The sequence below is a fragment of the Pithys albifrons genome, chromosome 4 (assembly GCF_047495875.1).
Source record: "Pithys albifrons albifrons isolate INPA30051 chromosome 4, PitAlb_v1, whole genome shotgun sequence".
Classification (NCBI taxonomy): Eukaryota; Metazoa; Chordata; class Aves; order Passeriformes; family Thamnophilidae; genus Pithys; species Pithys albifrons.
In genome coordinates, this window is record NC_092461.1 from 69,174,436 (window position 1) to 69,246,524 (window position 72,089).

Here is a 72,089-nt window from a genome sequence, read left to right on the forward strand (position 1 = left end):
AACTGAAGAATTTTCATCTAAGCAAACTCTGATGTGGCTCCAGCTAGATGAGGGCTGAATGGTAGCTTGTAGGATCACTGTACAGGCCTTTGATGCCTTGTTGTGGTTTAACCCCAGCTGGCATCTAAGCACCACTCAGTTGCTTGCTCACTTCCCCATGTAGAATGGAGAGAAATGGAAGAATAAAAGTGAGAAAACTTGTGGGTTGAGGTAAAGAGATTTTAATAGGGGATACAAAAGCTGCTCATGCAAGCAAAGCAAAACAAGGAATTAATTCACCACTTCCCATTGTCAGGCAGGTGTTCATCATGCATAACAGGTACTTGGGAAGACAAACACTACAACTCCAAACATTTCCCTTTCCTTCTTCTTCCTTCCTCAGCAGTATATACTGAGCAGGATGCCACATAGTCTTGGATGTTCCTATGGGCAGTTGGGGTCACCTGTCCTGGCTGTGTCTTGTCCAAACTTCTTGTGCATCCCCAGCCTATTCACGGGTGGGATGGAGTGAGGTGAGAAGCAGAAGAGGCTTTGGTGCTGTGCGAGCCCTGCTCTGCAGAAATGGAAGCACTCCTGTTTTCAGCACAAATGCAGAACACCGCCTCATATTAGCTACTGCAGAGAAAACGAACTCTACCCCAGCAAAAGCCAGCACCTCCCTTCATTATGCAAATTGCATTCAAAAAGCTTCAAACCTTGTTCAGTTTATCTTGCAAGAGCTTTGTGCTTTGGTTTCTCTACAAAATGGGTAGAGCCATATGTATCATCAGTAGCATGGTTTGAAATGACTGTGGAAAATGTGAATATGTGTGTTCCAGATGCCTGATGCTGGAGTCAAAACAAGTGTGGCCAGTGAGACATGTCATTAAAAGGCAGAGCAGAAGCAGGAAATACCAAGTGCAGGAAAAACAGGACACAAGTTACAAAGAGTGTTTTAAAAGAGGTTAAAATAAGGCCAAATTCTATCTCTCAGCTATGAAGTAAAAATCAAATCAAAATAATCTTTAAAATTAACAGATTTTTATTTAAGATTGTGTGGATATTTCTATACTAGAGATCAGGAGTTGTGCCAGTGTTTCTTATCATTGTATGTAGGCAAACTGCAAGAACACAAATTCGTCTTAAAGCTCCAAGTCCCATATGCTGGGTAATCCACAGAATCACATTAATGGATGTGATTATTAAACCTAGATGACACAGACAGTGCCCAGGGCTTAGAGAGCTTTCTTCTGATGATGCAGAAAGAAATGCAAATGCTGTTACTTGGACTGTGCCTGGGATTTAAACTTGTGTTATCAAGAAACCAGTTTTATTGTAGTATGAAGAAAGATCCATTTTAAAAGAAGGAAATATAAATCGGTGGCACAGTAATGACGACTCTCCTTGAGTTAAAAAAACCCCACTTATAAGGACACTGGCCAGGCATAATTTAAAGAACAGTGTATCCTCTAAGTGGAAAAGACAGAGAGCATGGAAAAATTAAGTTAACTGTAGACCAGTTCTACGCCAGCTCTACATTGGTTGTCTCGATCTACTTACACACAAACCCCTGATTATTTTTGTTTTGTTTTATCTGCTTTTTCTCCTTATATCCTTACCAGAATTACCCTTTGGGATCATTTCTGACTATGCACTGTGGATTGGTATGTCTATGCACTTCATCACAGTATGACTGGAAAACCTCACTCAGCAGCTGAACACAATGAGGAGATTTTTATCAGAAACATGGAAGTTTAAACCCATAGCTGCTGAAACACTGAGGCCAACTTAAAATAAACAAAGAGTTGTGCAGGGTGTCTTTTCCACTGAGATTCGACTTGGGAGGAAGGAAACGGTGTGATGCTGAGGCATCCCCTGGAGTGGCTCATGAGGGGAAGGAGAGCTGTTACACAGTGAATTGCCGGCCGGCACAGCACAGACCACACAGGCACGAGGGCCCAGGAACATCTCTCTGCTGTGGGGAAGAGCAAACTTTGCACTTCCATTGCACCATGAGAGGCTGAAAGCAAGAAAATGAAAACTGGAAAAACAATGCAGAGCCCAAAGAGGCATTTCAGTGCCAGGGGTACTGCCACCTTATCCCTGGCCCATCCACTTGGTTCCCTCCCAAGCTCAGTAGTCCCCTGCCTTGGTGGGGTGCAGGTGAGAGCCACATGGACCTTCTGGGGGTGAGGAGGAGCTTGAGCTGCAGGACAGCTCTGAGGGGACTTTTGGTAGGGGCATGTAGTGATGGTGCAATGAAATGTAACAGAAATCATTGTATAAGTTCATAATCAAGGGTGACATTTAAGAAGAATAATTAGAAATAAAGTAGGAATCATAGATGTGAGTAAAAAGTAAAATTTAGGATTATTAAAGGAATGCTGTGTTAGCAAAATACAGGGAACAGGATGGGTCGGAATGCCGTGCGTTGAGGTGTGTTATGTGTGCAGCCATAACTCCCCCATGACACAGTGCCAAGAAGTTACGGCAAAACCCAAGTGTTTTGGTATCCTGCTTGGAAATCCCCTCTGTCCATCCTTCTGGGTCTGAGGACTGTGGATTCCGACCTGCAGGGAGGCAGAACAGAGCAATGATCATCTTTCCTCTAGAACTGTATGAGCTTCAAGGCCAGTCACTGTAAAGGTAAACTTGAACAATGAGTGTTATGTAACTGAAAGCTACATAAACCTGTGCATTTTTGTTGCTAAGCAGCACACTTTTGGTGGAGCTACTCCTTCAACCTCAGGCTTCCCTGTGGCTCCCTGACAGGTGCACATGTAGGAAAATCCTCCTTCTCTTAAATTTAGAAGATGGCAACAACCTATGAAACAAAGGAAGTATAACAAAGAGGAAAGTCTTATTTTCAGCACACACCAGGTGCTCAAACCACAGGGGGTCTGGAAGCACACCTTACATTCAAACTTTGCACTTTTTGTAGTTTTCAAAGTCCTGCCTGTTTTCATCAGATAATGCATATTTATCGGCTTGCTTGTCTTGCCATAAGAGGTGTCTTCTCCAAAGGGAGAGGAGGGTGTCATCTTCTCCTTTATTGGTTGTGAAGAATTCCCCCTACTAGATGAAGAGTCTCCTTTGCTCGCAGAGGCCACCACATATCAAAGAAGCCTTCGTGCACAGAGGCCTCTGCATGTTTATTTTAAGTACTAGCTATTTTCCCTCCCCCGTGGTAGAAGGCCCTCAGTGCCAGGTCCTGACAGTACCTGGTACCTTACAATCTTCACAGCATGTCTATAAGTTTCCTGTACAATCACAGCAATATTAAAAAAATACCCCTAAATAAAGAGATCTTATTCTAACTCAACTAATCTGGCTTATAATAAGAGCGTGTTATTTTATTTCTCCCATATCATAGAATCATAGAATCAGTTGGGTTAGAAGAGACCTCCAGGATCATCAGGTCCAACCCTTAATCCAACTCCACTTTGATTACTAGATCATGGCACTCAGTGCCACATCCAGTCTCACCTTAAAAACCTCCAGGGTCGGAGAATCCACCACCTCCCTGGGCAGGCCATTCCAATGCCTGACCACTCTCTCTGTAAAGAACTTCTTCCTGATATCCAACCTAAACCTCCCCTGGCAGAGCTTAAGCCCATGATGCCCTCTTGTCCTACTGCTGGTTGCCTGAGAGAAGAGACCAATCCCCACCTGGCTACAACATCCTTTCAGGTAGTTGTAGGGAGTGATAAGGTCTCCCCTGAGCCTCTTCCAGGCTAAACAACCCCAGGTCCCTCAGCCTTTCCTCATAGGACTTGTGCTCAAGTGTGTCTGTGTGTGTCTCTGTGTGTGTGTGTGTGTGTATCTGTGTGTGTGTCTCTGTGTGTGCATGTATCTGTCTGTGTGCGCGTGTCTGTGCGTGTGTGTGAGTCTCTGTGTGTCTGTGTGTGTGTGTATCTGTGTGCATGTCTGTGTGTGTCTCTGTGTGTGCGTGCGTCTGTGTGTGCCTCTGTGTGTCTGTGAGTGTGTGTGTGTGTCTGCGTGTGCCTCTGTGTGTGTCTGTGTGTGTGCATGTATCTGTGTGTGTGTCTGTGTGTGTGTGTATCTGTGTGCATGTCTGTGTGTGTCTCTGTGTGTGCGTGCGTCTGTGTGTGCCTCTGTGTGTCTGAGTGTGTGTGTGTGTCTGCATGTGCCTCTGTGTGTGTCTGTGTGTGTGCATGTATCTGTGTGTGTGTCTGTGTGTGTGTGTCTGTGTGTGTGTGTATCTGTGTGCATGTCTGTGTGTGTCTCTGTGTGTGCGTGCGTCTGTGTGTGCCTCTGTGTGTCTGAGAGTGTGTGTGTGTGTCTGCGTGTGCCTCTGTGTGTGTCTGTGTGTGTGCATGTATCCGTGTGTGTGTGTCTGTGTGTGTGTGTCTGTGTGTGTGTGTCTGTGTGTGTGTGTCTGTGTGTGTGCATGTATCCGTGTGTGTGTGTCTGTGTGTGTGTGTCTGTGTGCACAAACGCACACTTGTGAACACACTCACTTCGCGCACGCGCACACCCTCACACCGCCGCGCGCACACGGCGTGCATTGTCCCTCTTCGGCCGCCGTCGCGCTCACGTGAGCACCGTCACATGACGGCGGGGCCGGGCTGGGCCGGTCGGTGCGCGGAGCTCCCGAGGCTGCCGAGGGGCGACCGCAGCCGCCGCCGTCCTGCCCTGCTCCTCCCGCCCGGCCACCCGCCCTCACGCCTTCCCCGCGGCGAGTGAGGGCTGCCCCGGACCCTGCGGAGGTAAGTGCCACCGTCGGGCCCGGCGCGAAGGGCTCCGCTGCCTCCCCGGGGGTTCGGGCTCTGCCGGGTCCCGTGTCTGAGGGCGGGCGTAGGGAGCGGCAGGAGCCCCCGGCTCGTTCGGCCCAAGTGTAGTTGACGAGCTCTGGAACCGCCGGTGCCGACAGTGCCCGCGGCGGTGCTTAAATGGCTCTGGGGGGTCGCGTAAGAGCTGCGGACCGTCAGTGGTCATTGAAGGACACAGCGGTGCCGTCTTTGTGGGTGTCTGATCATAGAAGTGGTGTCAAAAGGAGGACAGTTCTGCTCCTCCATGTCTCCATGCGATAGTTCCGTTTTTTATTTTTTTTTTAATTTCCTTTTGTCTGACTCGTGTTTTCCCTCAGTCATACAAATGATCTGTGTTTGCTGGGGATAGGGCAGAATGTGCCAGTTTGTTCTTGCTTGCTCTGGAAGAGAGGTCAGTAGAGTCTGGAAATAGGCTGCATGGACAGGCTTGGTACAGTTTAGGTTGTAAGGAATTCCAGCTCCAGGTGGGTCCGAAGGCTCTGCAAACACACTTCTTGTTTTGGCATCAAAGTCAGCTGGCGATTAAAACCATAAAGGAAGGAGAAGGAAGTGGTGAAGGTCACTGTCTGTGGTAATGTGGTGTATCCTGATGAAGAGCTTCTGTGCGTATTTATTTTTCAATTTGCTTTCTGTACAGTAATGATCTTAACTTTCTTCTCGGTCTGTATAGCATTGGTTTTAATTTATATACTTGTGGGGCTTTTTTTCCTGAAGTTGTAGTTCACATGTTTGTAATGTCTAAATACTCTTAGACAAATAGCTGAAGTAGACTAGTCCTAATAGGTGGGGATGGGGAGGATATGTGCTCAATTTTAACCCTGATTTGGGAGGATGATAATTTCTGTTGTCTGTAGTGTTGCTGGGATGTTGCAGAGAAGTAGCCTTTGTTCAAATAACTTCCTTTTATTTTTCAAGGATTTACAGCACTGGGAATTATTTAGTAATGGTTTTGGTCTCTTATTTTAGCAAACTTATGATTGGCTACAGTTTAATGTGTAGGTAAGGCTGATTTTTGTTTCAGGTAATCCACATTTTAAATACTTACTAGAACTTTCTTAGAAAATATTTAGTACCGTTTTAGGGAACAGGACACCTGAAAACAGATTTTTATTTTTATTTCTTTAAAATTTTAGACAGATACTATACTCTTTAATACTTTAATAAGTGGTCTCAAATCTGACTTGCATTTCTAGGTGCATTTTAATTATCAGTCAAGATGGATATCCGAGGTGCTGTAGATGCTGCTGTCCCAACAAACATCATTGCTGCCAAAGCTGCTGAAGTTCGGGCAAACAAAGTAAACTGGCAGTCATATCTCCAGTAAGTAAAAACTTCACACATTTTTTCCCTCTTAATGTTACACTTCTTGAGATTTTAGACTGCATTGGAACATTAGGTTGCAGTGAAGAAGGTTCTGTCTTAGTCTCATGGAAGTAGTTGGTAAAAGTCTACATGAAATGGAAGTGGTTGTGGAAAATTTTTCCATGACTTATTACCAGAAGAGGAACTCTACTTTTGTCAACTGATTGCTGCAATATCAAATAATAAGTTTGCACAAAAGTTTGGTATAACTGTCCATTTTTTCCCTCCTCATTCAACACCATTCTCAATTGTAGTCTTACTGGATGAGTACTGAATTAAGAAAAGTTTACAGTAGTAATTGCCTTATATCTAGGTATGTTATCTCTATTGCTGAAGTGCTTTTTGTGGGAATAAAACTTGTATTAGCAAAACTGGACTGGTAGTCCAGGAGAATGGGCTGTACCTTAAGTAAAGGAAGAACAGTACTGGAGAGCAATTGAAGCAAGTAAATTGGGGAGTGGGCTGAAACAAATACTGTAGTCTGGGAAGAGCTGTGCTGGTGTTTCAGGTAAGCTCAGAGTTCACTTTGACATGGTAATATGGCACTAGGAGTAGCAAGAGAAATATTCTCCTAAGAGGGTGTAAGGACAAGCTGAGGAAGATAAATTTATGCATGAAGTGGGGAGCAGGGAGCAGAAACAGACCTCTGTACTCTAGAGGGAAATGTGACATTCTTGCAGCCCTGCATTCCTCATGACAGATACCTATAAATATATTGACATTGTGTAAATTTGCCATTATCTTGTGAGGGTCCACATATCTTAGCAAGTTACTTTGTAGTTCATTGCTTTCTAATTAAAGTGGCAGAAATCTTCATGATTGTAGAGGTACAAACTGTACTGATAATGCTTTGTGTTTATCAACATTACACCACTTAGAAAAAAAGTTCAGATTTCTGTCATACAGAAATTCTGTAAATAAATGTTGTATATTAAAATAACCTTGCAAAACTGTATGTACATGTGCAAGCTGAGAAATACTAACCCAGGAGAAGCTGAAGTAGAGAAAAGCCAGAACCTAGGGGATTTTACTAAAAGCACCCAACTTTCTGGGGAGTTTCCAAGAGATAAGGTCTAATTTATGGAAGACATCTAACTCTCAGTGAAGTCATAATTAAAGGTCCATGTAGCGAACAGGTTAATCCCAAGAAAAAAGCCAGAGCACCATGTTTGGCAAGACCCACTGCAAGAATCTGCAAGAATCAGCAAAATTAGACCGAGTTGAAACGTTCATGAGGATGAAGAGCAAAAATACGACCACCACCAGATGAAGTAACAGGATCTCCCCTCATAATATTCCTCAAAATGGACAGCTCCGCCCCAACTCCGCCTGCTATGAATATTATAACTAGATATTGCAATATTATAATCGTGCATGAATATGTAGGTAAAAATATTGTAATCCCTCACTAGAAATGTTTAAATACTGTAGCTTCTCACTGTAGATTTTGGAGCTCTTTTGTCGGAGAGTTACCCCAACGTTGTTTTAATAAATACCTTGCTGTTTATTGACTAAAACTTTGTCTCTAAACAGTTTGTTCTGCCTTTTTGGGCATCAAAGCTTTGCCTACTTGCTTTTCTCTGTCCTATGTATCTCAGACTTGCTTATTCCATTAATTGAATCATATTATTTTTTCCTCTTTGTGATTGTGTATCTACATTATAAGTCTGGATAAAGTAACTGATCTACTGAGGAAACTTCTAGGCCATTTTTAAGATGTATCAGTTCCTGGTTCAGTTTATAGTGTGGTACTCCAGTGGCTTTGCATGCAAAAGAGGAAGGTTGGTGTGGTAACCTGGCAGTGGCAGCTACCAAGTACTTTTCAAACTACCTAAGTGGCTTTGGGTGTTACTGTGTGCCCTGTTATCCATCTGATAAGGAAGCCTGAGCAGCTGCTCTTGTGCTGTATTAGTGGCAACTTTGCAGTTCCTTGGGATGAGAGTACCGTTGTTCACTGTTAGTGTAAATGCATATGAAACTCTTCCACCACTTCTCTGGTGGTCCTGACTGCAGAGCTGGTGAGAATAATCTCTTGCTTTTGTAAGTATAAGGTTCTGTTTGACAAGGAGTTGTATTTTGAATGTTTGACTATGCTTTATGCGGTCTGCTCTTTCTAATTTTCATTCATTTTTGGGATTCCCTTTCTTTGATGCTGTATAAGGATGGGGGAGTTTTGTTTATAAATCTGTCACCAAAGTTTTATATAGCTTCTTTTGACCAGGAGGCAGAGTTCATTTTCAGGATTCTACCTGTAGAATTTGACTTTGTTTTGTTCTGGAAGCTGTGAAAGATGAATACACTTGTGATTTCCTCTCTTTGAGTCAGCCAAGTTTTGGAGGCTACTGTAGTCAATCTGGCTAGTGTTTATGATCCTATTGTGAGACTGTTTGATACTTGGTGCTTTGTATGTCAATGACATTGTGTCCTCTTTATTTTGTTCTGAAATGAATGTAGTCTTTGTGTCTTGTATTTACTGCTAACAGCCTGGCTGTCTGGCTAAGGGAGCTTCAAGGATTGACTGAAATGGTGCCAGAGGAATTGTGGAGCATCGTGAAGTAAGGAACCTGTAGTTCCTTGGCTGAGGAGTTTCCTTGTAATTACTGAAAAATATGAGTAAAACTTCTGGTGCTTTTAAAGAGGAAATAAAATCATACCTTGTTTTGGACACGTCATTTTTACAATTGCCAGGTTTGGATGTGATGATGTCTTTGAGGCTGAGTTTTTAGGGATTTCTTGAAAAGTCAATCAGTGCAGATGTATTGACTCATTTGTAAAATTAAGCACAGTGTTAAATGAGGGGAAACTACTTTCTTCTGATGCAGCTATTGGAGGCAGCTCAGATTGGTTTGTTTTGGTGTGTAGAGCAGAAGGAAGATGGGGACTGGTGACTTGGAAGGACCGTTTACTTTCTCTTGAGCTCCTTGTTCTGACAGTCGGTACACTTGTATGTGAACTTGCATACTGAAGTCTTCATATGTTTTTACATGATAGGAAATATTTTTATTTTCTCTAAGTATAACACATCAACTGAGGTGTGACATAATTAGTGCTCTTCAAGCTATAGGTAGTATTTATGTAGTTGACTTGTAGGGTCAGTTCAAGGTAAAGATTAACTGGCATAGTGTTTATTCCACCTCTGAAGGTTGTAACTGTAAACTATGTGTCAAACTGTGCTAACACACAACTACTTACCTTTGATGTTTTTTCTGTATACTGTTGGCACAAAAGTGAGGTATTTACGTGTGGCAACTGTACATATTACCAGTTTGCCACTGTTTTCACTGCTTCCTACAACTTTAGGCTGTGGAAAAAGGATAATTTGTTTTCTGGTGCTAAAATTTACCCTTTCTTTGTGTTGAATTCCAGCTAGGGTCTGTGCCTGATGGAGAAGAAAGTAGCAAAACTTGGAACAGCGGAGGGTGATGTTCAGGTCTGCCTGCCTTCTGGAAGTAAATGTAGTTGAAGGCATTAGTTCCGTATGGACATTCCTGCCTTTGGATCTTGAAACCTGTACAGTTCAGAAATGTGACTGCCTCTGTTGCTGTTGTGTGCTGTGTGGTTGGTTTCAGCGTTTGCCTGAGGGTATCAATGCCTTTGGGGAACGCGGATTGGCTTGCTTGAAGCAGGCTTGCTTTTGCTTTCTAAGGGTAGTACTTGAGTGCTGTAGAAAAATGAGATTGTTTCAGAATGTAACTTGTGTCTTACTGCACTGTAGATTTTCTAGATATACAGCATTTGACAATACTTCATCTTTAATCAGGTGAGGTACCTGATGGCTAATTTGTAAATAGGTTTCTGTGTGTCTTCAAGTGCTTGACATACATGTTTGTGAATTTTGATGCTAAAATATCTATTCTGTGTTCCTGGGTGTGGAGAAACCTTCTAAAGTGGTTAAATATCTCAGACTTTAAAAGCCAGTCTTGCCTTAGAGGAATTATAGAAGTTTCCTAATTTGTAGTGTTTGGGGTGTTTTGTTTTGTTTTTTCAAATCTGGTCCAGTCTTGTAGACTACATTCAGCCTGTTTTACTGTTTTAAGTTTGTGTATGTTAAAACTTTTGAGCAATTGGATAAAATGAGTGTCTCTAGGTAAGTGCAAAGTACAGTAGAAACCTGGATTAAAAAAAAGTTATACCTCGACATTATGGCTTCGTATGAGCTTTGTATTTGCTGCAGATGTACTAAATTTTTTAGATTAAAAACAATGAAATCCAACCAACCAAAAACCCAAACAATGCAAAATAGAACTCAAACAAAAATAAGCTAACCTCCAGTGTGTTTTTTGTTAAATCATTCAAACAGAAAAAGGAACAAGAGCTGCTGGAGGAAATGCATAATTAAAAGAAGGAATCACAAGTTTCTGAATCACATTGAGAGACCAAGTGATTTTAAAAATGGTGGTCTTGCAAATTCATGCTTTCTAAATTTTACAGTTTCAGTTTGCTCTCCTGTAGGTATCTCTTGTTCTCAAAGGCAGGCCTTGGTATCTCAAGCACAGAGCATTGAAATGTGGTTACAGGGATCCTGGTCTAAACCTGATATGCTCAGATAGCCTATTTTAGTTTAACCTGGCAGGCAGTTAAACACCACACAGCTCTTTGCTCACTCCTCACCCCAACACGGGGTCATGGGGAGAGAATTGGTGAGTGGGGGGAAGGAAAATTCATGTGTTGAGATAGAGGTTTCAATAGGACAGAAAAGGCAGGGGAAATACTGCTACTACTAATATAAAATAACAACTAAAGGATTTATGTTAAAAGTAGAACACAGCACTGTACCAGCCACTGGGAAGAATATTGACTCTATCCCAGTTGAAACCAAACACAGCTGACGCTCAAAGTGACTTTTGTCTGTAGACAAAAGACTGTGTAGACACATCCTGGAAAATAACAACTGTCTTTTAGGAAGAGGGATAGAGGGAAACTTTGGTTACTTGTTTTCCTAAAGGTGCTGGGAAATTCCTTTCTCTTTGAAGAGGGGATGAGGAAAATGTGTGATAGGATCATGGGAGCTGATACCAGCTGTCTGAGGTTGCTCTGCATTTTCTTGTGGTTGGTTGGTTTGGGGTTTTTTTCCCCTCCACTGGTTGTTGAGGTTCACTACATAATTAAGTATTTCAATATTAAAACGAGATGAGTGCAACTAGATGCACTTGAAATGACTAAAACTATTAATCAGAGGTATGAGTTCACTGATAAAATATTAGCAACTTGTTTACAAAGCTGTCAGATCTTTTGTAATGTTTTGTATGGGTTGGAAGGTGTCTTTTTCAATGGCACTAATAAAGCAATAAATAAGTAAATCCTAATGTCTTCTTTTCTCTCGGCAGTATCAATCCCCCTCTTTTTTCTTTCTTTTTTGTTTTTTCCCTGTGGTCTAATGTAGGATAAAAGCAAAACTTGAAAGCTTTTTTCCTTGGCAGTTGGCAGACCTCTTGTAATAGCTTGGCTGTAAAGAACCATCTGTCTTCATGGGCTGAGGCTTTCTCCAGGATTAAAGCTGAAAATTAAGTTTCACCTTTTGTTGTCTTTGAAGTGTGTTGTAAATGGCAATATTCTTATAAACAGGCAGCTTATCTGGTTGCTTTTATATCAATATGATTCATCCATCCCTGGCATGGCCAGCATTGTTTGAAGCATAAGAGCCTTCTAGTTACGGGTCTTTAAATACAGTATTTGTGGCAAATGAATGGTCCTTATCTTTCCACAACTACTCAAATCTGTCCTTATTAGACAAGAAAGAACCTAAGTCCATCTAAAAGGCATATAGTAGCAGCATGGTCATCATCAGCTAATCATACATAGTTCATCTATAATTAGTTAAGTTTCAGTCAAAATTAGTCAGGGACTACCCTACCACTGGCTTTATGAGTCTTCCATCTAGTAAATCTTAATTGCCTTTCCTCAGTGCATATGAGGATGTTCCTAATAAAGCATCTGGCAGGAAAAACACATGTGGTACGAGGCTACTTATATTTTTTGCTTGAATAGTAAATAGGTGAGAGATGGTTCTGTGATGAGGTCATGCTCCAGATGTAACCATTTAAGTAAGAGGAAAGATAAGAACACATTGTAGGTCTTACTTGTTTCTATATTTCAAGAATCCAGGTGAGACAGTTGGAAAAAACCCAAAAGTTAACATTTCCTGTAAATTTACAAGGATTTTAATGTAATCTCCAGTCATGGAATATCTGAAAACTGACCCTGAATGTGGAAAAGATGGGTTAAAAAGAGTCCATGCTACATAGCTTTCAAAGTGGACAAGGCATTTGATTCAGTGGAAATGTTAAGGGGATGTGAGTCTTGGAAATAATAAAACAGAACAACGTCTAATGCTTTCATCCCCACTGACGTTTGCATTGATGATGATGTGCAGTTTTCTTTCCTGAAGCACTCCTGATATTACCTAGTAAAGCCAGTCACCTGTTCATTAAAGTTTTGGGTATTTTTGGGACTAAATGTTTTAAAATTAGTTTTCTTTCCTGAAGAGTACCTGATTGTACTATTTTGGCAAGTTTGTTATTTCTTGTGATGTGAAGTTTTATATTATAACAAAACCCCAGTAATGTTCTGCAAGTCTGTTTGACTCCTCAGCTGAACCAACAGCTTTCTGAAATAGCACCGATGATGGCAGTAACCAGTTGAATATTAAGTTAAAGAGAAGATTAAATAGACATCTCTTAATTTATAGGTGTTTGTAGCAGTTCTGTCTCTGAAGCCCCCTTGCTATGTGTTTGGGTGAACTTGTATACATATTGGTTTTTAAACTGCCAGGAAATGCTGAAATGTTGTAGGTAGTGAAAGATAAAAAAAATTAGCAACTATGTTCTCTGTCCTCCTTCCAATTCTCTTCAGTGTTTATGGCAAACTTAAAATAACGATTCATTTGGTTTTTCAGCACTTATTTCAGGTTGGAGTAGACTGTTATTCATGTTATGTATTATAATTTTGGCATAATACGCTATCTGTGTGTATTTCAGTTCTTACAACTGTTTGCACTGATCATTGCATTTAGTCCCTGGAAATTTAAGAATTATTTAGAGAATGTGGTTAATCAGAGGTGATGCACAGGGGGAGGCTTTGGAGGTTGTTCCATCATTAGTTTTAAATTCTTTGTACATGAGACCTTTTGTGGAAAGGAGCTCTTTGCATTTGCTGAGGGATAAAGCACTAGTAAAGCGATAGGGTTGATACTGTACCCCCTCTACTCTACCCTCACAAGGCCCCACCTGGAGTGCTGGGGTCCTCAGCACAAGAAAGACACAGACCTGTTGGAACAGGTCCAGAGGATGGCCACAAAGATGTTCAGAGGGCTGGAGCACCTCTCTTATAAACATCAGGCTGAGAGAGCTGGACTTGTTCAGCCTACAGAAGAGAAGCTCTGGGGAGACCTTTCAGTACTTAACAGGGGTTGTAAAATGGAGGGAGAGGAACTTTTTATGTGGGCAGATAGTGACAGTACAAAGGGAAGTGGTTTTAAAATGAAACAGGGCAGGTTTAGATTAGATGGTAGGAAGAAATTCTTTACTGTGAGGTTGGTGAGGTACTGGAACAGCCTGCTCAGAGAGGCTGCGGGTGTCCCATCCCTGGAGGTGTTCTAGGCCAGGTAGCATGGGGCCCTGAGCAACCTAAACTCATGAGGGACATCCCTGTTTGTGGCAGGGGGGTTGGAACTAGATGATCTCCAAGGTCCCTTCACAAACTCCTCCGGCATGGAGCTGTTCCACAGGATACAGTCTTTCAGGGATGAATGATACAGCATAGGTTCTCCATGGGGTCACAGGTCCTGCAAGAAAACCTGCTCTAGCATGGACTTTCCATGGCCTGCAGCTCCATCAAGGCATCTGCAGACTCCATCATGGGGTCCTCCATGGCACTGCAGGTGGATCTCTGCCCCATCGTGGCTCACCATGGTCTGCAGGGGCACATCTTGCCTCACCATGGTTTTCACTGTGGGCTGCAGAGGGTTCTGCTCCAGCTCCTGAAGCACCTCCTCCCCCTCTTTCTTCATTGACCTAGTCTTCACTGTTGTGTCTTCTGCAGTCCTGTCTTCATTGCTGCTGTTGCACAGCAGTTTTTACTCCTTAAATATCTTACCACAGAGATGCTGCTGTCATCACTGAGTGGCTCAGCTTTGGCCTGTGGTGGGTCTGCTGGAGCTGGCTGGAACTGGCTCTGTCTGTTGTGGGGGCCACTTGTGCAGCCCCCCACTACCAAAACCTTGCCACATGAAACCAATACATTTATTTCAAACTTATTGTTCATGTTACTTACGGTGTCATATTTTGTTTTTCAGAGGGCAGATGATTTCAGGTGAAGACTGTGAATTTATTCAAAGATTTGAACAGAAAAGGAGTCCAGAAGAAAAACAGGAGTTGTTGCAAACAGAAGGCAATCAAGTAATTTTCCTTTTGTTTAGTGGTCTCTCTTTTGGGGAGGAAGATAGAAGGAATTTTTCATACTAACTGCTATTTTATTTTTGACTGTATACAGTTAAGATGTTATGGAATAAGTATGAAGCTTGCTATCATGATTCTTTTTTTTCTTAGATATAGATTAGATGTTATTTTTAAAACCTGTTAAATAATTACTAAATGTCATCTGACTTTGACTCTGTTGTGGGACAAGCCAGCTCAAGTCTTTCCTCATCCCACTTTACTTAATCATGCACACTTGTACTTGAGTCACTTTTTTCCTTGTAGTTTATTGATGATGGCTGCTACCAATGAGATTTCTGTGTAGTTAGCTAAGCAATTATAATTTAATTCCACCAATAGAGTCCACTGACTGGTGAGGTGGATTCAGTTAAACACGGATGTATAACTGTGTCATTTTAAGCATGGTAAGATAAGAGACATCTGCATTGGACAGAGCTGGTTCAGGACTGAATCAGTCCTTTGCCACTATGGAGTCCAGGGAGGATGCCCAGAGACACTTGAATGATATTTGAATCAGTGGACACTCAGCCTTGAAACCTGAGGTGTTAGCACACAATATCAGACTTCAAGAGGACTGGGAGAGACAGAGAGGAAGGTGAAGAGATGCATTTAAGATACAAAACTTTCCAGTTGTTTTTCTACTTTAATTTTAGGCTTTTTTGGGTTTTGTTTTTTTATTTTTTTCTCCAAATTGTATTGTGTGACTGTTATGTCCTGGACCATGTTTTATGTAGTAACAAATACATGAATGGTGTACATTAAATGCCACAACATAATTATGATGTAGCAGTTCAGAGATCTACTTCTCTCTCAGTTTTAGGTGAATGTGGTGAAGGAGAAAGAGGAATTAGTGTTGTAACTATTTCAGCCTGTAATATCTGTTGCTGAAATTGTAAAATAGTTCAGGAGGCACAGCTCAAATACAAACAAAGATTTGTCTACAAGGTATATAGTAAGTGAACAGTTAAGAGTGACCTGCTTTCCTCTCTCTTGTTCAAGTTGCTGAAATCATCTTGTACTGTCTGTCAGTTTACTTGGATCTTCTCACTGCCATAGAAAAGGACACTGAGGGAGCTTTTTCTAATCCAGCTTTCAACAAAGCCTCTTGGTGACTTGCACTAGCAAGTATTTATTTCATTTGAAAGCCAGAAAACAATTTATAAAAGGTAACAATCAATGTGACAGAAAATTTTCTTTTTGAAATGAGATAATGTCAAATGTATTCATCTCTTACTGCAGTTAAGGAAGATGTTGGGATGCTCAATGCTTATGTAAGACTTAACTGTGAATTAATGAGGTCCTTTTTTATATTATCAAAAGTAATGAAGACAATTGCTAATATTAATTTTAATGTTTCTCTTATTTTTATAGTGTGCTAAAACATTTATAAACTTGATGACTCATATCTCCAAGGAACAGACTGTTCAGTACATTCTGACTATGGTTGATGATATGCTGCAAGTAGGTCAATAACCTGTATTATTTTTAAGTCTTTAAATGCATGCTTGAACGTTTTCTTAGCCTAATTCTTGTCCCTTCAGGTGTTTGTCATACTGTTAAAAATCTTCTTTTAAATTTTCAGGACTTGTCTTCACATATTAAATGCTGCATCTAAAGTTGTAAGGGTAATTTAGTCTCGTGTGTGTATAAATATATGTATATGTTCAAATTCTGGAAATAAAATATACCTGTATGCTTGTCTGTCAGTTCTCAACCTTGTTTAATGCAGAACTTGGATATTAAGGCTAGAATTGCATAGATGTTTCATTTTAGGTAGTCTTGATGTGCAAATTTTTGTTTTTTTAGTACTTTTTGCACTCAGTGTATTGGCTTATATTATGGTGGACTTGACAGTGTTAGATTAATAGTTGGATTTGGGGAACTTAAAGGTCTCTCCCAACCTAAATGATTCTAAGATTCTGTGACTTGTGACCTCAACCTTTTCCTGCTGTGTAGGGACGACATGACTTCGGACTTGAATTCGTTGAAGCTTTTCCAATGAAGGTGTTAATTTGGCGACTCTCAGCAAGAAGGTGTAGTTTCTGCAGCTTCAGGTTTCCAACATGAGTTAACTTAGTTATAGACCAGGAACTTTTGAGTCAATGAAATATTACAACTCTTTGTAGCTATGGGATACAGTGGCTCATAAGAGTAGGCTATGAAACTTGGTCTCAGGACTGGTGAGCTGACTGGAACAACTCAAGAGGAGGCTTTTAATCAGATAATCCTGCTTTTACATTTCCTTGATCTGAAGTAGGCTAAGAGAATTATTTGGAGTCATGCTGTAATAAGATGGGTTGAGTTGTGTGAGGTTTTCTCCTGGTATTCATATGAACTATCTGTTTTTGACAGTTTCTCTCTTCCTGTTTCATGTTATATTTGATATAAGGTTACAGTGAAACATCTAATGATGTTGGTTTAGGGCATCACCCTAGGAGGTGAACCATGTGAGTTTTAGTTCCAGCTCTGAGTATTTGATATTTCAACAGGCAAGTTCAATTTATTTGATTGAACTGCCATTTTTTGTCAAACCATCCCTCACAGAGTGAAAACTCTCCAGCAAGTTACTGTGTTCCTGAGATCTTACTTTTTTATTTATTTCATAGTTTAAACAACAACTTTTGAGAGCATTTCTCTGTTCTTTTTGGCATGTGCCGTGTAGAGCATTCATCACCATAAGGATGATAACTGGCATATAAGTAGTGACACCTCGGCTTCCCCACTCAGTGATCAGGACAGCAATTAGCAGCCTGTGTGTCACAGTACTGCTGTGGTTTAATCCCAGCTGACCACTTGCTCACTCTTCCACCAGCAGGACGGGGAAGAGAATCAGAAGAGTAAAAGTGAGAATACTGTAGGAATAAAGAAGGATTTTGAGTTGAGAAAAAGGTTTTGGAACTGCAGGCAGATTCTGAGGCCTACTAGCAAGTGCTAAATTAGTTCTGTGAGAAAAACCAACAAGGTAGCAAAAACAAAAGAAGAAGGTTTGGGGTCAGGCTGCCCATGGGAAAGGAATGTTGAAGAGATAAAATTCTCACAGCAAAGTGAACATCTGTCCAGAAAGTGTCATCCAATTAAAAACTGTAATAAAGTTTATAGACACTGTGATTCAACCTATAAGATTTGGCTATGGGTGGGATTTAAGAATATATATTGTGTAATTTGAAGTCAGAGTTAGCTTTTACCTTTACCTATTTTTTCCTTTCTTCATGGAGTGATTTAATAAACTGTCTCTTGTGTGACACCTGTGAGCTGTGCCCTCATTAATTATCGGCTGACACAACCTATTGCGAACTCTCACAAATACCTCAGCCACAAGTTAAGACCGATACTTTCACTGAAGATTTAGTTCCAACTCTGATGTTTAGTAAGATGCCAATGTTTGGATCATGGCTACATTCAGGTCATGTTGTGCTTAGTGGATCTTAGATGGATATTCCAAAAAGGAGGCTTGCCGAACTGATTATCTGTCCATAGAGTTAACAACAGAGTGCAGAACTGATGGAGAAAAGCCTTTCTAGTTAGGGGACTTCGAAAATTAAAATCTTTGGATAGGAGAGACTGAGCTACTGTTCTCATGCGAGTTTACCAATTACAGTGTTTCCAACAGTTTTGCCTATCTTGACAGTAGTTGCATACTTGGTTGTACTAGCTTGACTTCAGTGGGGAGGCATCAGAAGGAAGACTTACTATCTGCCAGGCTGGAAAGTATATGGAAGTGCTTGAGGAAAAGCAGGAATTCAAGTATTAGATTTTTTGGGAGGCTGTATTCTAGGCTACTAGGAAATAGTAGAGCTTCTCTTTCTCCGTCTTGTTTGTGTGGCCTGTTCTCTGGCCTGCTTTAAGGAGAACTGTAATAGCTGCTTTGTATAGTGGTTATTAGGTGAAATACTTAGAGGCTGTGCACAGGTTTAGGTACTTATGGTCTCTTACGGTTCAGCACAGAAGCCCTGGGGAACAGACTTCTGCTGGCTGCATCCCCTCATAGATATGTGGGTTGCTTTAGAAGTGCTGAATTAGTTGCAGCCTCCTCTGGGAGAGGAGCTCACTTCCCAGTGAGAGGAATAGAGAGGCAGGGCTACTTTACACCTCTGGAGTTTAACTTGTAGAATGTGGAGCCAAGTTTTGTAGAAGTAGCAATACATGGGAAAACTTTGTATGTACTTAAATCAAGCAAAATTGATTGGATGAAGAGTAGTCTCTCCTAAAAATGACAGTATTCATCTTGTTTCTCAGTTGTCTAATTCTGCTTGCTTGTTCAAATATTATATGTATCCATTTTTGCTCAAGCAGGTGTTTGAGTACTGAGATATAACTAGTGTTTCAAGGTTTGTTTCCCCTGCCCCAAATCTCCAACCTTAATGTTGAAGTGCTGAAATGAACTGTATCCACAAATAATTGTCAAACTGAAAAATTTCTGTGGGCTCTTACAATCCAGGGTGTGCTCTGATAATGTGTGCCAACATAATGAGGAGCAAATAACTGCTTTAATGTTGAATGCTTTTAAAATCTGTCATCTTTTCCCCTCTCCCAATTTTTCTAGGAAAATCATCAGCGTGTTTGCATCTTCTTTGATTATGCAAAACGTGGCAAAAACACTGCATGGTCCTATTTTCTGCCGATGTTGAATCGACAAGATCTCTTCACTGTGCATATGGTAAGTTTTAAATGAACCTCTCTCTGAAGACTTAGAGAAAATTGCTGGTTCTGTTTTTTTTTCAGGAGATTTTGGATTTTGAAGCTAAACTTCTGTCTGGAGTGGAAAGTTTTCCTCTTGCAATCTAGAGGAGTCAATCTGTTCTTCATTTGTCCACGTTTTAGAAAGGTTACATTGTTACTGACTTTTTTTTTCTAGGAGTTTAGGGCAACTTTTAAAAACTCAGAAAAGCAAGGATTTTAGAATTAATTAAGTACAGTAAGACATACCTGAAAAATAGACTTTTATCAGAACTGCCAGTCAATGTTCCTCTTGCTGAACAAATACTAGAATTTAAGTTTTCATCCTATGCAAGGGAAATATCTTTACCTTGATTTCACCTTATAATGTGGTGAAATTGTCAGCCAATTCACTGAAAGTGTAGAGTGAGAAACAGAAGTCCTCGATGTTGTGCAAGTGCTGCTTAGCAGCAGCTAAAACATTGATATGTTATCAGTGCTGTTTTGGACACCAGTTTTAACCACAGCATCATATGGACTGCTGTGAAGAAAATTAAGTCCATCCCAGCCAAACTCAATACAATCGTGTGCAGTGTATGGTTTCTGCTGTGCTTTGATCTACTCCGTGCTGCTCATGTATATTGAGTAACCTTTCTGAAATTCTTAATACTCTTCTGTCATCTGTGGTGAGAACTGGCCATTTCATCTTGGCAAGTTTTTAGCTAGTGGGGCAAAAATGTGGCTGTATTACTGTAAGAGACCATAGTTTGCACCAGTGTAACTTACATTATGGCTTGAAGAGGAGAAAGCTGCATGGCTGTGAATTGTTCTTCCCTGCATATGTTTATGCTGGCATGATGTGGTAGAATCAAATCAGAGGCTCAAACTAGAAAACCACATACCTGGCCTGTGTTAGGCTGTGGTGGCTGTACTGGTGCAAGCATTCTACCAGGAAGTCATGCTGTTTGTCCTTAGGAGTGGCCAGTGCAACTGTGCTTGGGGCTGTGCTCTGACTTGAACAGTGACCTGGTGTGTTTTCAAGGAAAATGTCAGGCTTGTGTTTTTTGGATTTTGATTTGTTTTGTTTTGTCGTGTTGTTTTGTTTTTTTTTTTAATCTGATTGACTCCATGGATGTGAATCAGGTTTCCTGGTGCAGCTGAGGGAGGAGGTGGCTGGGGTTTTAGCATGGTTTGTTTCTTGGTTTATTTGGTGGTAATGCTGCTGAAGGCCCATCCCGCCAAACTGCAGTTTGAGCAAGCTCAGACAATACTGACTTCCCAAGTATGCAGGTAGAATATAATTCTTGGACCCTTGCAATGCAAACTGATTAGTTGCCTCTGAAATGGTGGCTTTTAAATGTGTGGTATAGAAATTTCAATTTTCAGCATTTCCTACTCTGAGATATGTTATTCAGATACTGTTTTCTTTAGGTACTGCAAAAATGGACAAATAATTTAGCAAGTCCCAGAGAACCTCATGTGAAGTAAATCTACTTTAAATTGCTAAGTTTGCTGCTTTATTATGCCTTTTGGTACCCTCTGGGCATATCTTTTAAAGCACATGAATGTTTTCAAAACCAAGTTTTAGGATTTGTGATTTTTTTGTTGTTTTTATTTTATTTTCCTCCTTATTATGCATTCTGGAAGACTTCTGTTGCTACATCATTGCATCTGCCTAGCCAGATAAAAATACTTAATCTCTGTCTAGGCTCAAATTCTGCTAAGCATAAATGGTTTCCTGGGGGCCAGGTGGCAGTTCTAAGTGAGGAGCATGGTAGACTAGAGAGCTAATATCTTCTTGTAAAGCTGGAGGGATTTTACAGGGTTATTTGATAGCTTTCAGAAGGGGATTTGATGCATTTCAGTGTAGAGTTTGTTACTACAGACTCTCACTTGTAATCCCTCTAGAAATCAGCAGTGGTGGCACTGCACCTGTGAGTGCACTAATGTCGAAAGGTGCCTGGAATAGTCTCCTCAGTGCATCATGGAGCTGTAAGCACGCACATGAACCCCTACTTCAGTAGTTTCTTGGTTACACTGCCTCTTTATATGTAAGCTGACTCAAATGTTTTTGCAAATAAGTTGCATGTTGCAACATAGATTTACTGCAAATATAGCTTGGAGAGGCTGACATAGAAAGATACTGTTTTAAGTGTTCTTGGGCCATAGGCATCATGAAAATTGACCTGACTACATTTTGACTCAACTTCATTCTTAAATTCTACTTTCCATTTTGGTTTTCTGGTTTTCTTTTTCTGAGCTTGAAACTTTTCAGTTCTTGAAGATGACTTACTTCAGTTTAAGTACAAAAAGAACTTCCATAGTATGTTATCATTTGTGTTGGCATATGCCATAGTTGCTTAAATCAAGCCTCCTCACATATGTGTTAAGCCATTAAGGTCTTACTGTTGATTGATTTCTGACTGTAGTGGTGTCCTACAGCAGTAGCCCATTGATAGCTTCCATCTCTTCTGAGTTCTTCTTTACCTTGTGGACTTCAACAACTATAAGTAACTGATAACACTGTGAAACTAAACCAGTTACTGGAAGTAGAAGCAGCAGAAATCTGAAAAGAAACTACATTACTAAGCATGAAGAGTCCCTTACATAGAAAACAGGTAGATTTTTGTAAGGGACCTAAACTTGCTTTCCAAAGCTTATAGGATTTCTCACTGAATTCTGAAATTGCTGTGTTTGAAAGATCTGTTTATTGCATTGTCTTTTAGGCAGCAAGAATTATTGCCAAACTGGCTGCTTGGGGGCGGGAGCTTATGGAAGGCAGTGACCTGAATTACTATTTCAACTGGATTAAAACTCAGCTCAGTTCACAGGTAAAAAGCTACCTTTGTTTAAACATTACAGTGACTTTGGAAACTTTTTTCAAGAATATAAATGTGTAGATGTGTGAACAAGGTATAGTTTTGGTTTTGTTTTTTAAAATGAAATTTTGCTTTGTAATTTTTAAAGCTAAATATCATTTACTCAAGAACATAGTTTTTAACTTGGTAGTTTACATTTTCTACTCTAGTCTTTGAATTGTAATTTAAAAATAAATAAAGCCTTTACCTTTTCCATTGATTATCACTGATTTTTCTTTTGGACACTGAGAAAATATGTGATGAGAGGTTTTTGTCTTGCCTCTTGTTTTGGTTATCAGAGCTTTTTGCTGGGAAGAAAAATCACATGGCAGCAGAAATTGAATATCAAAACTTCTTTCCAGTTTACTGTAGTACAAAGCTTTTATTTTTAGTCCTATCTCTCAAAACCAAATAAATTCTGACTTATTTAACAATATTTTTATGGTGTTAGTTCAGTATGAACCACTTACTTTTGGCTTGTCCTTCAAAGATGAATCATTCTCCTTTGTATTCATTTTTGGAGATTTTTCCTTCAAAACCCAGTGATGTGTCATTCTTTAGGGTAGTGTTGTAGCAGAAGTGCTCTCTGGAGAGTGGAGAAACATTGAGGAGATTTAGTAATGATGTATTTCTCATAGTTTTCCAAACTGAATTTATTAAAAAGCAGTGTTATTTTTTTCCTCTGGAAGAAGAATCTTAAAGTTGGAATTTCCTTCAGAAAGACTCAAGATAACTATTTTCCAATTGAAAGTTGAATAAAGGTCTTGAGTACATCCATACGTAAATAAATAAAAAATAAATTTTGATACATGAGCATCAGGTCCAAGCATATTTTTCTAGACATGAAGCGTGTGTGTGTAGGAAATAAATACAATACATTATGAAATATATAGAGCAGGAAAAATCTATAATGGATTCTAAATATTTTCTTACAACTGGAGAGACTGGAGAACCAAAAGAAACTTGGTAACAACTGTTCCTTGAGGGTGAAGAACAGCTCTGATTTTAAACTTTTTAATTTTTTTGCTAGAAACTCCGTGGTACAGGGGGTTCTGTGGAAACAGGAGCAGTCTCCACAAGTGATGTGAGTATATCTTTGAAATCTGTCAATTTTCTATTTTGGACAGGTGCTATCCACTCCTTGGATTAAGGTGCAGATCTGTTCTGGTGTCAGTGATAAGAAGTACTTGGAATCAGAACTGTACAACAGAGTGCCAGGTGATGGCGCCAAGAAACAGAAGTATTTTTAAATACTGATTTCACATAGAATGTTGGCAATGGAAGTATATATTTTGCAAGTTAGTTTGAGGTGTTAAAACTGTAGATGTATTTAGCATTCTCCTATAAAATGATTATTTGAACAATTTTAAGTCACTGACAAGGTGATCTTAGAGGTCTTTCCCAGCCTAAATGATTCTGTGATTCAGTACTGTCTGTTTAGCACTGAGCTGTCAGACTTGTACAAGAAACCTGAGGCTATGTATCTTTTGGCTGTTGTGATGTGCAGAACTTAGAAAAGGCACATCAGATATTAAAGCTGATGTTGCCCCTTAACCACTGTAGCATGAAATTGCAAGAGTGCTTTCAAAGCTGTACGCTTTTCGTGTTTGAATAGCCTGAATTCAAAGGAAAATGGATTGTCCTTTTCGCATCAGTATTTTTTTATACCAAGTTTCATGTAGCTGTAATGATTGCTGAGCTTGGCGACAAACCATGGCAGTATAGCAAATGTGAATGATTGTTCTAACTGGATTTTCTGTAGTGGTGTGGCATGATGAGGTGATTTATCATAGTTCCTGAATGGGGAGTAGAATTCAGTTTAGTCTCTTGTTCATTTTGCAGCCTGAAAATGTTCACAGCTTTCCAGAAGACTTAACCTGGAATTTGTTGATCTTCTAAATGTAATCATTGCTTTAAAGTGTTAGCTTCCTGTACACGAGAGCCTCTTAAATTGCCGTCTGTTGGGGTTTAAAGGAGAGAAGATAAAAGACTGCTATGCATGACCATGAGCAGGGGGTAAAATTATTGCTTGAGCATACACATTGAAGTATTTCATGTGCAAATCTGTGTGCCATACTGTTAGGTTTTGCCTGAGAGCCCAGTGTCATATAGCCTTAGAAGAGTAAATAGCTCTACAGCACACAATGCCACTTGTTATGAAGCTCTTCTGACTTGCTTAGAAATCTGTATTCATTGTACTGTAGCACTGCATGGGTGTGCTGTGCCATGGTGGGGTCCCAGAGCAGCAGAACTGATTGTGCAATTGAGAATTAAATTGGCTAAGTATTGTCTTACCTTCATTAGTATTCTGATTTCAGATCTAGCTTGTACAGGATTTTGAAGTAGGTTCTGACTAATTTATTTCAGAATAAATTAGATATGCAGTTGTAGCATTTTATACAGGAAATGAGGGCTGGGATTTATTATGAAATTGCAATCATAGTAGTGTTGGAAGAGAAGCTTTTATAGAAGAAAATTCCAAGTCCAGTAGTACATGGGTTGATGATGCAGATAAATTAATGTATTACTTGGGTGGGAGAACTGTCTCTGTGTTTATAGCTGTTTTATTTGCATGGGGTGTGAAAGTGAATAGTGTCCCAGGGAAATGAATGATGATTTGGACCTAGATGTTCAGACTTATTTTACATAAAGGTCTTAAATTCTCATGAGAGTGAAACAGAATGAGTTACTCTTTATTTTAAAATCTGTTTATTGTCTTCTGTCTTTTCATATGGGATTGCCTAACTTCTTTACTTCATTAAATGTTTGAAAGGTTTGACCTTATATTATGTGAGTGAGCTACCATAAGACTGTCAAGAAACATAGCAAAGAAAAAGGCTTATAGGAAAAAAACTCCAAACAACATTTTATCAGCAGCATATCTGAGTGTTAGTGAAGATAATGCTAACGATTGATTAAGAAGAGAGAAAAACATTCTGTTTGTCTTGTACCTTTGGATTTTTCAGTTGCTGTAGTGTGAGGGGACAATGTGCTGACCAAAACCCATTTTTGAACTACAGCCCATCTGGTGTGTGACTACATAGAAAATACATGCTTTCACAGATGAAAAACTGTTTAATGTGACTGTTCATGAATGAAAATAGAATTCAGTGCTGAATCTCATGATTTTTCTGATGGGAAGGATTTAGTCTTACTCTTTTCTTAGCACAGCATACTTGTTTTGCTAGTGGTATTGGTTTTGTCTAAATACACATCTCATTATCATGAGTATGGTGCTTAATGTGTAGAAAATGCAAAATGTACAATTGTAATGACACCACTGCTGTTTTGAGTTGGAGTGGGAAGAACCTAAGCTCAAGGTTCCTGTTTCTACAGCAATCTCGAGCAAACGTCTTTAAACTTTGTAACCAGTTTGCTGATTTATTTTCTAAAGTTTGCTCAGTGGACCACAATTAACCCTGTGGATGAAGGGCTCTGGCATGTATAATCAAAGAGAAGACAGCTTTCATTCATGGATACTGAAGGAAGGCATGTTCACATGTTCTAGTAATGTAAAGTGATACCACTTTTATAACACTTCTGTAGTGTTCAGAACTCTTCTTCATTTATGCCAGCAAAGCCTAATTTGGAAAATTGAACTTCAGTGCTTAGTACCTAACGCTTAAGAAATGTTGTGTTGTTCTTTTCACCCAGAGTTCCCAGTATGTACAGTGTGTTGCTGGATGTCTGCAGCTGATGCTGAGAGTCAATGAATATCGCTTTGCATGGGTAGAAGCAGATGGAGTAAATTGGTGAGCATCTAGGTCAATTTGTATGGTTATACTTGGACTTGCAATAGCACATTCCCCATTGACCTTTTTTTGGAAGAACTCTCCTGTAAGAGACAGCTGTTCTCTCTTGAGTACAAAGAGGTTTGTTTTCCAATATTACCATAGTCAAATAGACAAATGAAACTTGCAATGTTGAGGCTTTAATGCTCCTTTCCTTTTCAAGAACTGCTTAAATATGTATCTGAAGGGGAATATAGCCATTTGTCTTCAGCTGAAGATGTACTTTATTATTTAATAGACCAAGGACTAATGAAATGAGTTTCTGCTAATCATCTTAGACTTTGAAATTGTTCACTCTAGAAATATTAGTGAAAGGAGAAACATTTTCTAGAGCTAAGCTCAATTTTCTTCCACCTACTACTTAAAGTAGGTTATTCTTTTATCCAGATTCTCTTAATAAATAGCTGTGCATGAGGCTAGGATGTTTGTCCTAAGCTTATTTAAAAAAATGCTTGTCTTTGAATATTTTTTCTGCCATGCATGCCTCTGTTGAGGACTGTAGGATTTTTACATTAATGAAAAATACCCCTGTATTCTGAAAAGTCAAAGTTGCCAGTGAAGTAAAATTTCAGATGATGTTCATATGTGTCAAGATGACACTATTGAAGCAGCCTTTTTTACAAAGGAAGCTTTTTAATAAAGTATTAAAGCATTACAATAAGCCTTTGTTTCAACAAGTTTGAATTTGTCTAAAAAAATAATCTACATTAAAGTTCAGTGCTATCAAGTTTAGATTTGACCTGTAAATTGCTTATTAAAAACTTCAGCTGAGCAAACCTGCATGATTTCTTCTTGGAGATCTTGTGATAGTCTTTCTTTTCTAGCAGTACTTTGTATATTTGTGTCTATGAGACGTTTTCTGAGAACTCACTGTTAAATAATGAGTATTTCAGCTCATTTCAGACACCTCAGTAGAGAGCTACACTTAAGGAAACAAGTTCAATTTGTGTAGATTTTGTTCTGTCTGTTTACTCATTCCTAACTCTGAAGGAATAGCTGTGTCTTTCTCTTAGAGTGACAAATAATGCTCTAAACATGCCAGGAGAAAAAGTGTCTCAGTAAACCTGAAGATGGATACAGTACCACATCAGTTCACAGGGGAAAAGCTGCTTTATGGCTCTAAGGCTAAGGAGAAAATAACTATTACTTTAAAGAATGGCTTTCTGAGCAAGCTGCTTGTACAGTGATAAATAACTGATGAGGAATACTGTGAAGTAATGCATTGTATGCTCATTCTCAGCATTTCTTTCCAACAAGTTCCTGTTAACCAATTTTTTTACTGTTTCAGAGTAGAAATCTCCAATCTGTGTAGTCATTATTTAAAAATGAAATTTGTATTATGTCAATTTTTCAGCATCATGGGTGTCTTGAGCAACAAATGCGGTTTCCAGCTCCAGTATCAGATGATTTTCTGTGTGTGGCTGCTGGCATTTAGCCCTCAAATGTGTGAATATCTTCGTCGATATAACATTGTCCCGGTGCTGTCGGATATTCTTCAGGAATCAGTCAAAGAGAAAGTAACTAGAATCATCCTTGCAGCATTTCGGGTAAGTATCTGTTGACTGCAATCAGGTTTTCCTTCTCTTACAAATTCCCAGGTCTCAAATGTTCCTGATGCACAGCTGTTTCTGCAGGACCACATCAGTAAACTGGATTGAAACCTTAATTCTACTTTTTTTTTTGTGAACTGAGTTTTGCTACAGTTAATAGACATGCTGTTACAAGTAATTGATGTCTGTTTTTCAATGCCTTCTTAAAATAAGGTTGACCAAAAAACCAAACTATGTTAACACAGGCACTAATGATTTCTGTTTTTTAATTCAAGATTGTTTTTTCTACTGGTACTAGTGTAAAAGGCAGTTAAATGCCTCCCTGACATCCGATCCCGTCAGATCTCGGAAGCTAAGCAGGGTCAGCCCCGGATTAGTACTTGGATGGGAGACCTCCTGGGAAATGCTGGGTGCTGTAGGTTCTAGTCCTGAGGACTTCACTGGCACCGTCCAAGCTCGCTCGGCCGTGGCAGATGAACCTCAGGACTTAAACGGTGGGGCCGGTTCTGCGCACGCTGAGCCTCACCTAAAATCCACTGCGCAGGCTGGAAGGGCACAGCCACGTGGGGACAGCCCTTCCCAAATCTTCGTTCCTGAAGCCGAGCCACACACACACACACACACACACACACACACACACACACACACACACACAAGTGTAAAACACTGTAGTTACTCATATCTAGTAAATTTTGCCTTAGGAAGCTTTAATTAACAAAACGCTACTTTGAACACACACGTTTGTCCAACAGAGAAATTATTTTTATATACCAGTCCAAAAATTTTTTTTGGTGGCTGTGTGAAGATGAATGAGAATATCCATGTAAGAGTGATTAGTGGACTTCCTGTGTCTCTATGACCTGCAAATCACCGGTTCTATTTAGGATAATACGTAATAACTGAGTCCCTAGGCTTGATGTTTGCAATGTGAGAATACTATTTGATGTTCATGGATGCTAATGGTTTTATGTGCATGCTTGTCAAGTGTCTTTTGAGTAATGCAGGAATGCTATAATGACTTGTAATTCTGTTTTAAAACAGCACTTGTATCCTGAGTAGGAGATGTAGACCTTGGAAACATTTTGTTTTCCTGGGTGTTGATTGTGTTCCAGCAGTAAGCATTGCAAACAATTAGGATGAAGAGAGGAATTGTTGCTTACTGACTTGCCGATTAGAAATAATAAGCTGTGTGAAGATGCTTACTCTGTCTTTAATGGTCTCTCGATCTGAAAACATCTGCCACTGAAAAATTTCTGGATAAGACAGATCATAAGAATATGCCATTTGTCATGTTGAAGGAGTACAGTGGTGTGAGGTTTCAGTAGTGGCTATTCATTCTATCTTAGACCTCTAGATGTTGCAGTGTTCTTTAGGATCTTAATGTCAGGATTAAACAGGGACATACAGCAAGATAGATTGGAAAAAAAAAGTAAAAACAAAAAGTTCAGGGGTTTAGCAGTTTACATCAAGCTTCTTCCAATTCTGAGATCATAAGAAGTAGGAGAAATAATTCCTAGCTCTTAGATTTAGTGTGTTTTACAAAAGAAGAAAAAAAATTAAGACAAGGTGGGTTTTTTTATTAGATAAAGGCTAAAAATGAATTAAGGTGGTTCTGTTACAGGCTTTGGGGCATGTAATTTCTCCCACATTAAAAGACTCCTGTTGGCATGAAAATGAGTTGTCAACTGGCAGCCAGGAAAATAATAGATGAGAAATTAGACATCAGAGCTGTGAGTTCTGAAGCAAAATTAAAATAGGTAGAAAAGACAAAATAGCCCTTTTCGTGTGGAGATGCCACAGTGTCAGTTTATGGAAAGAGGGAAAAGAAAGAGGTGAATTGTGTAAAAGACTAGGCTTGATGGTTCCCCAAATCTGCCTGTGCATTACTGAAGGTGTGACTTGAGTCTCGACAGCTTGTATGTCTTGTCTACTACTTGATTTCTCCTAATTTGACCTATTTCACCTCTTTGTCAATTGTCTGAAGTATATATTATTGAAATGTAATAATTCTTTCTATAAAGCAACAGGTATTTAGTACTTCTGTCTCTTTGAATCAATTACTTTCTTTACCTATTAAATTTTTTTCCTAATTTTTCCTACTTTTATTGTCTTTTATATCTCTTTTCTGCCTGTAACTAACTTTGAACCTTAAGATTTTGGCTTTTATCACTGAATAGTTTACTGATCCATTCTATTTAGTCACATGTTCATGTTTGTACTCTGTTATATCCTTTCAATTTTCCTATGAAAAGCTTGAATATCTCACTATTGTATGAGACTGATAATAATATTTGGAGTAGCTTCCATGTCTGCCTGCAATTCTTTTAGCTAGGAGTTCTTTGGAAACTTTATCTACCTTCTCCTTGAACATGAATTGTCTTTTCAGGTTAATTATGTGTTCTTTTGCTCTTGTGAACACTTCTAACTCCCAAGTAATTTTGCATTACTTCCTGTGTATTACCTTTTAATTCTCTTACTGAAGTAGACACTGGGGTGGTGGGGGTTTTTGTATGTTAAAGCTAATTGTATGTGCCCATTAAAAGCAGTAATAAACTTACTTTTAGTTTGCAAGTTTTAACATTGGTTTGCACTGTTCTGTCTTACTAATAGAATGTCTCATATCTGAGATATCTTAAGTGTATAGTTCTGTGACACGAGAGTGATGCAGTCAAATTCCTTCTATATAGTTTCATTGCTTATTTCTGGTAGATGTTAAGTCTTATTTATAGGAACACACGTTCTGTTTGTGAAGAACTTCATCTTTATATGAGATTCATGTTTTCAGCTTTATCAAAAGGTGCAGGTGGCCAGCTCTGATTGAACAACATAATTGGAAGCTGGTTAAATTGAGTAGAAATGTAATGAATAAATTAGATTTGAACTTGACTATTACATTCTGTGCTTGTAATTCCAGTCTTACCAACGTGCTTCTGTTTGAATAAAAATGTCTATTTGGAATATTCCCAAATTTGAAAGGAGCTGATCTAATCTAGATGGTAACTCTTCAATTGGAAATATGACTTCAGGCTGTTTTTTGTTTGTTTTTTTTTTTTTAAGCTTTCCTGCTTTGTCCTATTGCTGCACAGAAAGCTAATATGATAATCCAAAATACAAGTAGTTTTTTATATGTTCTGATATTTGGAATATAAACCTACTCTTTTGCTTTGAATGATCTTTGTAGTCACCCTGATTTGATGTGAAAAATATTCAAATTAGTACTTTCTAGTATTGAAGAGAGAGATTATTTCAGGAAGTGGTCAATTCTGTCACTTACTATATTGAAAAGTGCCAACAAGAATTTCTTGAAAGTGCCACTTTATTTCAAAGTAATCTATTCTTAAAAAACCAAAATAAATACATCTTTACTTCTCTAGAATTTGTTAGAGAAATCTACCGAGAGAGAAACTCGCCAAGAATATGCCCTTGCCATGATTCAGTGTAAAGTTTTAAAGCAGCTGGAGAATTTGGATCAGCAGAAATATGATGATGAAGACATAAGTGAAGATATCAAATTTCTACTGGACAAGCTTGGCGAGAGTGTGCAGGACCTCAGGTATGCTTTGCAATGTGAACTTGAAAAAAAGTGCAATTATATGGGCATGGTGAAACTTTCTTCTTTTGTAAGACTAAATAAATAAACAGAATTATGATATGCAAATACTAGTGGTAAGGTAGAGCATACAGAGATGCTGGTTGTATATAATAGTTCTCTGTTGTGAGTAGAGGCTGAATAGAAAATAAATACTCAGTTAGATGTATGAATCTAGTGCTTACCTAGTTCTTGCTCTTGTGCCTGTATTGAAGTGCATGTTGTAGTTCATGTCAAAAGTTTAATTGGATGGAAGGTAAAAGCTGGGGTCCTTGGCTGAGGAAGTTAAAACATAAAAAAACTGGCAAAACAGCTAATTAAATTCCCAAATGTCACATTTGTGGCTTGGGGTTTTCCTTTCTCTTTTTTTTTTAGGTTGTGTTACTTTAGGAATAGTGTTCTGGAGTGGGTAGAAAAGTGTGTTTGAAAACAAAGTTTTCATCTTGTTTTTCGTGTGTTTTCTTATTTATAAAATGTTGAGACAGGAAACAGTTCTCATGCTCTGCAGAGCACTGATTTCTAAATGTGTCGTAGCCATTTTGTTAGGGACAGGCTTGGGCATTTGATTCAAACTGGAAGCTTAGTCAGTATTTCATTTAGGTCTTGTGTTGCAGCTCCTTTGATGAATACAGTTCTGAGCTCAAGTCAGGAAGACTGGAGTGGAGTCCTGTGCACAAGTCTGAGAAGTTTTGGCGGGAGAATGCTGTAAGACTAAATGAGAAGAACTATGAACTACTCAAGTAAGTTTTCCAAGTGTTGAATCACATAACTCTTTAATATTTTCTGTGTTTAACTGAACCTGTAACTAATACAGATTTTACATAATGTCTAGAATGAAAGCAAGTCAGAGCATCTTACATATTTTAGAATGTATGGTGTTTACTCATGTATGGTTTGTTCTCTTCAAATACAGAATTGTTTATTGACTTTTACTGGTCAAAGTGTATTGATGATGGAGGGAATATCTCTAGGTTAACTTGCATGCAGATTTATGCCATTGAGTCTTCTCGTGCTTTCATTTGAAAAACAGCTATACTAAGAGATGTAAATAAAAATGTTTTCACTATACCTTAGTTTTAGTTTTGGGTTGTGTGGTGATGTTGGTCTGAGTTATGAACTCCTGTCTTGAATACTTGGGTGTTGAAGGTTGTGGTACTGTTCCATGGAAAATCTGACTTGCTGCATTACATTCCAGTCTGTCTGTTTTTGTCTTGGTTCTGTGTTTGGAGCACATATATTGTTAGATGAAGGGAAGCAAAAGTTTATATTTTCTTTGGAGCCAATGGCTGACTTGCTGATTTATGAAATTATGCACTGAAAAGATGTGTAGGTCTTAAGTAGCTTATGAGAGCCCTTAGATGTTTAACTGCACTGTCATTAACTGATAATACATCGTGTTCTTTCAGTTCAGAGTTTGCTAATAAGTTCCAGACCTAACAGGAATCAGGAGGTTGAGTGGAGCATGTGAGATGGTAGAACGCATGGCAAGAGCAAGCTGATCCTGAGCTTTGTGTGCATTTCAATTTGCCCTGACACCTTCCTGAAACAAGTCTGATAAATTATTCCTGCAGGCATATTGCTAAATATGTGGGATTATGGATTTAAAAATTTCAGGTGCTGACAACTGCAGAATGAGGTTAATGTTGTGACTTAATGTTTCCTCTAGTGATAGCAATGTTTTTCAGTGTTTATCTCTTCTGGTTCTGGGACTATTAGGTAAATTTATTGTGCTTGTGCTGCTATAAAGACAATGATCTTCAATAGTTTGTTTAACACCACCCATAAAACACCACCACAACAATAAAACCCACAAAGCCCCCAGCCACCTTCCCCCACAATCTGGTGGGGAGATTCTTGCACCTCAGAACTCTTTTTGTATTGTAAGGCATTTGCTTTAGGCCAGATAATTTTATTTTCCCTTATCTACCTTCTTATTAATTTTTTAATATATTTATGCTACTGTTAAATTATTTTTTCATACCTTCCACCATTATTGTCTACTTTGATGCTGGACTTGTATTTTGTTCAGCAACATTGTATGGTTCTTCAGTGCCTTCTGATTAGTGCTATGGTTCAAGCTTCTGCTTCTACTTCTTGTCCAAATTAGGAGTGTTTTTTTAATATAAAAGGTGCTTCATCTGTTATTTCTGGCCTCTAGGAAGGCAGTGTTTGTGGTAATTTAATTTTACTGGTGTGTTCTATAACCTACCTATTTAAACTTGTTACCAACTTTCTGTGATTAGAACACGTTTCTCATCTCACTAAGCGTAATACAATTTTCCAGTGATCTGTTTGTTTAACCTCTTCAAATTATTAGTGCCTAACCTTCATAATCTGTATTAAAGAAATAAATAAATATACGGCGGAGGAACTGGACATCACACACAGACCAATATGTTCGAATGAATGCCAAATTTATTGTACCCCACACACAGTTTATATAGAGCTAAGCTACACACCATTAGCGAAGTTAAAAACCTCACACCACCAGGCTACAAACTTTAATTGGTTATAATCCATATCTCACAAGTCCAGTGTTTATATTATCTTATCCTGGCTGTTTTCACGCACCTGCAGAGTCCTGTGAGAACATGCGGAGCTCCCATGAGAAACCTCTAGGGAGCAGGTAACTCCTCCAAGCAGCTGTGACTTGTTGCTGCTTTTCAGCTGATAGCTAAGTCTCACAGGGTTTGTGCAGGCTGGTTTCAGTCCTACAGGATCTTAGACAGGTTTGAATTGCACACTTTTGATTTTTCTGCAGCTACACTGTATCACTTTCACCTCTGCTTATTACAGGCTAGAGAACAGTGTTACTGGTAGCTGTTTTCCACTAGTGGGGATTTAACTACTTAATTCCAAAGCACAGCCAATATTAAGAGTTGAGAAACTGTTTTCTGCTTCTTACAGCCCTGTATTTCTGTGCATCCTGAGAAAATAACTAATATATGACACCCGAGTAATTTGTGAGGTGTATCTTTCATTGTCTCACTCTTTGAGTTTGGACAGAACTGCTCTTTAGTTCAGTTTGTCTTGAACTCAGAACTGTTGGTCTTGAAGGCAATGTATAAAAAAAGGAAAGATTATATAAACCTTGGTTATATGTATTTGTGGATGTAGCTCACTAAGGTAACTCTAGTGAATGCTTTTAATAATGCTGTTAAATAGGACAGGATCTCAGTTGCTTTAAGTGAAATCACATGTTTAGAAAAAGTTTTATTTTAGCTTGACTGTAAGCATTTTTATAGTTATGGGTTTTGTTATTTTAAATTATCACTGATTTAAAAATAAAACAACAACAAAACCCAAAACAAAATAAAAAAAGCGAAAAACAGCCCAAAACCCAATCAACAAACTTGTTGGTTTCAAATACTTTCCTAGAATCCTGACGAAACTTCTGGAGGTTTCCGATGATCCACAAGTGCTGGCTGTAGCTGCTCATGATGTGGGAGAATACGTACGACACTATCCTCGAGGGAAACGGTAAGAAAAATTATTCAAGCGTCTAGCTAGAGTATGTACTTTGCCTGTGGCATGTTTTGCTTATTTGTATTAAAATATTCTCCTAGAGGATTGCAGGTTATGCATAAGTTTAATTCACTGGGAAGGTGAGAAAGCACAAACTAGATCAGATTAGTAAATGCAAACTGAATCTTTTACTCTTAACAGTGAAGAGAACCAATGTTTAAAGAAGTATTTAATATGTTGTTTAGACTAAGCGGATGACAGGCACCAGAAGAAACTTGAAGAGCTACCAAAAATTTAATCAACAACTAATTTTTGCTCTCTATTATGACTATTGGACTTAAGACTACCAAGAATATTTTTCTCACAAACTATTGCTATTGTAATTTCAGTGATGTATGTTAGCACAGATTCAGTTGTCACTCTTCAATTTTAGCATGTTTTCTTTTAACTAAACCAATATGCATTTCAGTGAAAATGTTAATTTTTATTGTAAACCTGAATTCCTGTTTAAATACACACAGACATTGCTATTTTTTCCTGCTTTGTTTTAAAAACTTGTGAGCAAAGATGTTTCTTAATAATGACAAGTGGCAAAGCTGAATGACTGACCAATACTGGTTGCTCTTGCTTTGAGCTGCTCTTCATCTGAAACCGTTTTTTTACACGTTTGCCATAACCTTCAAAACAGCTTTCATGCATGTACCTGAATGTGCCACAGCATTTGGGCTAGTAGGGCCGTGCAGTTGCTGGACCAAAGCTATGAAGTCAGAAGAGTGGATAAATGACCTGTATGTCTGTAGCTTGGAAAATGTATTACTGGTGGGACCACAGCTCCACTCCGCTCCCAGGCTGTTAAACCTATCTGGAAGTGCATTGACCTTCAAGGGAGTGCTCATCAGCAAATAAGAAGTGTTCTAGATACTGTTCTAACCCATATTCTTAAATTCTAGTACTTTAGCTGCTTTCTGCTTGCAGACCTGGCTTATTTACCTTCCTATTCTAGTGAGCAAACTAAAACGCCTCAATCTCTTTCTCTTGAATTTTGCTTGTAATCCAGCATATTCTTACCAAGTATGACTTCAGCAATTTTGGGACTAATTAAAAGCTTAAAATACCTAAGGATTATGTGTCAGTTCCATCATAATAATTCATTTCTTACTCTGATGTTTTTTTGATATATAGTTGTTTACTTCTCCCACGCTTGGTTAGTATTTCCCACTCTCGTTGCATGACTCACTTTGAGAATGGAAACTGTTCCTTGGTTTAGAAGAGTAGAAGAATTCAGATGTGTTATACTTTTGTTTCCTTTAAGTGTTTATCATCAGCTCTTAACTGGATCATCCTTTAGCCTTTGATGGTTGCAGAAAAGAATTGTAACATAAAACGTTTTGACTTTACCTGCTGCACACAGTGGAGACCTTGAATTACAGTTCTGGCTAAACTTTTCCTTTGTCTGACAAAAGAAAATATTTGTTAAACTAAGCACTGTGTTTTTGTTTGGCTGTTATCCAATGCTGTCAGCTTAAATAATTTTAAGTTGTCTTTAAAATTAAACATTGGGAACCAAGTTGTCAAGACAATAGCACTGTAGGCTTGTAATGAGGCTCAGCAAGATGCATTTTGTGACAGTGTAACAGCAGAAATAAAGTATGGCACTGATGTTTCCTGTCACTGAAAATAAATGCAGGCCTCCAGCACAGCTTCTATGTTGCCCAAGGATTATTGCTATGTAACATGGGCTTTGTGTTTTACTTGTATAAGAGATGGACAATTAGAACCATTCCTTTCCCTAGCTCACAATTCAGAAAAAACTTGCATTCCCTTTTTCACCTTGATCGGCTATTAGATGTGTAGTGTGGATTTTATATTTGTTTTATGCCGTAAGTCTAACTTGTTCTCATTTCTCTCTACCTTTCATTTCCTCTTTCTCCCTTTAAATGGGTCATGTTAAAATGTCCATCTTTGGCATCCAGAAGCTTCTTTGAAATGCCACTGTTTTGGCTTAGTACACTGGTGTTACAGGGAGCAGCCCCTGCAGAAGATGTACACCTACTGTTATTGTTCCACTGGGCTCTATTACTGCTGTAAAGTAAACAGAAGTTGAGGGGAGGGGAAACAGAACTAAATGTAGTGTGTTGGGCATGTTTGGAGCTTGAAGGAATAGGATTCACTGTGAACCTTCCTCGCAGTTCAGACCTTTGGGTCAAAACCCCATGGCTAGGAAGAGATTTGTACCAATAAGCAGCATTATGCAAGAATGATACTGCTGTTCTTTGACTCTTCATATTGTCAGCCATAATTTCAGTGATGTATTGTCATCTGAAAGCGTCTATTACCATTGTGATTACAGGCTTTTAACTTTTTATGTTGGTTCTTGTGTTCTCCTAGAGTAAAGAAGCTTTTGATTTTAATACCTTTTTACTTCCTTTCAATTCCTGAAAATCCAGTATTTTAAGTCAGTCCTATAATAAAGAAAAAGTTCTTGTTTATGTTTTGTAGTCTTGTCTTTGTGTGCAGTGGTTTCATATTTATCTCAGCAAAAATGTGAAGCAGCCTAAAGCAGGCATAGAGATGTTTTGCGTGTTACTTCTTGAATTCTTGGCAAGGATTTTCCAGCTTAAAACAATCAAACTTTTCTGAATGCATTCCTGCTTTATGAAACTTACTTAAATGTTTTAATATTGTTGGGAAATAATATTCCCTGTGGTCTTAAGGATGGTTTTGACAGAGTTATACCATGAAATCGGAAATTTTTTCATCTCCACGCTATGTCTTCATACCCATTCTGCAGTTTACAAAAATATATTGTGTTGTGCAGTAGCAGTGCATAAATATGGCCATGAAAAGAGCAGTACTAAATTCAGATAGCTAAGGCAAGCTTAGAATGGCAAGAGAGCATCAGATTAAAACTTGTGCAAATGATAGCCTCTTCACAGGTGATGTGTGATAACTGATGTAAAAAAACATGTGGAAGTCAATGAGTAATCAGCTTATATATTCCTTGCAAAGTCTCTCCAAACTGACTTTATTATGACAGACCAAAATGCTGCATGTAGAGTCCTCTGGATGGTGATACTTTTCCAGGTTTTAAGTGTGTAGCCTTCTGGGTTTTTTTATTAAGAACTCATATGTTCATGACATGCAATACAAGGTTTCATGGGTATTTCACAGGGGGATGTGGTGTAGCTATTAAGAAGGCATGGCCCACCATGGTGGTGAAGTTCATAGTGAAAGATGTAGATGAAACATAATTTTTCTGGACATGGTACCTTAGCAGCCAGTTCTGCTTCTTGTGCAGGGGTAGCTCTGACTCTAGTACAGTTTGAATATCAAAAGGCACTATATGTACAAGGTGGTTGATTTAATAGGTGTTGGTGTGATTACAAGCATTTTTCTATGCTGGACTAGACTGAGGTTTTATTCTTACAGAAAACTGAGTCATGTGGTTATCATCCATTTGTGGAGGGGAGGGCACTACCTCCTACCAAGTAATTGAGAGTGCTGTACCCTGACAACCCTTTCAAGCTGATACTGAGTTCTTTAGTGATCTGGATAAAGTAAATAACCCTCTTGGAAAAGGGTTCTTTCCTTGATTGTTTATTTCAGATTTTATGGAATTTGGTAATGGGTAGCAAACAGAAGTCCAGTACAAGCACTTTCTGATGTTGTGAATTGTTAAAAATTTTTTTAAAAGTTCAGCAGGTAGTAGGAGACAATCTGCATTTGTAGCATATCAAATGAGATATGTGTGTGTTAGGAAATAAATATTTTTAATAAAATAAATATTATGTAACTTAACCTCTTAATGCCTTGAATGTGAAGTGGTTGAGTAGGATATGATGCCTCAGTGTTTTTTGATGTTTGATCTTTAAATTTTTATAGATTTTAGATTTTGTAATGAATGTAGATTTTAGTGTACCTGCATTTCTAGTAGCTTAAGTTCAATGTTTATACATACTAACCCCATACCCATATCAATCCCTCAAAATTCCTTTAGCTGTTTAGACATCTTTTCAAGGTAGAAGTGCTAAAAAACACCTCAAGGCATGCAGCACTAGACATAAACATAGGCAGAGTGACCTCCAAGTCCAGGACACTGGAAGGCCTCCAAGTACCCTGTGTGCCACAAGGAAGATGAAGATGGAGGGGTTCCAGACTCCCCCAGACTCAGTTCCTGACGGGCTGTGCTGGGGGCCAGGACGGGGCAGAACCGGGGATGGGTGAATGGGGATTGGATGGATGTTATTATAAAACCCAAGAAACCAGTGTCTGGGGACACACATCAGTGTGTATTCCTGTAGGCACTAGGCCTAGAATTAAAAGGCCTACTCTTTTTATTTTGTCTCACACACTGAGTTGGCTGGAGTCCTGTTTTCTGCAGTCTCTTAAGGCAACAGATTGCTACGAAGAACTTAAGTAATGTCAAAAAACCTCCTCCCCTTCTCTCTTTCAGAGTGATTGAACAACTTGGTGGTAAGCAGCTGGTAATGAACCACATGCATCACGAAGACCAACAAGTTCGTTATAATGCACTATTGGCTGTGCAGAAGTTGATGGTTCACAATTGGTATGTGAAGATTATTTAACATGGTACTAACTGTGAGAAATCTTGGGTGTGGAAAGAGGATTCAAGACAGTAGATTTCTTTAAGGGAAAATAGCATTTTTAAACAACAGAGTAATATGTTGATTTTAAGAACTTAGCTTTTCTGTGTATTTTGGACGCTGTTGAATTGAGTACCTTCATCGTACATGGTCAAATGTCACATATTGTTCAAGTGAATTATTCATATTTTAACTTATGTTGGATACTAGGAACAGTTTCTTCACTCAAGGGGTGATTGGGCACTGAAATAGGCTCCCCAGGAAAGTGGTCACAGCCCCAAGCCAGACAGAACCATTTTTACAATGGTTTCAGGCACATGGTGTGATTCTTGGGTTGGTCCTGTGCAGGGCCAGGCGACAGCCTCGACAGTCTTTGTGGTTCCCTTCCAACTCAGGATATTCTAAAATGATTTTATTTGAACTGCTTAATATTCAATACAAGCTGTAATTTAGGCTTGCACTTGTTCCAGTATTTAATTCTCAGTTGCTTTGCAAAGTGCATACCTGACCATTCCTTTGCATTGTTGTTCTTTGCTCTAGTCCTTTCTCCCATTCTACTGATTGTTTTCTGTTGCCATTTTAAGGGGTGCAAGTACAACTTTTTTGAGCTCCTGGAGTAGCAGATATTTATGGGCCGGTTTGTTGGATGAAGTTGAAAATCTCATGCTGGTACCTTTTTCATCAGTCACTGAGAATTGTGTTTGAAGTGAGGTTTTTCTTTCGTTGTTTGTGGACTAGTTCTCTAATAACCCCAAAGTGTTGGCCTGTTCTGCCACAGAACTTGCTGGTGGGTGATGCTGCCCTTCCAACAGAGCACAGGACCTTTATAGGGAAGCACTGAAGGGCTGAAGTTCTGAAAAACTTCAGCATTCATGTAACAACTTTGTATAACTCACCAAACTAATTAAATATGCTAAGCATAAAGCAGAGTTAAAAATACTAATTAGAAGTTCTTAATCTGATTATTAATTATGATTACACCAGAGCTCATATTTTCAATTTGGCATTGCCTGCAAGGAAGATAAAATACGACATTACATCTGGGTACATTGGGACATAGATGTTGGGATACAAACAACTAATTTAATTTTGAACTTAAAAGAACCTTTTATTTCTGAAAAGCTTAGTGCTTGGAAGTGTCTGTAACTTCTGTCAGTTTTCTTGCTTCTGAGACAATGTGATCTTTTTAAAAGACTGAGTAGTGATGATGTGTGAAAGTGGTAGGGGAACAATGCCTGTTGAGAGCCTTCTGACAGGTTAAGTTGCCTATTTGCTGTGACAGGCTGGCAAGGCTGACAGAAATCTCCTATGTATCTCCCTGCAGTGTATCTTAGGTAAAACCAAGCCTAGTTTTCTCCCTCTCCTTCTGAAGGATGTGGTGTTTAACTCTCATATGTGTTGTATTCATTTTATCCTGCTCCCTCTCTCTCACATACTGTGGGAGTCTTCTGTAAGAGAGAACACATGCTTAAATATCCTGCTGTGAAAATTCCAGAGGTAGTGTTCTCCACCTGTGAGAAGTACTTTGGTAAATAATATGGAATTTTGAAGTGTGTGGAGATGGATACTTACTGCATGGTCATGTGCAAACTAGTTTTTGGTCACTATTGTATGTTACACTCCACCCTGCTTCTCAGTTTGATACATTTCTTTTCTCACTATGCTATTCTCATATATTTGAAACATTCTGAGCATTTTATAAACCAGTTGTAACTAAGTAGAGATTATGGTGTGGGAATTAAGTTACTGAATTTGTCTCCTGCAATAGGGACAGGTCTTATTTCATGTGTGTTCTGCTCTCTTGAAACTATGGTAATTTACGAAACTCTGGTCTTTCTCCAACACAAACTTCATTGGTAGTAAAAGTGTTCTTGAATGCCTAACCTGGCTTTTCCTCACTTTCAGCTTGAGAATACTACTTGTAAAAATGTCATATCTGGTCTTCTAGATTTGTGTTGTTTTTTTAAGGACATGAGCATTTCTGTGCCTGTTTCTCACAATTTGTGAACCTTTAGACTTGAGACTGAGAGGGAGGTGGCAAATACATCTAGTTTCAGATCTTCAGAGGTGTTGCTAAAAGGATCTGTATGTTAGTGCCATTTTCAGATCCATGTTGTCATGTCTGGAGGGAATATTTTCTTTTTTTAATTCTTATTGAAGCAAGCCTCTGAGACACATTGTCCTTGGCTCATACTTGCCAAAGTGGTGCTCCCTCTGGCATGGACATCAGATAGTTTCAGCTGAGTAAATTACACACTGTTTGTATGTGGGAAGCTAGATCTCTGTATAGATCTGGCTTTTGATGAGTCTTCTGTTTCACTGCTGTCTCTTCTCCCCGCACAAGCCGAGTGTCCCGAGTGCTGCACTGCACAGTTTAAGTACCTACTTACTTAGCTTTACTTCTTCATAAGATCGATTGATTATTCAGAAACTTCAAGGTTTTGCTTACCTAGCTCTTCAGAGCTGGAGAAATAATAAACATTTTCCCTCTTGCTTCCACGTATTCTGGAATTCCAGTTATTTCACTCAAAGCAATTGTCTTTTTGTCTTGAGTTTAATTGGCATGGAACAACTCTGCACTACTGCCTGTGATACATGTGGGACAGGGGGAGTCAGGCATTTCCTAGATCTGGAAGCTGACTGAGAGAAGGATTAGAAAATAGAGGTTTGTTCTGCCAGGATGAGGCTTCATGTGAGTGCTGTGCCTGGAACATCAAAGTAAGGAAAACTTGTGGTATTTGAATCAAGGGAGTGTCATGGGGCAGCTGAAGTACCATTCTGCTTAAAATGCGGCTGTATGATTATACTGCTAATAACTCAACTTAGAGACAGTTAACTGCTAAGTAATTTGAGTCGTTCATTACAGGCTGCTCAACTAGCTTTCCCTTAGGGGTTTTTAAGTCAGGGATAAATGGGGGGAAATCAGACTGTCAAGCTTTCTGTTAAATGGTGAAGCTGTGCTGGCAAAAGCAGTAACTGCTGTCAGCTTTTCAGATGAGATAAGTTCAGGTGAAATATTCCAGTTACATTTGCATGTTAAATGGTAGTGCATTTGATGAAGCAGGGAACAAAATTATCTTTTTAGCATCACTTAATGCCTATACATGGTAATTAATCCTGAGTTTCATTCTGATTTGAACTGTATTAGTCATGGCACCCCATGCTGATGGTAAAAACCTGTTATTGGCAAGTGGGAGAGTTTGGCCTGGCAACGATAGCACATTTTTTTGTGTGTATCATGTTCGATCTGTGCTTTAACTATATATAAGGAAAATCACCTTCTTATTCCTTGTCTTTGCTGGTGTTCAGAGGCAATACCCAACTTTCCATTTTTGTGGGAACCTAGTGCTGTCGGGAGCAGGGTTCTTAATGAGGCAAACTTTAAACAAATCAAATCATTAGGTTCTAACAGCACTTACATGTGTCACTTTAAAGAAACACTGTATGTTAATCACTACAGTTGAAGCAGGTGCCTTTTATGTGCTTCATGGGACAGCATTTTACTGAACTTCAGGGATGTGTTGTTGTGACTCAAAGCACCTTTCAAGTTCCTTCTAAAGAAGTAGGTTTTCAGAGCAGTGCAGAGCAGCTTCCGTGTCTGAAGTTGAGCAGTGGGAATGATCTTTGGTCTTTCAGATTTGTGAACCTAGAGTTTCTTGGTGTCATTTTAAAGGGATTAATTCCAACCTTCTATTACTTCATTATAATAAGATCTAGGTGAATTCTAGGTATTCTGCATTTAATGTGTGTTTTATTTGTGACCTTACTGGTCACCTAAAACATAATGCGTTAGTTTCCATCCCTTGCTTAACTTCTAGGCAGGCTAGGCCCAGGAGAGTTTACTCGAGACTTGTGTAATTAGAGGACCATATTATTATTTTTTTTCATGTTCTGTTACTAGCAGTGCTGCTGGGAGTTGGGGACCAGAGGTCACATAAGTTAATAGAAGAGGGTGGTTGCAATATCCCGTCTAGTTGACATGCAAATGGATCGTGTGAGCCCTGTGTTCATCCAAATGTAAAGTAAAATGCAGTGGCTTAACCTCTGTAGCTCAAATGTTCTTCAGTATTCATACAAGTGCCACTGAAACTGTAGTGGATCTGATTGCAAATGTCTTTATTTTTCCTCTGTCTGGTTCAGGGTTGTGAGAATTTTCTCTTTCTTAAATTTAGAAGGCAGTAACCTGTGAAACAAATGAAGTATAACAGAAAGGAAAGTTTATTTGCAACACGTGTTGGCTGCTTCAGGCTACAGGTGTCTGGAAGCTCAACTCTTGTTCAAACCTCGTGCTTTTTTTGTAGTTTTACAAAGCCCCACCTTTTTACATCAGCCAATTCATATTCATTAGTTTGCTGTTTTTTGCATTAAAAGGTTGTTTCTCTGAAGGGAGGGGGTGTTACCCTCTTCTTCATTGGTTGTGATGTACTCCCTGCACAAAATGGTGAACTTCCTTTGTTCACAGAGGCCACCATGTGACAAAAGAAGTCTTTGTGCACAGGAGAGACCCTGCTCTGGGTACATTTTTGATTTTTGCTTTAGGCAACCTGTACTTCTCCTTGCGCCACCTGCAAAAATCCCCTGGCACCAGGCCCAGACAGGACCTGGTACCTTACAGGTTCATGGTGCACCTATAAGTTCCTGTAAAAATTGAACTATAAAAAAAAATCCCTGCTTTGGTTAATCAAAAGTCCCCACTTTGGCTCAACTAGTTTGCTTGTAATAAAACCACATTTGTGTATTTCTTATAGGGTAGTGGGAGAACGGGGGCGGTCCCGTGGTGTAAAGGAGAGCACTCTGGACTCTGAATCCAAAGGACCTGAGTTCGAGTCTCAGTAGGGACCGTCCCCTGGCAGTTCAATGCCTCCCTGCCATCCCATCCCATCAGATCTCAGATGCTCAGCAGGGTCAGCCCTAGTTAGTACCGGGTGCTGTGACAGTCCCGAGGACTTCACTGTCACTGTCCAAGGTCACTCGGCCGTGGCAAATGGACCTCAGGACTTAAATGGTGGGGCCAGTTCTGCACACGCTGTGCCTCACCTAAAAAATCCACTGCACAGGCTGGAAGGGCACACCCACGTGGGGAGAGCCCTTCCCAAATCTTCATTGGTGAAGTTTGGCCATACACAGTGGGAGAAGGGACACATCATTTGGCAGTTGCTCCCACTGAGGGAACCAGTGGACTGTACTGCCCCATCTTTCTGCTTTTAGGCCACAGTAATGAGCTGCTGTCAGGGATGGATCACAGCTTGTATCTCCCAGGTTCCTTTTGCCTGTGCAGACTCTGAGCTATAAACTTCGTTTCAACAGGCAGACTTTTAGAATGAAGTGCTCTCCAATGACTTCATACCAATGTAAAGTGTGTGAAGTGGGCGCTGAACAGTGGGAGTCAGGATCTGTCACTGAAGCATGATCAAGTTTGGTTTGTGAAGTGGAATTAAGAGATTGAAGCCAGAAATTTGGATAACATGCAACAGTTTCTTATGTGATTTTCTAAGTGCACATTCCAGGCAAAATTACTTGCTTTCTATCTTTTTAGAGGGAGAGTTCTACAGAAACATTAAAAAAATTTGAAGCTGCCTAGGATTTGCTCTTTTTAGACACTTACTCTATAGATAGCTTCTGTACCGTGCTTGCATTTCGTAGTGAGAAGTGCAAGATGTAGGGAGAGTTAACTGACAGCCAAAAGTTTGCACCCCCTGTACCTTATCTTTTCCCTCATCCCAGCACTGAGGTGTGGAATGCTTAACAGAGTAGTAGGCTTAAATCTGGGAAACAATGCCTACAAGGTAACACACTCCATAGTATTTACTTATCCCGTTCTTAGCCTTTATCATCAGTGCAATTCCCTTTTAGTAGATAACAGAAGTTAACTGGCTGAAAAGTTTGAGATGATGTCCCTGATAGAAATTAGTATTTTTGTAAGAGAACAGTTCCTGACTAGAATGAGAGAAGGTAAGCAAAAAATCCAGTTATTTATAGGTATCTAGTGGAGTGCTCTGTCTCTTTATTTGTAAAGCTTCATTCCATACAGGTAGGGGGTGGGGTTTTTATTGTGTATATGCTCTCTGATATTCACAATGTGATCATGTTTTCTGTCATAAGATCCCTACATGTTGCAAAAAGACGCTTTAATATTTCTAGAGCTGATGTTAACAGGGAACAAATATTTTGGCATTATTAGCACCACTCTCCAACCAACTGAGCTAATCTCCTATCAAACATCCTGGTCAGTTTGCATTTTCTTTTTTCAAATAAATTGCTTGTTTCATGTGTTATGCTGAAAAATGTGTCACCAAACAAGTAACTTTTTGATAATTTACTTCTGATTGGTTTTACTTTAAAGATTGATTTCCTGATAGGCAAATTCGGTTAAACGTTATTTATGTCAGTCATTCTGACATATGCTGGGCAAACATTAAAGGTCATATTTGTGGAAAGCAACAAAATTCTTTGTGGCAACTAAATCTGATTAAATATAAAACCACTTTCAAACCATGTTGCATGGTTTAGTCAAGTGGGCTGTTTTTAATTTGCTGTATAGCTCTGTGTAAATGTTAGCTCATAGTACATCTTAGAAGTGAAAAATTACTTATATGACCTTGTCTCCCTAATAGAAAAGCTTATGTTGAATTGAATTTTACAGTTTATTTTCTTTCAAAATCTTAAGTAATAGCCCTCTTATAAGAGCTCAGTGATCTGCTGTTTCTTCGTATGTGAAGATGTAAAGATGTGAACTGGAAGTCTATAATAACTTTTTCAAAAAAGGGACAAAATCTCTCTGATGGGAAACTGCTTCGTGAAAAGCAAGTTCTTGCAGTGTCCCAGTTTAAAGACATACATTAATTTTGCATTTCATGTTGTAAGGAGGGCTTTAAACTATGCTATGAGTAACATTTTCAGTAATCAGGAGGTTCTGTAGATTTTCTATTAATATTACTGCATTCAGCCAAAGACAGGCTCCATTTGGAGAAAACCACCCTTTCATGTAATGTTTGTAATCCTTCTACACGATCATGGACTGTTTAGTTTTAATGTGCACATCAGAGTGTGGAATGTCTCTTTATTATTAATAATTAAAGTGAAACAATGTCTTACGTGCTGTTCATCTTACCAGTTGGCTTTTGTTCTACTTGTTTTTATGAAGCAGCATCTATTAATCTACATATTAAGAACTGCAGAAAATTTTGCAGTATCTCTTCTCTCTTGAGATCCACAGCCATATCTATAGCTCGAGAAGATACATAATAAAAGTTCATCATGGTTCTGCTGAATAAGATAATTTAAAAAACTTCAATTTGATATGATGGAGTCCCAAACTATTTGGTCAAAATAGCTTTGATTCTATTGCTTATACATTTGTTTCTTATTTGGTTTTGTTGTTGGTTTCTGATGGCTTGCCTTCAGCACTGCTTATAGTCTGTATTGATATAATAGACAAGTATTTTATAATCTTTAATACTTTTATTGAATTATTTCATATTGCATTAGTCCACTGAGTCAAAGAAGAAAATTGTGTTCAGCAAACAAGTGATAAATTTCCTATGGTAGCGCTCCAGCTTTGGCATTCTTCCCAGCCCAGCTCTCTAGGAAGATGCCTCTCTGTTTTTTAGTTTACTGCTTTCATAGCTGTACAATTTCTGTTAACTTCTGTGAAGAACATGATAATGAGGAGCATAAAATGATATATAAAAATATGCAGTGCTATAACTTTATATCTAGCACTATGACATGTTAATAGTACATTTCAGGAACCAAATATTTCCATTTCCATCACTCCAGGTTTGATTTGAGCCGTGGCTTCTTTATTTTCTTTCCTGACTTCTGTGACCATGGCTCTGTGGCAAGGCAAGTGAACCTGTGGTGGCCCCTCTCCACCTCCACCTGCCTTTCTCCCAGCCACCACTGGTATTAGTGTGACACTGCAGTCACCAGGTTCAAGGGAGCTTACTAGTAGAAAGCAATTCACTTGAGAGTTAAGTAAACAAAAAGTACTTTGTCACCAGAATATCTTAAATGCCCCATGAGGAAGTCAGGCATATACGGCTGGAATGGGTTAAAGGAGTGGCTGTTCCAGCTTTGTCTCCCACTGGATTAGATGGAGATTTTCCAGATGGTTGTAACCTTGTCCTGGTGTTGCCACTTCATGTCTGCTTCTCAGAAGTTCCAGAAAGTGTTAGTCTGTGGAGTTGTTTCTGCAGCAGTGTGACATTTACAAGGCCAGTGCTTTGAAGGGACAGTTTAGCCGGCTTAGAATTTGGAATACATCACTTGTGTAATTCAAATACCTATTTGTAAAGCCGCAATAAATTACTAAAACGTAATCCATCTCTCTCCATAGGTCTAATAACCTCTCCCCATGTTATTAGACCCCTAAAAGAAATGCAACACAAAGATGGCAAACTATTCAGTCTGTTCAGACTATTCTGTCTGCTGCCTGTCCTGTGAACTTGTTTAGCTGTTTGTCATCTATTTATGATTTGTCTGTAAGCAGTGTTATGTTGGCAGTGTCTTGAATGTGTTGTGTCAAGTGGCAGACTTTCTACTATAGCTTTATTATGGTTCTTTACCATTTCATAAGGGAAGGATTTCTTTAGAATTAGCCTTTCAATTTCACTCTCAAATGTGTGGGACTCTAGGTTTATATTTAGATAGAGAAAAACAGTATCAATATTTTTATTTTGTCCTTTGTCACAGGAAGGCATCCTGTCTGTTGGGAACCTCAGTCTGTTAAACCAAGCTATAAATTGCGGATGTTTTAGACTATCAAATACTTTTTTGGCAACTTGTTTTTTTAATAAATGGGAAGCAAGAGTTAAAATAAATGTTAGAAAAAAGAGAATATGAAAATTTTACCCCCCCTTTCTTCTGTACTTCATGTACTTTGTTTCCCTTGCCGATAAAAAAAATAATTTTTGGTATTCTTTTATGAACAGGTAGCTCTAACTGCACTGGGATTTGAAGTATAATACTAAAAGTAGTACTCCTTAAACTTCAAGGCTTGTTCCTTTTAGCACATGGCCTCTAGAAATCTGTCGTACGGATCTTAAAATTTTCCCTTCTGTCATCGATTGTTGTTGACAGTGATCCTTTAGTACATAGTATATATTAGTATAAAATTTATAAAGGTATATATAAAAGGTAGTGTCTTGTGCCAGTTTGTAATTATCTCTTTATTCCCTGCTCCCAGAGTTTGGTGGCTTACATCTTGGATCAGTTCCATATGCCTTCTCCTAAATGACCTTTAAGCATTTGTTGCAATTACTGTGACACTTAAGTGTATCTGAGCTTGAAGGTGTCAGTGTCTCTCATGTGTAACAAAAGCAATTAAGTTAAATGAAATGAAGCAACAAATTGGAGTAAGAATTTCAGATACAGCAAATTCATTTCCCTCTATGCTTCCTTTTCTTCTTCAAAACACTATGGAAACAAAAGAAAATGTGTGTTTAAAGAGAGGCTTGAAAAAGGGGAAATTGCTAGTGTGGAAGGAATCTCACTTGGTTATTTTAATACGAATGAAAAGATTAATTTGCAAATGGAAATTACTTATGCCTCACCATCAGACTTCTGAATGACCAGGGAAGTGAAAAAGTGTGGTGTTACAAGTTTTGTTGATCTGAGTTTTAATTGAAAAATGGAAGATTCTTACAAGTGATGTACGACAGTTGCATGTTTGAAGCTTTTTTGCAGTGCAGAGGTTATATTTTGTGTTCTAGTAAATTTATACTGAATTAATTGTTTTATGTTTGAATGTTATTATCTGCAAATGCAGACTTGCTTGGACCAGCTGCATCTACTTTGCAATAAGGATGGGTTTATGTTGAAGTCAGAAGGTTGCTAAAAGTGATGTTTAAAGGCCTTTCTGTGCCAGTGTGAAGGAAATGGTTTCAAATTGGTTGAAGTGATCCAATTCATGGACTTACAGCTTGTAATTAAAAAATATAAGTCTAATACCTTATTACTTTTCGTTGTAGCACGCATTACAAATATCAGATACAGTTTGGAGTATCTGAAGCAGTGTAAGCTATGCAATAGCTGTAGTGTTATGGATTGTTAGCTTGATTGATTTTCTTCTAAGTAATGATGTAGAATTTTCACATTGAATATGGTTCATCTGTGCTGTAAGAAGTAATGTCATGGGCTCGTAATACAGTGAGCAGAGCCACGGATGCAACAAGTGTCAAGGCTTTCAAGGCTTGATGTCAGAGAAGAAACTAGAGCCAGTAAATGCATATAGGCATGAAACAAATGACAAAACCCTTTGAGGGAGCAGGAGGAGGTTTGGGGAGTTTGGAAGCCCTTTTATAGTTGCGAGCTGTATTTTTGGATGACAGCCAAATTTTGTTTGGTTTTGGTGATACACTTTTGAGTCCTGTAAACTCACAAGAGAGCAGCTCATTTCCTTCTTTGCCATCAGGAGTCTCTACTTTGAGGATGGTAACCTGACTGTTATGATCAAGAGTCATATCTATTGAGTGCAGCCCAAGCATTCTACAGCAACACCTGATGAAGCTGTGAAGGGAGGCACTAAATCATAGCATATGGTTCAGCATACCAGTCATGTGTTATTTTCTTTGCTAGGAGTGTTTGAAGTTCATGTTGTATCTTACAGGAATTTTGCTTTTCTGAATGCTTAATGTTAAAACTGAGAGAAGTGGTGTTGGGTGGTACAGTGTTGTAGGTGCTAAACTTCAGTGCAGAATAGGAGCTGTAATGCCCAGGGAATAGCTGTTCAACAGGACACTAAGCTAAAAACTAGTTTTTGAAATAGGCAAAAAGACTTTATTTTTTTTAATAAAAGAGAAGCACGTGCTCGTGAGTTAGGACATCTTTTTAAGACTTCATTCTGAACATCATTCCTCTGAGATGCTTTTAGTGGTTAACCTGTGTAGGTTGAAATACCTGTGTAGTGAGAAAAATCATGGTACTAAGTGTATGATCAGCAGTGGAAAAAACCGCCTACATTTCACAAGTCCTGAAACGTCTCTTCCAGCTGATACAGTGGTACAATTATTGTTTTTTGTGGTTCTGTGGAGTCTTGATCGGCTTTCACAGGAGAGATTGAAGGATTGAAACATTCAGGAGAATTGTGCAGTTATTTTTCCATTGAATTTAGATATTGTTGCTCGAGGCAAATATTAGTAATTCGGGGAGTGTTTGTTCCAGTGTTGAAAATAGAAACTAAGAAATAGAAAATGCGGGTGAAGAAAACACTTTAAAGAAGTGTTGGCATACAGTGATCCTGAATTGATTATCTCTTCTTTTTTTCAACTTGAATAGGTAGTTATTCAGTCAGTGTCTGTTTTGTTAGCCTATGGGTTGTATTGCCAGTGTTAGTATTACTTGTGCTCATGCAACTGGGTTATGGGAAGAATTACTTTCAAATGTTTTGCTACAGACTCTGAAATGTATATTCAACAAGCAAAATCTGTGGGCTTTATGTGGCTGTCCTGTACCAGTTGTCAGGGCTTCTAAAAGTTACCCTTGGGCTTTTTCGTCTTCTAGACAGCTTCACTGACGTTTGATTTGTACTTTATTTTCATATGGATAGATAATCAATACCTAAAGCTTAGGTACTCTCATTGTTGCTCCAGATGACTTTTGACAGTAGACACTTATTAAGAAATAATTCTGAATTTAAAGCTTTTTCTTGATCTACTTCATAATTCCCACCACTATCCCACTCTCCACTCTCCAGGACATTTCTCAATCTAATTTTTTGTTATATTTCAGGGAATACCTTGGGAAACAGTTGCAGTTAGAACAACCTCAAACGGCCACCGCACGGAGCTAAACACTTCTGTCAGTTCATGCAGTTCATGCTTACAACTACAATAAGTTTGTCTTAAAATTAAGAAAATACTGAAAAGAATTAAGGAAATACTGTAATCACATGTTCTCTGTCTGCTACTGATGCATAAACATTCCAACTTTCCTCTAGTGTTGTTGGCTTAGTAAAAATTTGTTTGTTCAACTAGTTCTGATGTTTATGCCTGTTAGCTTCTTGTTCTATTCTGAATGTATATGAAGAAATGTGGCTAATATATTGCATTTGTTTTATGTATTTATTCTCATAATAAAGAATATCAATAAAGGATGTCCCTTCTATATGGATATTATAATGAGCCGAGAAAAATCTTTGTCTTTTTTATGGGTTGTCAGTGTTGTCACTCTCCAAGGAAAGCAAGTACTCTCTATATGTTTGCAGTAATAAAGCTGTGACTTGGTGTTTCATAGAAGATGCAGTAGCCTGAGAAATGTTGATTATTGGTACTGAAATATATACCAAGTCTCAAAACAGTGTTAAAATTGTATATAAAAGCAAATGTATAGGTGGGGCTTTTTTGGGTATGGGTTACTACTCTCATTAGGTACTCCATTAAAAATCTGAAAGGGAAAAGAGGATAAGAAAATGAACAGTTGTCCATCAGTGAAAACTGGTACACTCAAGATTATTAGTCCAGCAGTATAACACCACTATTAAGGCTGTAGATCAGAGATGAAGTTGAGGTGTTTTTTTAAATAAAAAATGTGCAAAACTGCTGAACTTGAAATTTAATGGAGTTTTTTGTTATTGGAAAGACTTGTAAATGTTAGGACTCCAGTGTCATTCTAAAATCTGTTGCTTTTGTTTTATATGAAGCCAAATAATTTGGCTATCAGTCTTTTCTGTGTTTTCCAACTTCTGACAGGATAAAATACATAAGCATCTATAAATCTAAGATGATCTTGGATTGGCATGTGAAAACAGTTGTGTTGCATAGCTAGCAGCCTGGCTCCAGGCACTTGCAGCAGTAAGTAGTTAATATTCTTGTAATTAATTTTTAGAATTAAAAAAAGGGAGCGTACATAACTTGATCTTGTTGGTAGTCTTATGTGGTGGGGCAAGTCTTTGGGAAAGCTTAGGGCCCTTTGTCATCAAGTGAAAAGACAAATTGGGAAAACTCTTTTCTTCATCATATATAATTAAAATTTGACCACTGTTGGAATGGAGAGAGAGGACAGTTAGGGGATTACTGTTAGATGATTTCTTGGCCTGCTTAATTAAAACTGAATTGTGTAGCTTAATGACTGTTGCTTACTTTTCCATATAGGAGGCAAAGGCTTTGATATTGCAGTCAGTATTATGAAGATAGATGCTGAAGCCTGAAAAAAATTAACCCACACTCAGATTTGTCAGTTTACCTGAGTGGATCTTAACTCAGTGGTGCATATTCCCACAGTTATGTGGGACACTGGTGGTGTAGGAAGCCACTGGGAGAACAAGGGTGCACCTACACTGCCATTTTTATCCTGGGTCAGTTGAATCCTTGTGGAATGAATCTCTGAGTCTTCTCTGCGTTTCACACTTCAGTTTGCATCACATCATGGTGTTAGTGCGTGAATGGAGTTCTTCTCTCAGTAATGCTAAAGCTCATGACATACATCCTGTGTGTTTTGACTACTTGGCGAGTGTTCTGTCCACCGGAGCACTTAATATTTTAGTTGAAATATGGCCCTTTGGAAAGGGGACAGAGTGAAAGTTGGACTCTGAGTGCCCAAGTGCCCTGCTCTGCATGTTGGCTTCTCATGTCATGCTTGTTGTCAGTGTAGGGAGAGCCTAAGACTTTTATCTTGAAAATACTATAAAAGATTGGTCCTAAAGTTACACCTTTATTGTTCGGCCCAAGAACCACAATGGGGCATTCATGGCAAAGGAATATACTCCCACCTTCAAAATGAGATACGTTGTTTCGTTTTCTGAAGGGAACACTTGAACACGGCTTTGTAAGGAGATTTGGGGTTGAATTGTATTGAGTAAACATGATTAATGCTACCAATGGCAACACTTTCAATTTCTGGAGGAGCTGGAAATAACTGAGATAATCATAATATGAAACAAAATTGTTTACGAGGTTGTCCTGAAACACCTGAGAATTATATTTATGTATTATATATTATACAAATAAATTCTCCTCTCTTGCTTTGCTGTTTTTACGCTGTGCATAGTTTAATTCTTCATTCTGTGGTCTGTTTCTAAGCTATGTGATACCTGGCGTTCTCCACCATTTAGTTACCATCTACTATCTCAAACAGATTTCTAATTAAATGGTTCTGATGTTTCACGTACATCCCTGTGCAGTGTTGATACTCTAGGGCTTGTGAAACCTGAAAGCCCTGAGATTTCCAGCCCCCAATGGTAATATTCATGTTGCTCAAGGGTTGTGGTCTGAGTGAGTTCATACCAATAATTGTACCTTAGGAAGCCTGGAGAGGGTGTTAGGAGAGGACTTTCCCATGCAGCCAGTAATTTGTACTGAAGTTGCTAGAGCTGAGTTTTCAGCAGGAGTCAGAGTGTTGAGTCTGTCCTACAGTTCATGGAGAATCTTGGCATAGCACGGAGCTGCAGAGTAGGTTCTTCATCTGATATCCTGTGGCAGGCCTAGACCTGTAGGCACTAGAAGGCCTCGGATCCACAGTTCCAAGAGAGACAATAGGGCAGACCTGTCCTGGAGCTTTTAACCTTTGGAATCAGACAAATCAACCAAAAGTTTATACTGAATTTTAACTAATTCATAAAACTTTCTACTGCATCTGTTTTGTGTCTGACAAGTTAAACTCAGTGTTACCTTTTGCTACTGAGCACTGTTTTTACTATTCATCTGTTTGCATTAGCTCACTTAACTTGCTCAGCCTCATGCTCCCAAAGTCTGTCATGGTGCAGGCAGACAGATGCCATGGTGGCAATTGGTTGCTTCAGGGCTGTGTGATGACAGTGTGGGTAGAACTTCGTGTTAGGAAGAGAAGTGTGTGCCAGCAGCTTCCTTGCTTCCCTCTGGTGACATGAAGATTTAGAGATGACTGGAGATCAGCTGCCATGGACCGGATGACTAACTTATTTCTTAAGTGAGGAGAACCTCCAAATTAGGGTAATCAGTCTTGGGGAAATTCACCATTTTTCTAACTTTTTATTTAATTCTTAGGTTTCATCCAGGGGAGTTTAATTTTCCTGTAATGAAAGTAAGTCTTTGAAATCTTTATGAGCTGACTTTTAAGTTTTGCATTTGAGATTTCCTTTTCCCCTTAGATGATTTTCTTTAAACTTTTGTTTCAATCTGAAAGCTAAATGGTAAAAACATTCGAGTAAGTTTTCAAGATGCCTCAAGTGTGGAAAGAATTTAGGCCTGTAAGAATTCTCTGTAGGAGTGATGGAGGGGATACATGATGAACAGCACTGACACCTAGAACTAAGGCAGCATCAAGAAGCAACTGGTTTGTATTAAACAAGAAGATTTTCATGAGAAGTGCTGAACTCTTTTAACAGACACCATGAGCAGTGCAGGATGTTGTTTGTGTTGTGGTTTAGGAATGGTACCTCCCAGTTTAGTGCTCTCACTGAGACTCTCCAAAACCACACTGCCACTTGCTCACTCCCTACCCATCTTCCCCCTACTGCTCCCCTCTCTGGCAGAATGGAGAGAACTGGAGGCACAAAAGATAAAGATCACGGGTTGAGATAAGAACAGTTTACTGGAAACAGCAATGAGATAAGAAAAGGAACAGGAACAGCAACAGTGCTAATGACAGAGGGTATGAGAAAGAAATGTTACTACTCAGTGTCAAAACCCCGGCAATAGACAATACCCAACTGCTCCCTCTGCCACACTATCCCCACCACTCTCACTGGCTCAGAACCGGCATTACCCAACTTCTCCCACCCTCCTTAACACTTAGTGGACTGGAAGGAAACCCTTCTCCTTGAAAGAGACTCCTTTTCCCCTGCCCGTAGCAATGATGAGAGATGTGTCCTGGCCATGCCCCCTCCTGGCTACTGTAAAAATTACCCCTGCCTTGGCTGGAAGCAGAACAGCGTGATAACTCCATGCTCCCCAAACTGCTATGGCAACTTGAGCAGGCATCAGTAGGGACTTGCTGTGTTTAGGTGTTCTGATGCATTGCCCCAGTATAAGAGTGATTCTTCCCTTTTAAAGGCTAATTCAGTGATCTGGTTTCCCTGGGAAGATCCTTGCAGACATCTCTCCTGAACCTGAGGATTCAGGCTAGTGCAAGTGTCTGTACACAAGGTGATGATGCTGCAGGGAATGGAAAAGGTTTGTGCTGGTAGATGGGAGGGTTCTGAAGCAAAGTCATTCCCCAGTTTCCCCATTATTTTTCCTAGGGTTTAACCAGTATCCCTAAAAGACTGTGAACCCTTGAATTTGTAGAAGCAGAGCATTTTCTTGTGATTATTGGAAAGGTTCATGAAAGATTAGGAAAGGCCTGGCTTGTTCATTCTGCGTCCACATTCTCAGAGACTGCAGTATTAGCTGTCTGTCTCAGTATCAGTTCATTCTCCTACTCTTCCTGTTGGGAGGTTGGATCAGAAACCCACACCTCTGGTGGTTTTAAACCTTCCTGCTTCCAGATCCACTGTACCTGTGGTAAGGATCACAGAATCACAGAGTGGTTGGGGTTAAAATAGACCTCTGAAGACCATCTAGTCCAAGCCCCTTGCTAAAGCTGGTGCATCTACAGCAGGTTACACAGGAATGCATTCAAGTGTGTTTTGAATACCTCCAAAGGAGACTCCACAACCTCCGGGCAGCCTGTTCCAGTGCTTTGTCACACTCCAAGCAACGAAGTTTTTCCTCATATTCAGGTGAAACTTCCTGTATTTCAGTTTGTGCCCATTGCCTTTGGGCTTGGGTATTATAACTTATTTTTGTGCTGGTATTTTCTTACAGTTGTCGAACCTTTGGTGACAGCAACTCTCTCTCAAATACCTGTCAAAGTAATTTAGAGATAAATCACTTAGAAACACTGTTATCTCTGTTTCTAAAGGGTCCGGATAGTATCACAAACTCTTTTTTTTTGAGTCAGAATGCAAAAATTAAGAGCATCACAGAGGTGATGCTTTAGACGTGTCAGAAAGTCTTGACACAAACCTCATATCTGTGTTAGAAAGAACCAGCTTGTGAGACATGGGTTGTATTCTCTTATTTGTAAATGATATCTCCTTCCACAAAACAAATCTTAAGCGTGAGGACTGCAGGCAGAACTAATGAGGTGGTGGGTAACTGGAGTCTTAATTGCCACACTGATATCCTCTGTTTTTATTGTCTTTCTCAGGTCAGAATCATGGTTTATCTTAATTAAGTTGTTTATTAACACAACTATTTTTTATTTGATTCTGTAGAAGAGCAAAACAACTTTTTAAAATGTAGTACTTCATAATTATCCTATGTCTGACCTAGCTGGCTTGACTTGTTTTTCACACAGAATGAACCATCCTTAATACGACAATAGACCTGAGTGCTGTTACCTGAATTTTTTTTTGTCTCGTATGGGAGGAGCTCTGTGGTCAAATATGTCAATCTTCACTTCCCTCTTAACCATCCTGAGTCACTCAGGTGTTGTTTACTATTGCATTATTCCATTCCCATGGTAATATTCTTTTGAAAATAATAGGGAAAATCACTTCTGTTGTCTCAAAAATGCTTTTCCCCAAAGCTGTTTTCCTTCTTTGAATAGTTTCTTTTTGATACGAGTGCAGTGATGTTCTGTTAACATCACACAAGTATTCTTTCACCAGTGGCTTTGCAGTGACCTCATAATTTATTTGATGCATAGTAAGACCAAGATATGAGGGGAAGATATGCAGCATTAAGTAGGTGTTCCAAGATAATTCCATGCTACTTTGTTAATCTTATGGTCCGTGGTGGCAGTGTCACTGCCTTTCCTATGCTGACCCACTTACATCAGTATGGAAATGGTAAAACAGTATTTGGGTTCTACCTGTCCTTCCCCATTTCTGTCATTCATTCTGTTTGTCCTTCACTGCCTTACAGTGAGGGCCGATGTAACCTAATTCTTGGCTGCTGTGAGTGACCTCATCTGTGTTCCTGATGAATATAACTAGTATCATTCCATAAAAGCTTGTAAGGCTTTGGTAGATTATTGAACGTAAGGGTAGAATTTTTTTGATTTTTTAATATGTGTGTATGTGTGTGTTCCTGATTTGTTAGCAGAGAGGATAAAGCTTTCCTCCTTTCTCTAGTTCTGGAGCTAAGAAGAGGTTAACTCCTGATTTGGCTTGCGAGACTTAGAAGTCTTGTAACATGTTATCCTGAAATGCAGGACTGTTTTTGCATGTGTGTAGATATATAACAAGTTCTAATTAAGAGGATTTGCAGTTTTCTTCCTGAGCTGATTTGCTTTGAGGTGTTTACAAAGTTGAACAAGGCGATTGTTAACGCAGCATGATTTTATTTTTTTCTGTTTTTACAAAACTTGTTTAGGTATTGAGCTGTTAGTGATTTGTTTACCTTAAGTAAATTGCTTAAATAAAATAGTATTAGTGACTATGCTGAGTATGATTCCATCTCTCCTGTACAGTTATCTTAAAAGGAGATAATTAATGTTGAATTAATTTAGCCTCTGTGATAGCATATTTAAGGAGAAAAAAGTTGTTATGCAAATGGAAATCACAGATAGAGAAGAGCGAAGTGAGAACACGTGAACAAGGTAGTCACCAGGGTCAGTGGAGAAGGTGGGCTCGGGGGTGCTCCAGATATCGGAGCTGCGGTTCCCCTGCAGCCCATGGTGCAGCCCATGATTGAAGCAGCTGTGCACCTGCAGCCCATGGAGGTCTATGGGGATGCAAAGATCCACATGGAGTCCATGGAGGAGACCCACACCAGAGCAAGTGGATGCCCGAAGGAGGCTGTGACCCCATGGGAGGCCCATGATGGAGCAGGGTCCTGGCAGGGACCTGCAGCCTGTGGAGAGAGGAGTCCATGCTGGAGCAGGTTTTCCTGGTAGGACTTGTGGCCCTGCTGGGGACCCACACTGGAGCAGCCTGTGCCTGAAAGACTGCACCCACATGGGAGTAACCCACAAGGCAGCAGTTTGTGAGAAGCTGTTGCCTGTGGCATGAGCTCACAGCAGAGAGCTTTATGACGGACTGTCTCCCCTGGGAAGGACTCCACGGGGAGCAGGGAAAGGATTCCTCTCTCTCAGCAGCAGCAGCAGAAACAACCTGTGATGAACTGATCATAACCCCCACTCCCAACTCCCTGCACTGCTGGCAGGGAGGAGGTAGAACTTGGAAGGAAGGAGCAATGGAGAGAAGTTTTTTTTTAAGATCTATTTTACTTCTCATTCTTCTGCTCTAATTCTGTTAGTAATAAATTTAATTAATATCCCCACTTTGACTCTCTTTTGCCCATGACAGTGATCAGTGAGTGATCTCTTCTAGTCCTTAACTCACAAATCCTTTGTTATATTTTCTCTTCTCTGTCCAGTTGCAGAGGGGAGTGAGATAACAGCTTTAGTGGGTACCTGCATCCAGCCAGGGTAAACCCCCTACAGGCTCTCCAAGAGCTGGGGCCTGGCGTGTTCCCAGTCTGAAATCAGTATCTTTGAATGGTTGTATCCAGCTCCAAGTGGACAGTGGAACTGATGCTGGAAACCAGCTGTTTCTTCATGCATTACTCTCTACCTGACATAGAAAGTCAAATATTGGAGCAGAGAATGGGGTGAAGTAGTCTGAGCACTTGTTACAGACATGGAAGATAGAGGTTATGTCTGAATCAGTGACTCAGCTACACAAAATGGATCTGCTTCATCCAAACAAATGAAGACACTGTGCAAGAACACTAGGCTTCTGGTCACAGTACCCATCTGGAGAGATAGAGCTGGTTTAAAACTGATAGTTCAAATTAGATAGATGAGATATTTGAATGTGAGTATTCACAACCTGAATGAGTAGTCAAACCATTTTACTGAGGCTTGTAGATTTTTCCATTTAGACTTAAGTTCATAAATAGCTTAGATGGTTTTCAGACTTAATAGGAAGTCTCCATAAGTAGAATGGAAATTAAATCCAGCCAGGCAAATTTGATTTCTTCTTATATGGCAATATAAATGAATCCGTTTAATACCTGAATTGTAGACAGCTCTTACTCACACAGAAGAGCTAATATAATATTATCTTGATTTTAATGTAGCAGTTTATTGTTTCTTTCTGAAATTCATTGTAAAATTTCATCCACTTCCAATAAAAAAGCAGTATTGAGGGGATAACTACAGAATTTATTGAATTTATTGACATGACACTTGCTTATAAAATGTGTATGAGCAGGTTGTGATTCCATCAGGGTTATTTGTTCTTTAAATTATTAGACATAATTTTCTGGTTAGAGCTGGGGTTTGTTCCCCTTTGTTATTTTTGGCAGCAGTTATGTGATTAAGTGAGGCCATTGGTTTGAACTAGATGAGCTTCTGTGATTACATAAGTCACAATCTATCACTTCCTATATCTTGACTGGAGGAAAATTGGTTTGTTATTAGGAGAAAAAGTGGAGGCCATGAGATGGGAAGAAGGATTTGACACTTGGGAGACAACATTAGATGAAGAAGATCAGGAAACTTTTATTGACCCAAGCAATATCTAAAATGTCAATCCCAAACACAATAACCTCTTTTTATATCTGTCCTGGGTTCAGATGTGAAATGAAATCTTCCTTTGCAAATTACTTATATTAGAGCAGTTTCTCTCTGTCCCGGTGGGGGCTGTTGCCCTTTTCCCCAGGCGTTGTGCACATTAACAGCATCTTGCTTATTTGCCTGGAATAGGGCCCAGCAGCCCATATGTGCTTTATTAGCTACAGCGCCTTGGTGGTTTAAAAGTTGAGCACTATTATCCATAATTAGAACTTGAGCATGTGCAGTGGGTTGTTTTCTTGTTTTGGGAAGCAGACATAAAAAAAATAGTGATCACATTCAAGACAGTCGTTTGCTACTCAGCCTCTTTCCTTGGGTGTGTAGAATACAGCATAGGATGAATTAACAGTAGTCATGGACAGTGACAAGTGTTGATTTGTTGAATTAGTTTGGTGGGGGAACAGATGTCAGTGTTAGGACAGAAAAAGGCCCATTTTGATAATTTTTGGTTACTACATACTTCTCCCTGTGAGTAGCTGTCTGAGTCTTTGTGGGAAAAGGCATCAGCTCTGCAATTGTGGTTACAAGATTACATGATGTGAAAGAAATCCCTAATGTGCTTTCTTGCAATCTGCAGGATGTTTCACCTTCTAAGTTAAAAAACAGTAGTTTCTACTTTGTCTTGTGGTGTTTGACTGTATGTGATTTGAGTCCTAACAGATGGACTTGGATGCTCAGCTCCTGAGTTTTGCTGTGAACCTCATGAACTGAGCAAAGCTAATGGAGGGAATCATAGAATGGTTTGGATTGGATCTCTAAAGGTCATCTAGTTCAATCCCACTGCCACAGGTGTCAGGGACACCTCCCACCCAAAGCTCTGTGAACACTTCAAGGTATGGGGCAGCCACAAATTCTCTGGGGAACATCACACCCAGGTGCTACACTGGCCAATACATCCTCATTAACTACCACCCCTTCCCCATCCTTTGAATCCTTTGTACAGATGCCATTCCCTTTGTATACAGAACACCCTTTTAAAATGTCTAAAATGTCCACAAATGCTCAAAAAATGTCAGTAAATTCTCCTTGGAGCTTTTGGCATTTTTTGATTTCAGAATTTCAGTGATATTTTGTGATCTGAATTGTACAAATAGGGGAATAAGGGTTTTGCCAGGGTTCTGCAGGCTTTGTCACGTCTGGTTTATTCCAGACATGGAATGTATAGATATACTTCCTTATGGAGGTATATCTGCATGATATGATATGATATGTGATTTGGAAAGGGAGTGAGCTCTGGCTGCCCAAGAAAATGGGAGTCTGCAGCATCCCTGTTCTCAGAAAGAGCTGTTGGAGCAGAGCTTCTGTTCGCTTCAGAGAGATTAACATCTATGGAAACAGCAGGTGTTTTTTACTGGCTAAGGAACTACTATCTAAAACAAAGTAGGTAATTGGAGTGTGAGAACTAAGGTCAAAAGGAGGATTCAATCCTCTGCACAGATCTTTAGTGGTGGCTTCATTTGCATCTGTACAGTCAGCTGGATAATCTGCTTGTTACTGGGGAATGATGTGGGGTTTTTTTTCTTTTGGTTTTGTTTTGTTTTGGTTTTTTGTTTGGTTTTGTGTTTGTTTGTTTTTCAAGGCTGAAACCATATTCTCTGTGAATGTCTCTTCAATGATACAGAAAATCACTAATGACAAAGGCAAAATGCGTTACTTTCCATTGTATCTGAGCAATATAATTTTTATTTAGTCTCCAGTATTCACCCCTGGTTTTCTGTTCTACAAAGGAAAGTTCTGGTTCTTCGGTTTGCTCATTTGCCTGTCAACACTACATTGTTATCCTCAAAAATTCAAAATTCTAAAGTTCCCTGTATCTCCTCACAGAATTACTTTTTCTTGTGCTCCGTATGGTGGGGAGTCCAGTGTTAAAGAATATCTATTTCAAGTTATTTTAATAAATAACCCAAAGATTTCCAGAGCTTTTGAAAGCAGATTGGTGCCTTTTTTATTGCTTGTTATTACAGAGAAGCACCCTAGAGCTTAAATTTTGTTCTTTGAAAGCTGAATGAAGTAAGAAAAAAGGAGATAAATTATTTGTAAGAACAGCAATCCATTCTAATGTAAGAGATTATAATTTTCTTGCATTAAAATTATGTTAATGTATTTATTTTTCCCATATGGAATTAGTAAAGTAAAATTAGCAACCAATAGCCAGCTTAAAGCATTTAGATCTCCAGGATGCTCTGGGAATGCTAGGTGGAAATGCTGAAACTCTACCACTTTGTAACTGATTTTCAAATAAAGAAAGAAAATACATGTTGGCACTTGTGTTTTACCTGATCAGGTCTCAAGTATTGTGTTTGGTCTAATAAGAGAATAAGAATAAAAATTATTTCTTTTTTCTTAATTTAATTCCGGTGAAGATACAGGAACAGTGATTGTTGAACCATCTAAGAATTTGGAAGAATAGATTTATGCAAAGAAATTAGTTTGGGGTTTTTTTGTTTCCTGTCAAAAGGTAGTAAAAAGGAGAGAAAAAAATGCCAAAGAACTATTTAACAGAAAATTTAAACATATAGTCACCATATAAATTTTGAAAGATAATTTATGATCTAAATTTTGGAATGAAGTAAGCTAGCATGTGAAGACCACCATGGACTTCAAGCTAAAGAATCTTATCTGTTATCATTATTTGGCAAAAAACTATTATTTTCTCTGTTCTGTGCAGTACTTTGTCAATTAATTTATAGCCTATTTATCACTAGAACAAGGGTTATCACTACTTTGCTAGTCTTAATTTCTATCTTCAAATACATCTCCAAAATGCAGTTCCCCAAATAGGTCTCTAATGTTCCCTTACTATTGTTGATCTGCTCTGAATACCTGAGAGAAGATATTCTTCAGTTTCTAGCTGTTGCTGCTATGAATGAAAGACTCATATACCTGATATATATATACATATATACATATATGTATATATAGTCAGATGCAATTTAGTGCTGCACAAAAGACCGTAGAGACTGAAGTGGACTGAAGTAAACAAAGTAATATTGGTATAAAACCAATTAAACAAGACAGTAATATAAAGGCTGTAACAATGACGGCATAGCAAAAATCCTGGAATGCAGAAGAACCCCAAAAGGGGAGAGACAAGATACTCTAGGAAGCTGTAACCATTTTATATTGTTGTGGCAGGACCATCCAGGAAATGCTCTGTTTACAGTATGAGCTCTTCCTGTGCAAGCATAGGAAACAGTGGCTGGTGGCGTGGCAGGGCTTTACACCATGAGCCATGGCCAAGGTTGAGCCTTCTGGGAACATGTGGATATGGGCTTGATGACTGAGCTGATGACTTATGGTGCCAAAAGACATTTCAGAGTGCATCCGCACCTGCTTCAGTCCTTCAAAGTGGAGCAGGGCGATGTAGTACCTCTCCAGGAGGTGCACCTAACACAGTTATGTGTGCACAGGACTGGTGTTAAGTGCATAATGTGCATGAGTCTGTAATGTATCAGTTCATGCTACGTTAGCTGTTCATGCAATTTTTTGCTTCTACACCTAACCCAGTGACTGGTGGAAGCTGTGCTTGTTACCTGTTTGTTTAGAGGGAGGCTGTGGCAAAGGAGTGCTGGAGGGGAATGGATGAATGCTTTCTCACAGTAGCAAAAGAGCAGATTCCCAGTACTAGGCAGCAGCACACGAGTTACAGCTGTGTGCTGCCTGTGCCTGCTTGTTGCTGTGCATCAGTGTCTCGGAGTGGATAAATCTGGTTTCCCACAGAGTGTGTGCTGACACCAGCTTTTATCTGCCTGGAGGGTGAGCTCTAGGTTCCCAGAGCAATGTGAGGAGCAGAAGCAGCAAGAACTTGTGTCACAGGTGGGATGGCAATCCAAACCTGTGTTTTTTCAAATGTACAGAGAGGTATCATACCTAATTTCCTTGCTTTACATGGTGTCTAAATTGTGTGGAAATGAAAGAGTGAAAAGAAATGTCCATGACATTTGAACAATAGCATTTCAAAGGAGAGGTTTAACAAATGCCTACCAGGCTGCTCTTCATGTATGCAGGAGGAGAGAGTTAGCATATAACAAGACTTGGGGGCTTTTTAAAGGATGAAAGGTGTGTTTGTGATTCAGCAACTGCCAATTATGCCAAGGTTGAAATGTTGGTATATTAGTAAAATTGAAATTTGAAAAAAAGACAACAGAGAAATTGAGATATAAAGAGACTGTTCAATATTGCGTTGCTGGCTGGTTGTCCTTTGTAAGGTGACATAGGTACAGAACAACAGGATCACAATTCTTTTGCTTAATAAGTGGAGAGCAAGTAGTGTCTTCAAGGCCTTTTTGTGGATAACAGCACCACAATTAGGTGTATGATGAATTGAACTCAAAAAGATAGCAAGTTTTTTTGGCCTAATTTAGTTACAGGTGGCTGGGAATAATTTAAAAACCTGATCCCTATGGCACTTACACCTGATAATCATGATGTTAAATATACGTGGAGAAACCATCAGAGATAGTAAGCCATCAGATTTAGATAATAGCTTTATAAGCATGTACTGTGCAGAGACTCTGCCAGGGTGAAACGAACAGTGAGCTCGTGAAACTGAATCAGTGAATATGCAATCTTTTCAAAAGAAGTTTTCTGACTATCTGTTTGTCTTGGAACTGTTTTTAAAAAGCAAAAAAATTACCATCATTAGCGTCTTTTCTTTGAGTTTGGTTTTTATGGAGTGCAGTGGGTATTTATGAAACTAGCTGTCATGGTCTGTTACTGGGATGTCTGGCATGAAACTAAGCTGGAGCTAATAAAATTAATTGTATGGGAAATCATTTGGTAGCATTGCTGGATTGTACCTCGCCCTGTAATGGTTCTTTTGTCACATGAAAATATGTATTGTATCCAGTTTGCAGGAAGAGTATTGGTTATAAATATTTAGTTGGGTTATGGTGAAGAGGGTGCTCAGTTTTTGGCATTACCCTGAGGTCCATTAGGAACACACCAGCTAACCTCACCATGTCTGTAGCAGGCCAGAGGGTAAAATCAAGCCTTGTGCAGAAAGCTGACATATGGGTCTCGATGGTATTGATAGTCATGGGAGAAAGAGAACAGTGATAAACTAGTTTGGCAGAAATCCTTTGCTTTTCTGTCAGGACTCAAGAGGAACATATGTACCTTCATGCTATGTAAGAGGCTGAACACTTGAGTATATTGGAAAGCTAAATCAATAAATATTTGTAACTTACTGCCAAAGCACTGAACTGCTCTTTGGAAATTTTGAGCCTGTTCTTCAGACAAGTTACTGTGGGAAGGTGACTGTGCTACAAATTACTTGGGACATTTTTTGTCTCTAGGCTCCTGACTGGACTTGGAAAATTACATTGTGAGGGTTGCAGTCTGTTTTTTTCTGGGAAACAAAGCTTTTTGTCAGTGAAGTCTGATCTGCACCAGGACTGGTCTGCTTGGGGAAGTTACGGTGTAGTACATAAAATACGATATCTATGGCTCTTCCTTGTTTTATTCCTATCTTGCTCTGGCTGTATCAAAGCAGCATTTCCAGCACATTACCGGCTCGCTGCAGAAGCAGTACAGAGAGGAAGAGCATGGGACTGTGAGGAAGGCTGCCCTTGATGCAGTTTAAAGTCCATTTAGAAGACCAGGCAACCTCAGAAAGCCAGGGAAGAGTGGGTAAACTTCTTAATATCCTGCAGTGCTTTATCAACATGCATTAAAGTTCAGGAACTTCCGGAGGGGTTTATTTTTGTTGCCCGAAAATCTGTCTTTAATAATCTTCAGGTTTAATTTGTTTTCCATGCATTTGTCTAGACCCCTTTCAAACTCAAGTCTTTAATACTTAAAATATCCCATGACAAAGTCCTGCAGTATAACCACCTCTTGGGGGAAGAAACTGTTTTGTTTCCCCCTGATCCCTGCAGACTCTCTATGTCAGTATTACTGTGTGTGGGAGAGATGCTGGCAGGTAGCCTCCACACAGCCCAATAAAGCATAGCACGGAGACAGAATTTTTTCTGGGAGCAAGAGACACTACAGCCATTCAAACTAATTTTCTAGAGGTCTGGTTTTCCTGTTTTGCCTTTGACCTCTTAGGATTTAGTTGGAAAGCAATTGCTTGCTTACTCTTGCTGCCCTTTTGTGAGAATAAATATAGCAACTCAAAGGTATTTTCTTAATCTTTCTTTGTGTGAAAGGTCTTGAGAGATAGTAGTAATTCAAATTCATCGTCTGTAAAGGCAGAACTTTGTATGCTGAAGTCAAGGAAAGCTTTCTTGAACTCTTCAGTGAAACCTGGTCTTGAACTCTCCATTCTCTTAGAGAGAAGGATAAAGGAGCATCAGTCCAAGGACGAATTGGATTCTTTGTGTAATTTTTTTCATATTCTGTGTTGTTGCTCCTGAATTTTCCAAAATACATTTTCAGAAGTATGTTGAGATGAATAATATGATGAATAATTCAATCCATAATTTGCAGCTTACTTGCAAATATTTCATTAGTATTTTTTCCTGAAGCTCATTTTTAGCTGCAAACATCTACAAGCATAAACAGAGTATCAGTAAGGTTGGTTGCTTTGAAAGTGAAATCCAATTCAGTCATGATAAAATTTCCTTCCACAGAAGTAATATTTTGAAGGGGATTATTTTAACTGATTTTTAAAATATTTAGCCTGAGTGCCACTGTCTGGGACAGAATGTTTAAATAATGCAATAGCAGAAGAAGATAAACAACATACATAAAAACAGCAGTTGCCCAGCTGGAGAAATTAAAGCAGTATTATGCCATTAAACCTAGGAAAAAGAAACAGGACACCTAAACTTTTATCTCAAAAGCTGAGATAAATGGGAAGGGTCTCTGGACTTTTCAGTAATCTAAGTGCATTATTTTAGGCAAAGGGGAAAATAGCGAAAGCCCAAAACTAAATTAATTTTGTTTTTTATAGAGACTGTTCTGTTCATAGAGCTTCTTTTCTAACTGAAGAGGCCTCAGTTTAGATACTACTAGTAGCAGACCAAAAGTTTGAAAGGGGATTGCTCCTCTAAGCCTGCCTGAGACCTTGAGCTGAGTTCATCCCAGCATTGGCAGCACCAAAGATACAGAGTCAGCCATCCAAGGCACTGGTACATCCCGTACTGGCATATTCCCTGATGCTTTATGCAGATTCTCTGAGGCATCTTGTGGCACCATGTGTTGACAATTGGATGACTGAATCAAGCTGTGCATCAGTGTGTAGGAGATGCTTGCTAAGCAACTGTAAAGGAAGCCAAAATACCTGTGAGAACAGCAGACAATTCAGCTGATGTGAGAGTGATCTGCCTTTGGGGTCTTGCTATGTCTAATTATGCCAGTAAACAAGTGACTTGGAGCTTGATCCCTGATCAGTGCAGGGGCCAGGAGATGGTGATGGTGTAACCTCACCTGTATTCTGATGTCTTTGTATGCACTCCTTGTGAGGGGTCTGTCCTTTCTACATAATTTCTGATTCTTCTCTGTGACATGGTTGCAAGAAAATGCCCAGTGGAAGTGAGAAGGATTTAATCTAATGAAATTGTCCATTGAAATAGTGGAAGGTTTGCTGGTGATTTATATCAACTTTGAACCAAGCTGCTTAAGAAATGCTGCTCTGTGACTGGGAGCGGTCTGAGGTGCGTGGTGTCAGACTGTGTATGAGCAAATGTGCTTGTTTCAGATTATTCTACACTTGGAAGGAGCCTGCAGTTATTTTTTTCCTGTTACAATCTTTTAGTCCTTTTCTCATCTATGCAAACACTTCTGTGAACTTTGAGAATGGTCCTCTGTGCATTAAAATGTATTTGCTGCTGAAATGTTAAATCAAACAGCAGTCTGAATTTTTTAAAGGTCAGAGTTGCTGAAGCAAAATACACATAGCATATACATTTTTGAACTGGTTGTTGGTGTTTGTGTTTTTTAAATTTTTAATTTAAATGGAATCCTGTAGTGTATAGAGAATGTTGCTGTTAAAATGTGTAGAGTGAAATCTAATTTTGCCCTGCTAGAATTTACAAGCATGATGATGTTTGCCTCTTCCATTTACCATTCTTAGATGATTAAGAAGAATACTAGAAAAATGGTAATATTTTCTTAGGAAAAGCACAAGACATTTAGTAATTCACCTTTTCAGTATTTTCTCCACCACTCTGAGACTCCAGAAGCATGTCTGGGCAAAGTACATCAGTGGCTTAAATGAAAGCTGAGGTCTGGGAGTGTAATTCTGCAACCAGGGCTGAATGACACAGCAGCTGTTGCAGCTGAGGGATGGCACCTCTTTAAGGCTCTAAAGAAATGCTCTGACTGCTACAGCAATAAAGCATATTAAACATATTGTGTTAGATAAGCAGACATGTTTGGCAGACATCCTTTATTATCTTGGACCTGGACTTTGATGAACCTTGTGGGTCCCCTTCAACTCAGGATATTCTATGATCTATTAGGATGATTCTGGTTTTAGTTATCTGGCTACAGTTAATGTGTTAAATCTCAATTTTTCTCTTTTGGTTGTAGATATTAATATTTAGAATATCTACACTAGTTCTAAGTACACATCTATTTATAAAACAGTAAGCCAGCAAAATTGCATGGAATTTGACACTTGTGCTTTTGCATTTACTGTTTTCTTCCTGTGCTTCCAGGGTAAAGAATTGCACACTCAAAAGTAAAAACTGTCTCAGTAATTACAAATGTCCTAAGTATTGCTACTCTGAGTGACAGATACAAAACCTGAGAGAGGATCAGAGAACTTAAAAGCTTTAGCTTGGGATCAGTTCTTGCCCACTTGGACGGGCATTCAGCCTTTCAGCATGGATGCACTGAGGGCTGCTTCTCCCTGCTGGAGTTCCATTGTCCTTAGAGTTTTGGTTCATATGTTCTCCGTGGTCACATAAGAAACAGATGGATTATTTGTACTTCTATTAAGTGACTGTTAGCTCCTACCTCATTAAGACCAACCCATCTATCCATCCATTCTGTGGCCTGTGCACATTATGTCACATAGATTTTTTTCCCTTCTTTTCCCTTGTTTGCTACTACAAGACAGAGGTGATGGTATATTTTTTTCTGTCAAGGTAATTAATTTGAAACTTAATTTAATAGAAAGCAATTGTTAAATTTTTTTACTGTAGCTGATGAAATGAAAAATCTAATCTTTCCTGCACTCAAGAGGGAGATGATTCTTTTAATTTGCATAAGTTTACATTACAACAACAACAAAAGTACAAAAAATGCAATCCCATTTAGGTTAATATTTGAAAAGCATTAATTTTATTTCTCTCAAGAATGAACTTGGCCTACTGTGGTATATGATCATTCACTCTCAGAAGTTACTCACTAATGTGAGTTTAGCAGAAACTGTCCAGCAGAGCTGAGTCTTGCAAAGTGCTGGATGTGCTCCATCTCTTCTTCACTCTCATTGCAAGAAGCACTCAGTATCTGATGGACCTTGATCAAACTGTTTGTGAGGACTTGGATTTCCATCCTCCAAGTCATTTAGTCATTTGTCACTTTTATATTGGTTCTCTCTACTTGAAGCAGACACAATATGAAAGAACAAATGTTTGACCCATGGCTAAAGGAAGCTGTATTTTTTTTATATTAGTCCCTGAATGTGTCATATGAATGTGTCATCCTGTCTTTTTCTGAACTAATATTACTTTTTCTGTCTAGGAGGAAGTCATTAGCATCCTTATGCTCTAAATCAAAATAATAAAAAACACCAGGGTTTTGTAGTGCCATAAATGAAGGAGTTATAATTTATTAATTTGACAGAGTATCATGTAGGCAATGTCCAAGTCTGTAATTAGAAGTTCTGCAGTGTAAGCATGTGTTAACAGCATAACATCAATATGCATATGGTTGTATTTGCAGGGCATTTCAGTAACTGAGAAAAAAAGAGTGCAAAAGTCATCTGTGAGGATGCCAATGGAGGCAGCCAGAAGGAAAAATACCATTTGTTTCTGCAGCTGTGAGGTTGTTCATTTCATCAGCACATTTTGTTTCTCTATAAACACAGAAATGATGAATTTGAATCTGAGTACCTCCTTGACTCTTATACAGTGTTCTGCACAACTCGATGCTATGGATGATGTGTGGATATATAAAGAATGATGTGGATTGTGTGTTTTGAATGTGATTGTGAATGGCAGGACTGGTTAACAGAAATTAACTGCATGTGTTATTAAACAGAGAGTTGAAACTTTGGTAAAGCTTTTGCAATGTACTCATATGCTTCATATGCAAAATTTTTTCTGAAATTTAATTGAAATTTTAATGATTTAAAATCATTTCACTGGAAGGAGAATACTGTACAGCCTACTTAGAAACAAAAATCACTTGCCACTGTGCTAAAATTCATTAACTTGATGGAGTGCTACAATCTGGACAACATCAAATTATTGTAATTAGCATCTCTCTGATGTAAGCATCCAAGAAAAACTGAGCCTCTATTTTGTCTATTTTCCTACATTTTTATTCAGTTCTCCTAGTGGCTGAGACCCTCCCGCTTCTTTGAATATCCACTGTAGCTCAACCCTCCCAAATATGATTATGCAATAATTTAAAGTTACATAAAGTCAAAAGGATTGCCCAAATTGATGCAATTCTACACCGTAATATATGAGCGGAGATCCAGAATCTCTTGTTGCTGACATCTCTTGTGCTTAATGGGGCAGCAAAATGAGCCATGTGAAATGCCTTTGCATCCTCTCTTGTGCTCTGCATAATTTGCACTGTTGCTGGCAGTAAAAAAGGGAGGTCACTGGAAAAACAGAGCTTGTGGTGCATGACTGTGGATTAGCAGCTGTCTTTGGGGTACTGTACAGAAACTGAATCCATTGGTGCTGTGCAGCATGGGGGCCCTCACTCCTCTCATGCCCAGTGGCCATATACCAGAATCTCAGGGTAATGAACAGCCATTTTAAACTCATTTACTGTGAAAACATATGGGTTGAGGTGTAATGCAGATGGCAAAATATTTCAGTTCCAGTTAGCTCTGGATTAAGATTTGTGTGTATTATCAGAGAGTTGCTGAGAGCACATGGCTTTTCTTGGAGGCAGAGGGACAGCTTGCCTTTTACTATGAATATGTATTTGTCAAATGACGAAGATATCTCTTTCCTTCTTTTTCAGAGTAGGTTTTTGCTAAGCCAAACCATCCTGAAAAGCTGAATAGTTCAAACCACAGCTGCTCTGGCTGAAGCCAAAGGAGTTCATTTGGGCAAGAAGCACAGTATGCTTTAGAAAAATGAGGGTTTGTTGTAGTGTTTTATTCATGCTTAAGAGCTAGCTTGGAGAGAAGGGGAGAGTAAATGGGGTGGTGCTGGTGGGAAAAGGGGAATAATGTGGTTGCAGAATGTTAGCAGACAATTTGGAGACCTTTATTAAGACTGTGGTACATGTCACACGAAATTTATTAGCCTTGATGATATTTTGCCTCCTTGGGATCATGTCTAAAATGGAACAGATGCTTTTTCTGAGTGGGCTGAGACACTGGGAGGGGACTGGAGATGCACCCTAGTCCCTTGTGACCCACTGCTCTCTGAGCAAGGTGCACACCCTCCCCACCTGCACAGCACAGCTGGGTGTGCTGTGCCCATCCACATCTGCTGTTTCCTGTGTTTCTGCACTTCAGCTCAACCTGTGTTGGGGTGTGGGATGGGGACCTCAGCCTGGTCCCTGCCTCCTGTCCAGAGACCCCAAGGCAGAGGCAGACAGAAGCAGAGGTCAGCCCTTCATGGGAGAGTTGGATGTCCACCTCCCTAACACCTCCTCTCCAGTCCTCACCCGAAATGCACTGAAAACACACAGCTGCACAGACCACATCCCTCAAACCTCCCCTCATGGAGGAGGATAAGTAGGTGAACATAAGGATAAACAAAGGAAAAAGGATTTTGTTAATCTTTAAAAGCACTTTAGTGCTCTTGGAGCTGCGTGTGTTGTCAGACTTGCTAAAATCTTTAACAGAGAATAGGTAGGCAGTAAGAATAGGGTATTCACAAGTTTCTCAGCAGTTTCTGTCAAAATAAACATTATTTTGTTAACAGCACAAGGAATAATGCCTATGGATTGTATAGAAGCATCACCACACTTTTTTAGCACATTGCAACAGCTTTGGGATTGGAAAGGAACATAATAATTTAATTGCATATGTGTGAGTTATAAGTAGGTTATGTTTAAAAAAAAAAACACTAAGGGATTTATGGATCTAAATTTACTTCTGTAATGGCTTAGGTATTAGAATCATAGATTCATTAAGATTGAAAAAGACCTCCAAGATCATCAAATTCAACCTTTGTCCAAACACTACCATGCCAACTACAGAACTAAACTATAGAACTAAATGCCATGTTGTGCTAGTTTAAAGGTAAACCAGTGGGAGAAATGAACCCAGCTCAAGAGAGATTACAAGTCAGAGGTATAACTTCTCCTAGGAAAATGATGAAGCTGGTAACCCAAAGCTTGCTTGGGATGTGCATATCTCTGTTTAAGGCCTACTTTTCGATCAGATATGTAAAACTATTTCTCACAGCCCTGGTTAATGTTTTAGTCATGGGCACCT

At 39.1% G+C, this 72,089-nt stretch overlaps 1 protein-coding gene across 2 annotated transcripts; it reads left to right on the forward strand.

The window, feature by feature from the left end:
- The first annotated feature begins 4,532 nt into the window (after positions 1–4,532).
- ATP6V1H (ATPase H+ transporting V1 subunit H) lies at positions 4,533–51,204 on the forward strand. 2 transcript variants are annotated; one of them, XM_071554537.1, is made up of 14 exons: positions 4,533–4,709; positions 5,966–6,092; positions 14,428–14,530; positions 15,941–16,030; positions 19,113–19,226; positions 21,952–22,056; positions 23,114–23,167; positions 25,738–25,835; positions 27,229–27,421; positions 30,799–30,977; positions 31,628–31,753; positions 34,392–34,493; positions 38,932–39,045; positions 50,813–51,204. In XM_071554537.1, exons 2-14 carry the CDS (start codon positions 5,989–5,991, stop codon positions 50,871–50,873), a joined length of 1,443 nt encoding a protein of 480 aa, XP_071410638.1. In that variant the 5' UTR covers positions 4,533–4,709; positions 5,966–5,988; the 3' UTR covers positions 50,874–51,204. The 2 variants fall into 2 exon arrangements, with proteins under 2 accessions (XP_071410638.1, XP_071410640.1); XM_071554539.1 differs by lacking the exon at positions 4,533–4,709 and adding an exon at positions 5,298–5,374.
- The last annotated feature ends 20,885 nt before the right edge of the window (positions 51,205–72,089 follow it).

Excerpts from the sequence above, each read along its gene's own strand:
- ATP6V1H (XM_071554537.1), top strand. The coding sequence starts at position 5,989 with ATGGATATCCGAGGTGCTGTAGATGCTGCTGTCCCAACAAACATCATT. Across the intron at positions 14,531-15,940 it reads TGCAAACAGAAGGCAATCAA|TGTGCTAAAACATTTATAAA; the intron begins GTAATTTTCCTT and ends TTATTTTTATAG. Across the intron at positions 27,422-30,798 it reads TCATCCTTGCAGCATTTCGG|AATTTGTTAGAGAAATCTAC; the intron begins GTAAGTATCTGT and ends TTACTTCTCTAG.